The following is a 72,089-nucleotide window of genomic DNA, read 5'->3' as shown; positions in this document are numbered from 1 at the left end:
GGAAATATATATTTTTAGATATATGAATCATAGACTAAGATTAAAATCACTGGCAAGAATTTTGGTGATAAATTAATTAATTATTTTTCACCAAAATATATATATATATATACATATATCAAAAAGTTGAGTTTCCCTTCTTAGTAGAATTCGACTAATCATCGTTAGTTGAGTACATAGTCAGCAAACACACTCAACCAATTTAATCACATGAGAGAAACTTGATACCTGACGAACTCGAACCCAAAACTTTAGAGAGGTCAAGATATTCACATTTTTTCATCCATATTTGAAAACACCAAATTTGGAGTTAAATTGAGTTTTAAAGAAAAAATATTTATAAACATATATAAAAACATTCTTTATGTCAAATATTTTATTTATATATTGATTTAGATGAAATATTTTTTAAAATTATATATATATATATATATATATATATATATATATATATATTCTATCTTTAATAATGTTTTTTTTCTCTATAAACTCTAACTATAAATATTTTTCAAAGATATAGCAAGATAAGATAAGACATGTATAACAAATTTGAGAATAATATTTGTGAAATAAAGATGAGATTCAAGATAACGTTAACTTGTTAGGGTAATTCAAATAACGATAATAGTTCGTACATAACATATTAAAGATTACGAATTCAATTTTCACTAAGAACATGAATGTCATTACTACGAAGATAATGCTAGCTTATTACATTATAAAAGAACAAAATAAAAAATCCCGGGAAATATTATGTAAGTGATGATTAATGAAATGAGAATAATATAGAAGAGAACAAAATGTATGCTGCATCATAAATGTAGGGAAAACTAAGAGACAGTAAAAATAAAATTCTTTTGGCTAGAATTATTTGCACTACAAGACACTTATTGCAGATTGTATTAAGAGACAGTAAAATTAAAATTCTTTTTGCTAGAATTATTTGCACTACAAGACACTTATTGCAGATTTGGTATGTCTAGAATAAACAGCGATGCTTCATTCCCTCTTGTTCTAATTCCAACATTTACTGTGTTTTTTTTTCTTATGGGTTTTGCATAGGAGTCAAAAAAAAAAAAGAGTCAGTCAACATTTTTCTTTTACTCACTCGTACCCCACTCGAAAGTGAAATCACACAAACCTTGTCCCCCCAATCTCTCTTTCTCTTATACCCTGTTTGATCTCTAAAACCTAAGACAGTTGGGTTTGCAAATAAATGATCCCTTTTTTTACATTTGCTTTCAAATAAACCTACTACATCAAACAAGGTCTTAGATTCCTTTCTTTACTGCTGCTACGGCTTGTGGGGTTGGCTCTGTTTTCTTTAACAGGATTCTCTAAGCATGGCCTGGTCTATACAAACAAACAAAAGCATAAATCAAACCATCCCATAATAATCTCCTTATTTCTCTCAACCCAGATGGAGTAAACTTCAATTTTGCATGCCATGGCTAAGATAACATCATCTTCCTCTTCCCAAGAATCATTCTCCAAGAGACACTTCCATTGGACAAACAAAGTCAGCAACGAATCAGAACAAGAACAACAACAACAACAACAAAAAGAAGAACAACATGAAGAAGATGATCAAATTCATCCAAATAACCAAAAAGAAACAAAACCCATCATTTCCCATGATCAAATCCCTAAACATCACAACAATCAGCCATCCCAGTCGCAGAGGAGAAAAATTAAGTCTTTAGCCATTTCAAGGCTGAGATCAGTCTTCCTCAACGCCTTCGCCAAGACACGCCAACTGAATCCAGGTCTGGGGAATCGTGTAGTCGGGACTCTGTTCGGCCACAAACGCGGCCACGTCCATTTCGCGTTTCAGAAGGACGCGAATTCCCCCCCTGCGTTCTTAGTTGAACTGGCAACCCCAATCAGCGGTCTTGTTAAAGAAATGGCATCTGGGTTAGTCAGGATAGCACTTGAATGTAATAAGAAGGAACCTGGGTTAGTTTCTGAGGAAGAATCAGGGGCTGCGGCGGCGATTGGGAAGCGATTGCTAGAAGAACCGCGATGGAGGACTTACTGTAATGGGAAGAGGTGTGGATTTGCGACGAAAAAGGAATGTGGGCCAAGAGAGTGGAAATTGCTGAAAGCTGTTGAACCTATTTCAATGGGAGCTGGGGTTTTGCCGAAGATGAAGGAAGACGGCGATGATGATCGCGGCGGCGACGGCGAGGATAACGGGGAAGGAGAGATTATGTATATGAGGGCGAAATTTGAAAGGGTTGTGGGTTCTAGAGATTCTGAAGCGTTCTATATGATGAATCCTGATAGTAATGTTGCTCCTGAACTCAGTATCTATCTATTAAGAGTTTAGAACAACCATGGATTTCTATCTTCTTTCTTTTTTCTTTCTGTTAAGAATTAGGGCAAACTATGCCGAGGAAGACGGGTTTATTTTGTATGAGGGACACCGGTTTATTCGAAGCCAATTACAATGGGGGCTTTAATGTTTTTTATTTTCTTGTTTATTGTTGTTTATAGAAATGTGGAATTGGGGTTTATTGTGCTTCTAACTATATGGGGATTGTGATATATATTACTTGTTCTGTTTTATTTTTGTCAAAATTTCAATAATTTCAAGATATAAATGATATTCTTATCTACTAAAAATGATTTAAATGATTAATTGATAGTTGCAATTATTATACTCGAGATTAAACGTTTCTTAAAAAATATGGTATTATTAAAGGATGAATGATTGTAAGATTATTTGAGAAGGTGTGATTTAATGTTACAAATGAGTCAAGCTGCGGTTATTGAGCTACTCGCGAGTCGTTCAGTCAAAGTTTGACTTTCATTTTGATCAAGTTTTAGTCGAGTTTGAACCAACTCGTTTTTTATTCGAGTCGAGTTCGAGCTCATATAATACTTTATCGATAACTTGTCGAGCTTTTTTAAGCATAATAATAAATAATATATATTTTTATTTATTTTAATATTAGAACTTAAAAATAAATATTTTTTCTTCACAAATATTTAATTTTTTTTAGTTTAAGGTTTTGAGTCGAGTCGAACTTATAGGTAAATAGTCGAGTCTAGTTCAAATTTATAAACTCGTTCAAACTTGAGTTCGAGTCGAGCTAATAAATACTTAATCGAGTCGAGCTCAAACTCAAACACTAGACTAATTTGCTGTCTCATGATCTATTTTATTTATTAGTTCAAAATTTATTATATAATATAAGTTAAAACAATTCTCAATTTTAATTAAGTTGTTTTTAAGTAAAATTGAATTCACTTGATTTAGACAATAAATTAGATTTTGTTACATAAGAAGGGTAAATCACCTTATCAAGAATTTGTTTTTACCTCAATTGTGATAAAAAAAAAAGAAAAAGAAAAGAAAAGAAGGAACAAATGTATGATAGATTGGAGTTAAAGCAAAAGTCAAAAGAAGTTGCTAACAGCTTGAAAGTGTAAGGAAGTTGTCAAACTGTTCAAACCAAGACCCCTTTTGTTAATTTATTCCACTTCCTTTCTTTTAAGGGTATATTATATGATTAATTTAATGTAATATCTAAGAACTGTAATTCAAAATTTACTACTATAGTGATAAATTGTAATTATGTCCAAAAAATAATAATAAATTTAGTAAATGCAATTAAAGCAAACAAGCTCAAGTTGGTGATAATATGTTATTTAAAGCAAGATATCTATTTAGCATTATACATATAAAAAAAAGTTTCCATAAATTAAGTAGAATATTTATTGAGTTCTCTCTTTATAATGAATTAATTTATTGGAAACATTGTCATTTGATCATATGTGAAATTGGATGATCCAATCATTGAATTTGGGCATAATGGAATGGAAATGGAATGATGAGGATGTGATCAGTTGGGAATCCCCATAAGTAATTAGAGCCCACAACCATAGAAGTCCACAAAAGCATATCAAATGAAGATTTACCCTTTTTTTATATATAGAAAAATAATAAATTTAGTGTCCCAATTCATGTTTTTCACTTTCACCCAATTAAATATAAGATAAATTAATTTGTAAAGTAAATGGTATATTGTCACTGTTTCCAAATCATTTAATTTATATAATTTTGTACATAATTTAAAAACCCACATAGAATCCTTAATATATAATAATTTGTTCCAATATTATACTTAATTTTAAACTAAATTATTGTCACTGAAAATAAAAATATATGATATGATACTTATGAAATATGTTTTTTGTATTAGAAGTGTTAATGTGGAGGAACCACTCCTTGTTTTCTGGCTTTAGATGACATAAATATGGTTTCTTAGATCTTGTTTGGATTCATCTTATTTAATAATTATATTAGTTATTTAAATAATTTTATTTATTTAAAATTATGAAAAGTTGATTTTTTAAAATTATTTAGGCATCAAGACTTAAAAAGTATAATATGTAATAAATTAAATAGATATATATTTTTAGAAGAAATAAAGAATTCTTTAATATTTTATTGATATAAATAAAAAAATAGTTTGTAAGGGATTTTCAAACTCTGAAATAATCTCATTCTTGCAGGTCTCTTAAGCTTTAACACTATGGTCTTGTTGTTTGGATTGATAGTTTATTTAAATAAATTTGTTCTTTAGTGATTATTGATTTTTTGGATAAATAGATTTAGTGAAAATTTATAAAATAAAAAATGATATAGAGGTATTTTAACATTTTGATCATAGATTGTGATATAAATTTTAAAAAATGAATGAAAAATTATATATTTTTAATTATTTAAGAAAACACACTCACTAATGGTGTAGTTTAAGGGTTTGTTTATTTCAAATAATTTAATTTAATCAAATTTTAATCACTTTCTTATCATTATATCACTGGATTAATTAACCAAAATACTAAAATATTTTTATTTTAAATTGTTAATTTTTATTTTATTATTATATATTATTACATTTTAACTATTTTACCAAAAAAATCTGGAACACCTAAAAATCATCACTAATAACAAACAAGTCCTGCCTAAGAGAATATTTGATGTGACATTAGTTATTTGCAAATAATCAAAATAATAAATTTAACGTGAAGGTGAAAACTAAAAAAAAATGTTTTAATATTGGGTTTGGTTTTAATTTTTTTTAATTTAATCATAATTAAACATTATTCCAACCATTATCTCATTAATCACTTTATTTAATTTATTAACAAAAATATTAAAATAATCTTAATTTTTATTTTTATTTTATAAGTATATTAATATTTCTTAAATATTTTTAACCAAAAAACCCCATTTCAAAATTATTACCTATCAATATTATTTAAAAAAAACTAAATCTGCAAACATAACAAGTAGGAATGTCAATTATAATCTGGCATGTAGTTTCCAATTTAAATTGACTTATTGGGGCATGTTTTTTTTTTCCTGATTTGAATGAAAGTTGATCCGGGTTAAGACGACAATAATATTTGTGTCATCCGTTCCGACATACTATGATCGATATCAGCATAATTCTTCCCCAAACACTAATGAAACACGACTAAATGTACAAGATCGTTAATATATTTATTTATTATTTATATTTTATAAGAGTTTTAAGTTTACTTATTTAAATAATATAATTTTCAATATATTATAATATATAGTATTAAAAAATTTATTTATATAATTTTATCACATAAGATTTTTAATTTTTTTAAGAGAAAATGATATAACGGTGTGCCTGCGAGAACTTTCTAAAACCGTATAAGGCACAAATAATATAGTAAAAATTATCCGAAGTTGAATATAGCGAGGATGATAAACATATAAACAAAATTTCTAAAAAATCTCTAGCACCCCATTATCATCTCTAATAATAAGCATTTAACGTGCCTGCGAGAACTTTCTAAAACCGTATAAGGCACAAATGATAGTAAAAATTATCCGAAGTAGAATATAACGAGGATGATAAACCTATAAACAAATTTTCTAAAAAATCTCTAGCACCCCATTATCATCTCTAATAATAAGCATTTTGGTAAGGTTTTTAAAAAATAATTCATACATACTATAACACTAATACACTAACTCTTATCCATTACACAACTAAATTTATTTTTTTTTAAAATATTTCATGTAAAATGATATAAATGAGAGTCGTTTAAGCTCAACGACAAAACCATTACAAAATTGAAAGAAAAACATTTTAAAATAACACAAAATAATTTAGCAATGATTAAACAAAAAGAACAAATTTTAACGAGCACGTATATATTCAAGAAGATCAATGAGTTCTCCAACTGCCTCAACTAGTTTACCCAATAAAACTTCCCCGATTGTCATAATAATAGAATTATGTATTAAATGCATTGGTCGATAATGATCACTAAACGTTCTATAGTTTCTTACAAACCAAATGATCCACCAAAAGATAAGCTGAATAGAGACCCAACGACTTAGACCAACTGAACTCACCGTCTCTATCCACACTTTCCAACAACTAACGATGAATTCCGGCATAACCCACTGAATACCAGTCATGTTCCATAATAAGCTCCAAATCGCAATCACTCCATCATAGTGTAAGAGCAAGTGAGGCGCTGATTCCACTTCTTTATGCACATTCTATAACGATTTGCCATAATACACCATTTTTTCATACATTTATCATCTATCAAAATCCCTCCATGCATGACACTCGATCCAAAGAACGAGATCTTCGATGGGAACTTAGAGTCCCATAAGTTCTCCAATATAAGATCGTAAGGAGCATTCTCCACAATTAAAGAGTAACAATGATTAACCTTAAAATTATCAATATCTTCCCAACGTAAAATATCACACAAAGAAGGAGTCACCTCTTTACGCTCCATAAAGTTCAACACTCTATCATGCGAAGCTAACTCTTCAATATTTAGTCTTCTCCTATATCTGATTCTCATTGAAAAACTATTAGAACTTGCGTCAAACATATCTTTGGCTGTAGCATCTCTATATATATCAATCGAGGCAAAGGCCGAGTACGATGATGAAAGACTTTTGACACTACACCATACGTCATCCTAAAAACTAACCGAAGAGTCATCACCAAAAATATGCATTTTCCACGAAAAGACTTCCACATTAATGAGATGCCACTTAAAATACTGCATCCTGCTGCCCGATTAATAGGTTTGGTGAACGAGCCAGACCAATCATGCCCATACTTGCATCTAATTATAGTAGCCCATAAAGAGGTTGTCTTAGAGGAGTATCTACTACACCATTTCGATAAAAGAACTTTGTTAAACAAAGTCAAATCTTGTATACTCAAGCCCCCTTGGTCCTTAAATTTATTCACTTTATCCCAGCTTACCAAATGACAGAAGGATGATTTAGAGGACCCCCAAAGAAATTTACAAATAATTTTTTCCACCTTCACAGCCACACTTTTAGGTATAAAGAATAGAGACATCATGTAAGTAGGCATATATTCTAAAACACTTTTAATGAGAACCAAATGCCCACCTTTTGAAATCATCTTGCTCTTCAAGATTGGTAACTTTCTTTCTATTTTGGCGATAATCGGATCCCAAAAAGCTTTAAACGGACTTTAGCACCTAAAGGCACCCCAAGATATATAGACGAAAATGATCTCAAAAAAGTTTGAAAAAAAGATCTCAAACTTACCGAGGTTAACCCGCAATTCAGAATAGGCTCCAAACAACTAGAGAATATCCCGAAGATGCTTGAAATTTCTGTGAGTGGCTTGAATCATGCATAAGGTATCGTCCACGAAAAGCAAATGACAAATGACAAATGGAGACCTCCTCATCCCATAATCCACTCCTTTAATTAAGCTAGCATGCTCGGCGAAAACCAATATTCTTGAAAAAGCTTCCATGACAATGACGAACATGAATGGGGAAAGAGGATCACCCTGCCTGATTCCCCTCGAGCTTTCGAAAAAACCTTTAGGGCTTCCATTCATAATTACAGAGAACTTAGCTGTAGACATGCATAATTTTATCCAATCTATCCACTTCTCTCCCGTACTCATTCTACCCATTATATCGAATAAAAATTCTCAATTAGCACAATCATAAACTTTTTTAATATCAAGTTTTACAAAGAAACACTTATCTCCTTTGAAATTTGCTAAATCAATACATTCATTTGCAATAAGGGACGCATAAAAAATTTGGCGACCTTTTAATAAAAGCCATCTGATTTGTCGAGATCACTAAATCAAGAACTCCGTGTAGTCTATTCGTCAAATATTTAGACACATTCTTGTAAAAAAATGAAACAAGACTAATATGTCTAAAATTTTGCACATTAAAAGCTCGGAGCGTTTTGCGAAACAGACAAATATTTTAATTACACAACCAAATATTAACGAAATTATTATCTATTTTTTTATTATATATTAATATCTTTTAATTATTTTTACTTAAACAAACATATTTTCTCAAAATTAACACCAATAAAATCTTCTTATACAATTTTGGTTTATTAAAATAATTCTTAACCCTTAATACTGTCATAAAAATAAAAAGAGAAACACATTTTTATATATTCATTATTAATTTAATGAAAAATAATAATACATATAAAGGTTCAACTAACATTTGCGTAAATATATGTCAAAATATGGTATGAGTTTAAAGCATTAATTATGAAGCCAAATAAATTATTATATCCTTTATCATAATTTTTATTAATCTATCTAGTCATAAACCAAATATCAATTCATCTTTATTTTATTTTAATTTTATAACATGTAAAAGAACTATTTATAATTTTCAGTTTTTTGATTTAAATATTATTTTCTTATATCAGACAAGTGTTTTTATTTTTAAAACATTTTATTTTAAAATCATTTAAATCTTATCTCGAACATTAACTTTTTTCTAATTCTATAGTATTAACTACTGAAAAATATTTTGACTGTTTCAATAAATTAATAGCTTTGTTTTTAAAAATAATTCAAAATTTTATAAAGAATCAGAAATAAAAGATTTCACCATAAATGAAAATATATATATTAAAATAAAAAATCAGAAATAATTTCAGATTAAATTTGGCAAAATCGAGGTCTTATTTTTTTAAATTCCAAACATTTCAAAAATGTTTGGCGGATAATAATAATAATATAAGGTTTATGTCGTATCTTGCTTTATGCTTTAATTATTCTTTAGTACAAAAATGTACATGCCCATGTGAGAGCATTTTGTACTTATTTATTCTGAAAATTACTTATTTATTATACTTATTTCTTAAGAATTTTGATGCAACTCATTATTTGAGCATTGTTCCGTTGCAGCTTTATTTGAAAAATTATTATTGATAATGATTTTGAAAAAGTAAGATTATTATTTTAGTACAAAAATTTAAATGTATTAATATATATATAAATAAAATAAAAAAATAATAATTTAAAATAAAGTATTTTAGTATTTTAGTTAATTAATTAATTTAATAAATGAGAGAGTTATAAAATGATGTTTGATTTTTTTGAATTATTTAAATACCTAAGTCTAAAAACAAAATTAGAATGTAAACATTGACTCTTTCATTAATAAATAATTTAACTTTTAAACAAAAATATTAAAATATTATTTTTATTTAAAAATAAAATAAAATAAATTTTATTTTATATTTATATATTTATCTTTTAAATTTTAAAAAAATTGCATATATGCTCAAAATCATCCTCATTCAACATTATTAAACAAATAAATTTTATTTCAATAAATTCAAACCGAAAAAGCTCATATTTTTTTTTCTTATTTTATCCAATTTTACAAAAATTATCTCTATATCATATCAATGTCATCATCTCTATTAAATCACTAATTAATCAATTAAAATACTTATACATATTTTTTTTATTAATTTTAAAAAAATTCTAGTAATTCAATTTTTTACAAACTTAAATAATTATACATTTCTATAAAACAAAGTTTTCTAAGACAAAACTCTAAAAACTCTCTAATGACTAGATGAAATAAGCTCCTCAGACTTGTTCCTTCTTCTAAAAAACGCCTTTATCAATACATGTTTAATAGTTAATGAATTTACTAGTTACTTTAAATTGGAAGAATCTTATTTGATTAATGTTTTTTTTAAGATTTTAGGTTTAGTTCATACTAATTAAAATATTCAATATTTAAATGAAGTTAGGTTAGAATATCGTGAACAAATTTGAGTTATACATATATAACAAATTAAAACATAGTCTAATCTAAATCAATATCTAGACTTGTTATGTATAGGTTTATTTGAATAAACTTTGTTATATTTAAAATATATAATTTAGTTTTAATTTTGAAAAAATGATTTTTTTTAATATATTAAAATGTTTAAATATATTAATATATAATGATTTAAAAAAATAAATATAAAATATTTTAATAATTTGATTAATAAATTAAATGATGTGATTAATTATATTAAGATTAAAAAAATCAAACCAATAAGGCCTTAAATGAGATACTTAATTAAGAAAATTTATAAATATTTTATCATCTAAATCTATTTAAACTTAACTTTAAAAGTATTTTTAAATGAGCTTTAGTTACTTATTTTATTAACTTGATAATTTTTGTAAATAGTTTATCTGTAAAAAGAAATAATGAGAGTCATTTTAACAAATCACTAAGGGTGTATTTGATGTTTGACTGTGAGGAATTAGAATTAGAATTAGAATTGACATTGGAATTCTAATTCCAATTCCATGAGAATTGGCATTGAATTACAATTCAATTCCTATGTTTGGAAAATTATAGAATTGTAATTCAATTCCAATTCCTATGTTTGAGAAGATGATAGAATTGTAATTTAATTTCAATTCCTATGTTTGTAAAATAAAATATCGATTAAAAATTGTTAACTTCTTAAATATGTTTTCACGTTTTGACACGTTTAATACGTTTTTGACATGTTTAATACGTTATTAACATGTTTAACACATTTAACACATTTAACACGTTCAACACGTTTTTTACACGTTTAACACGTTTTTGGCACGTTTAAACTCGTTTTGACATGGTTAACACGTTTTCACACTTAAAACACATTTTTACACGTTTAACATGTTGTTTCACGTTTTTGATATGTTTAACACGTTTTTGACATTTTTAATACGTTTAACATGTTTTTCACACGTTTTGACAAGTTTAACACATTTTCACGTTTTAGGCATGTTTAACACGTTTAACACGTTTTTGGTACATTAAACATGTTTTTGGCACGTTAAACACGTTTTTGGCATGTTTAACATGTTTTACACATTTTTGACACGTTTAACACGTTTTTCACGTTTTGGCACGCTTTTCACGTTTTGGCACGTTTTTCACGTTTTCACGTTCAACACGTTTTTCACGTTTTGGCATCTTTAACACGTTTTTGACATTTTTAATACGTTTAACATGTTTTTCACACGTTTTGATATGATTAACACGTTTTTCACGTTTAACACGTTTTTGACATGTTGAACACATTTAACATGTTTTTGACACGTTTAACACGTTTTTCGCACGTTTTCGCACGTTTTACACATTTTGGCACGTTTAACACGTTTTGAACATGTTTAACACATTTTTGGTATGTTTAACACATTTTGACAAGTTTAACACATTTTGGCACGTTTAACACATTTTACACGTTTTGACATGTTTAACATATTTTTGGCATATTTAACACGTTTTAAACATGTCACAAGTGTGTTAAACGGGCCAAAACGTATTAAACATGTCAAAATGTGATTAATGTGCCAAAATTTATCAAACATGTTAAACGTGCCAAAAATCTGTTAAACATACTAAAATTGTTAAACGTACCAAAAACGTGTTAAACGTGTTAAAAACATGTTTAACGTGCCAAAAACATGATAAACGTGTTTAATGTGTTAAAATGTGTTACATGTGTCAAAAATGTAAAAACATGTTAAACATATCAAAAATGTGTTAAACGTGTCAAAAACGTAAAAACGTGTTAAACGTATAAAAAATGTGTTAAACGTGCCAAATAAGTGAAAAACTTGTTATATGTGTCATAACATGAAAAACTTGTTAAACGTGTTAAAAACGTGAAAATCATGTTCAACGTGTCAAAAACGTGTCAAAAACGTGAAAAACATGTTAAACGTGTCAAAAATATGTTAAACGTGTCAAAAATGTAAAAACGTGTTAAACGTATCTAAAATGTGTTAAACGTGCCAAATAAGTGAAAAACTTGTTAAACGTGTCATAACGTGAAAAACGTGTTAAACGAGTCAAAAACATGCTAAATGTGTTAAAAATATTCAAACGTGTCAAAAACATGTTTAAAATGTGAAAAAAATCTTAAACGTGTTAAAAACGTGAAAATCGTGTTAATCGTGTCAAAAACGTGTCAAAAACGTGAAAAATGTGTCAAAATGTGTTAAAAACGTGAAAATCGTGTAAAACGTGTCGAAAACATGTTAAAAACGTGAAAATCGTGTTAAACGTGTCAAAAACGTGAAAAACGTGTCAAAACATGTTAAAAACGTGAAATCGTGTTAAACATGTCAAAAACATGTTAAAAACGTGCAAAACGTGTCAAAAACGTGAAAATCATGTTCAACGTGTCAAAACGTGAAAAACGTGTTAAACGTGTCAAAAACATGTTAAAAACGTGAAAACCGTGTTAAACGTGTCAAAAACGTGTTAAACGTGTCAAAAATGTGTTAAAAACGTGAAAATCGTGTTAAACATGTTAAAAACGTGTTAAACATGTCAAAGACGTGAAAACGTGTTAAATGTGTCAAAAACGTGTTAAACGTGCCAAAAATGTATTAAACGTGCAAAAAACATTAAATTTTGTTAAACGTGTTAAAAACGTATTAAACGTGTTTAATGTGTGAAAAACGTGTTTAACATGTCAATAATGTGAAAAACGTGTTAATTTGAAATTACAATTCCGACCTAATAAGATTGGAATTGAGAACTATCAAATTACACTATATTGAATTCTATTGGAATTCGAATTCGAATTCCAATTCTTAATATTAAAGTGTCTAACAAACATAAGAATTGGAATTGGAACTTCAAATTTCAATTCCAATGCCAATTCTAGGGTTATCAAACACACCCTAAATGATTAATCAAGAAGCTTTTTGATTGAAATGTATATATAGAATGATGCTCAAATTTTAAAGTGTTCAAATTATCGGGTTGAGAGCTGTGGTTAATTTGGATATATATGTGAGAGTAAATGGATACTTGGGTCGGATGGTGGGTTGACCCGCCCATAAACTTAAAACGGTTAAAAATAAAATTAAAAATTATATATGTATGTTTCAAACTTGCAACCTAACAAAAACAAGCACAATCCTTTAACCAACTAGGCTAATAACACTTTATATTTTAAATTAAACACCAAATTAGATGAACGCATGACATTTTAACAATATAAGTTCAACTTTTTAACTAACTAATCTATATTTATATATAATGATGCTTAATTTTTAAAGTGTCCAGATTGCCGGGTCGAGATCTGTGGTTAATTTTGATATATATTTGAGAGTAAATGAATATTTGGGTCGGATTGTGGGTTGATCCGCCCATAAACTTAAAGCGGTTAAAAATAAAATTAAAATGCTATATGTATGTTTCGAACTTGCAACATAACAAAACAAGTACAACCCTTTAATCAAGTGTGATTGTGATGTGGTTTCTGAGGGATAATAGACCGATATCAATTGAAAGTGGTTAAATATGAATTAAATATTTGATTAACCAAAGTGTGAGGTCACAATGTTAAATATTAAAAAATATGAATCAAATATTTGATTGACCAAAGTGAAAGTGTTAGGTCACGATATGAGAGGTTAATTCAGAAAAAATATGTGATAAGATATTTGAGAAGATAAGTTGTTTTATCGAAATAATTAAAATGTGGAATGAGAGCGTTCTATTTTTTTTTTTATTTTAATATATTATTCGTGATTTATTAAAAAATTTAAACATTAAAATACATATTAGTATTATTTTTTTATTAAATTTATTTTATTTATATTTTTATCCGTGTAAATCGTGCGAGATTCTTCCTAGTTACTTTAAAACCGCTAGACACATGTATTTTATGATTGTATAAAAGTAATATATAAAATAATATTAGTTGGTATAAATTATTATATTAAATTCATTATGAGTTAAATATTAAAACTCAAATATATATTTTATTTTTGTTTGTTTAGATATAGAATATTTTAATTAGGTAGGTTCCTATTTTAATTATTTGAAATTATTTGTTAATCTTTCAAATTTGTTGAAAGAATATGTTATAGGATAAAAGATAAAACTCTAAAGAAAAATTTGTGAGAGGTCCTGATGGAGAATGACTTCAGTATACAAAGAGAGAAATATTTTAATGAGAATAACTAGACATAGTGTGTGATAAATTTATTTTTATTTGTCATTTTTTTACTTTCTCTAGTACTTATTTGATTTATGCTGAAATTACTTTTATTTTTATTTTATACCTGATATGAAATTGGTTAACTAAAAAATAATATTATATTTTATTTAATGTTATTAATCAAAAAAAAAATTAAAACTAAAAATTTTCATGCTTAATGATGTACATTATCTTTTTAGTGAATTACTTCATTTAAACATAAAATAATATTGCACAACCATGAAAATGATACAAAGAAAATTTATATAGTTCAAAACAAAGATTTTTTTAACATTAATTTGAGTGTCAGATTAAAATACTTTAAATAGTTCGTTGTCTAACCGAAACTTGAATGAAAAATTTCTAACCAAAATACAATACACAACATTTATAAGGATATTTTTTCATATTACATGTTTTTCGTAAAATCAACTCTAACTTGATGTATCTGTTTTAGAAACATCCACAATGGTACATAAGTTTGGGATGCTAGATATTAAGTTAATTTATCATCAAAATTACAATCTTAAGTGAGAGTTCATATTCTTTTAACCATATAGTTTGATAAACAAATTACAAAGATATTACATTATTTTGGGGAAAGACTAAGAAACTAACCTCCAAGAAAGAATCAATTCTGAAATCTTGAATTGTGAATAAAAATCTAATACATGAAAAATCTAATACATGAAAAATCTAAAACAACACATAATCCTAATCATGTTCTATAAAATATACCATGAAATATTCTTTTTTATTATTCATTATACTAAAAGTGTTCAAACTTCGTTCAAATAAAGATCCTATTCACATATTTTTTTAACCACCAATCCTAATCGAGACATATAATCTCGTGAGCTTATGATCCTTTATTATTAGCCTTTTATTCCTCTCAATAAACCAACCACCAATCTCAATCTTACCAACTTCTTATCCCTTGACAAACCAACTACCAATTTCAATTGCCCTCTCATCTTGTAACCTAATTACTTTCACATTCATATTTCTCCTCAAACTAACCACAAAAAAAAAAAACCAATTCTAAAATCTTGAATTGTGAACAACAAATCTAATATATGAAAAAATGATTTTTTTTTCTAGAAGATATTGAACATTATATAACTTTATAGTATTAAGTGCAACATCCTACAATCAAGTAGGTTAATCTATAAGAATTATCATGTTACATTAACATGAATATCAAAATTAGTAAAAAAATCAACACATACTCTTAGTTATGTTCTATAACATATACTATGAAATAATCTTTCTATTATTCATTTTACTACAAGTATTTAGACTTCAGTCAAATCAATGATACACAAGTTTTTGGATTCTAGATTCTAAGTTACTTTGTCATCAAAATTACAATCTTAAGTGAGATTAAGAATTCATATTCTTTTAATTGTACTTTTTGATAAACAAATTACAAATATATTACAAATTGTTGATAAGTACTAAGAAACTAACCTCTAAAAAATAACCAATTCGATCAAATCAATGGTACACAAGTTTTGATATGCCATCAGTGAAGTTAACTTATCATCGAAATCACAATCTTGAGTGAGAAAAGCAACACATACTCCTCATCATGTTCTATAACATATATCATGAAATATTTTTTTTCTATTATTTGTTTTACAAGTGTTCATACTTTGGTAAAATCAAGATCTCATTCAGATATATTTTTAACCACCAATCCTAATCGAGACATCTAATCTCGTGAGCTTACGATCCTTTATTATGGGCCTTTATCCCCCTCAACAAATCAATCATCAATCTCAATTTTACCGGCTTCTTATTCATTTTGGCAACAAACTACCAAGCTGAACTTTAATCTTTTGATCTTATTACTTTCAGATGCTTATATCTTGCCAAACTAACCACCAAGAAAGAATCAATTCTGAAATATTGAATTATAAATTACAAATATAATCAATGAAGAACACTATTTTTAGAAATATATTCAACATTATATATATTTGTAGTATTAAGTGCAACATTCGTACAATCAAGTAGGTTAATTTATATGAATTATCACTAAAGCTCATTGTTATATTAATATTAGTATCAAAATTAACAAAAACAAAACAACACATACTTCTAATAATTTTCTATAACATATATCATGAAATAGTCTTTTTATTATTTATTTCACTACAAGTGTTCACATTTCGATTAAATCAATGGTACGCCAATTTTTGGATGCTACCTCATTAAGTTAATTTATCATCAAAATTACAATCTTAAATCTTAAGTGAGAGAGTTCATATTTTTTTAGTTGTACATTTTAATAAATAAATTATAAAGTTATTACAAAATTGTTGGAAAAAACTAAGAAACTAACTCTAAGAAAGAATAATTCTGCCAAATCAATGGTAAACAATGGTACACAAGTTATGAGATGCTAGCTGTTAAGTTAATTTTTCACCTGAATTAAAATTTTGTATAAGAAAAACAACACATAATCCTAATCACATTCTATAATATATATTAAGAATTAGAATTTTTTATTATTCATTTACTACAAGTGTTCACAATTCGGTCAAATCAACATCTAAGTCACATATATTTTTAACCACCAATCATAATCGTGATATCTAATCTCGTGAGCTTACGATATTTTATTATCGACCTCTTAACAAACCAACTACCATTCTCAACCTTACCGTCCTCTAATTTCTTGGAAACCAACTACCAATTCCAATTGACCTATCATCTTTTGTCCTCATTTCTTTCACATTCCTATCTATCGCCAAACCAACCACAAATAATCAATCACAATGATATTTTCACACGCCTCTTTTATCCCTCAGAAAACCAACCACCAATTTCAATCGACTTCTAATCTTGTGACTTCACGAACTTTTGCTGCCGATTTAAAAATATCATTTCTATAAAAAAAAATATTATTTACCCTTTCGTGATATAAAATGTAGACAAATAATTAAAAAGATTAATTTATTTTTATTTAAATATATCACTAATTAAGTTATAAATATATTTATATATATATAATATAATTTTTAAAAATCTATATCTCTATATATAATATTATAAAATAATTAATACAAATAAAATTATTGTTATATATTTAAAGCTAGAGAATATTTTGTAAACTAATCAAATTTTAAAATTTTGATTTTTTTTATAAAATTAAAAAATAATATATATTTTTTTTAATAAGTTAATACTATTCTTTAAGAAATAAAAATATTATTTACCGTTATGTGATATAAATTGTAGATAAATAATAAAAATAATAATTTTTTTTAAATATATGTCATACTAAGTTTTAAATAAATAAATAAATTATATATATATAATATAATTTTTTAAAAAGGTCATGTATATACAAAATAAATTATAAAATAATTAATACAAATAAAATTAATATATATATATATATTAATTTATAACTGCTAATTTTGTAAACTAATAAAATTTTAATTTATTTTTGATAAAATTTAAATATATCATTTTTTTATTAATAAGTTAAATCTATTTTTTTCAGTATAAAAAAATAATATATATCCTTTCGTGATATAAAAGGTAAACAAGTAATAATTTTTTTTATTTAAATATAACACAAATTAAGTTTTAAATAGATTGTTATATATATAATATATAATTTTAAAAAATGGTCCATGTATATATATAATATATTATAATTACAAATATAATTAATATATATAATTACTACATAATTTCTAAACTAATAAAATTTTAAATTTTGAATTTCTTATTGATAAAATTCAAAAATAAAATTTCTTTTTTTAATAAGATACAATTAATTATTTTTTCATTATAAAAATATTATTTATCATTTATTGAAATAAAAGGTAGATAAATAATTAAAAAAATTATTTTATTTTTATTTAGATATATCAAAAATTAAGTTTTAAATTGATTGTAATATATATAATATATAATATTTAAAAATGGTCCATGTATATATATAATGTATTATAAATTAATTAATGCAAATAGAATTCTTAATAATATATGTAACTATTTATTAAAAAAAATTCTATTTTATAAAAAAATATAAACGTGAAATAGTTTTAAAATAATTAATATGAAAATAAATGAGAATATTAATATAAAAGGTAACCAATAATAAAATAGCTAGAGTTTTTTTAGTTTGTAGTTTGGTGATACTCGGGAACGGACTTTTGCACTTCATCTTTCGTACCCATTTTCAAAACGGTCTCTACTTATAAATCTATTTTTTGAAAAATTGGTTATATAACGTTGTATTTTACCAATTATTCTTCTGGTCCTAAACATGCATAAGGTTTGTACGTTATTTAAAATATTGTAACAACAATATTTAAATGCTGATATCTGTTGCTGATGACGTTGACTTAAGGATGAAATACCTGAAGAATACCAGTCATTTTTAAAGAAATTAGGGTTTAAACATAAATCCCAAACAAGCCTTTGTAAAAATATTTTTTGGTGGAAATATCCCAAAAATATTTTAAAACATTTTCTAATTTTAGGAAATTTAGAAAATAGTTTGAAGTTCTGTAATTACAAAAATAATTTTGAATTTTGAAAAGGGAAACCAAGCAAGCATTTTGGCCGATGTCCTAGGCTTTGGGTTCATTTTCATCGATCGGGGTTCAAGATTCTCAGTCAGGCTCATCGGTCCGGGCTAAGAAGCCTCAATCAAGGTGTTAAGAACTCTCGGTCCTTGACTAAGATTATAGGTTGGGGTGTACAAACTAGGGATGCAAATGAGCCGAGCCGAGCTCAAGCTTGTTCGAGCTCGAGCTCGACTCGATTAAGTATTTATGAGCTCGACTCGAACTTGAGCTCGAACGAGCTTATAAATTTGAGCCCGAGTTCGACTCGACTATATTACCTACAAGATCGAATCGAAAGCTTGAACACAAATTGAATTATATATAATAAATTATTTTTTTCATATTTTTCAATATTATATATATTATATACTTTTATTATATATAATACATCAACGTTTTTTTATCTCTTTCAATATTATATACAATATACTCATTATTATATCCTTAATATTTACATTTATTATATATAATATATAATATATTAATTTTTTTTTATCTTTTTAATATTATATATAACATATTAGTTATTATATCCATAATATTTATTTTTATTATATATAATATATTAATTTTTATTTATCTCTTTCATTATTATTTATAATATATATATATATATATATATGTAATATTAACTTTTTTTTATCATAAATCCATAATATTGTTTGTCGACTTTTTTTCTATTCTCAATCGATCATATTTTCCAATTGAAAATCAGCGTTTTTTATATTTATTCAACTCTATCTATATAAAAATAAATTTCTCCTAATACATGAAGAAATCATAAAGAAAAGAATGAAGAAACTAACTTACCGATGCTAACCAATAAAATAGTTGTTTCCTTCTTTTCTTTGTCGCTAGATTTACTTAAAACAAAAATAAATCAAAATAATCTAAAAACAAAAACAATAACTATAAAAGAAGTTAAAAGAAATTTAATTACCAATAGAATTTTGTGAATTAATGAGATGTGAAGATTGAAGAAAGAAGAAGAAAAAGAAGAGTAAAAGAAATTGTGAAAACTGAATAAGAAGTATATAAAAATTAAAGAAGAAGAATAATAACTAAAGAAGAACAAGAAAAACTAAATAAGAAGAGATAATAGTTATTGAAGACGAAGAATAACTAAACTGATGAAGAAGATGAAGAGTAACTGATGAAGAAGAAGAAGAAATGAAGAGTGGCGGTAGAATATGATGAATGAACGATATATTAGGAATAATGGTTTTACTTTAGGGATGATGAGTCTTAATATTGGGCTTTGAAGAGAGGGAAAGAAAAAATATTGTGAAAAATTTTAATATTAAATAAATAAAAAATATTTATATATTATGAGGCTCGAAAAAGATCGACAAGCCATCGAGAAACTTTATATGAGCTCGAGTTCGATTCGAATAATAAACGAGTTGCCTCGAGCTCGACTCGAACTTGGTCAAAGTCAAGATCAATTCGAACTTTGACCGAGCAGCTTGCGAGCGGCTCACGAGTGGCTTGACTCATTTGCAGCCCTAGTACAAACCACCAGTCCTAGGTTAGCCTTGGGCTAAGTTCATCGTTCCTAGGTGTGGAAGTTCTCAGTCAAGGCTAGAGACTCCTCGGTCCTAGGTTTGGAAGTTATCGGTTAGGGCTCGAGATTCATCGATTCTATGTTCAACCTCTCGGTCGGACTTCCCAATCCTGGGTGGAAGCCATCATTCCTAGGATCGAGGGTTCTCGGTCCGGATGTAAAATCCTCGGTCGGACCTCTCGGTTCTCGGTCAGACATATCGGTCCTCAAGAACATTAAAATTGTAGGTTTTGCAATTTTGATGGAGGCTTGGATTCTTCGATCCAAAGGCCTATGTAACTTCACAAATCTCACATGAACATTTAGAACATCACCCCAATGTATCAATCGACCTAGGTGATGATCAATTTGTTCAAAAAGGTTTGTAGCCAAAAATCGGGTTTTGGTTTTAAAGATATTTTGAAGTGTAAGGAGCTAGCCAATAACTTCCTTATACTACATATACTTGATTGATACTAAAATAAGAACACTAATTGTTCGTTTGGACCAATTCAAGAACTCAAAATTTTCAATTATTTTGAAACTTTTGATTTGGATCAAACATGATGGGGATGGATCAAATATGATCCAAATAGTTTCCCAACATCATTACAATCATGTTGGGAATCTTTATGGGTTGTGATCTTCAAAGATTAGCCCAAGAAAAAAAACCCGATTTTTTGATTTTTAAAATTCTAAATTGAGTTTTTTTTATTAAGACTAATTGATCGGTTCAAGTTTTCACAGAAATCTTATAAATGATCATAAGATCAATTTCCAGCCATCAAATTTAAGAACCAAACAACATACAAGTTTATGAAAACTGAAATATAAAATTACAATATCAAACTGGAAGTATGAATTAAAAGATGATTATAAGCTTACCAAGGATTGAAGAACACTCCTTAGACATTATGAAAGCTTTTGGGATGTCTGAATCCAAGTTTTAAAATTTTAAACAGAAAATTCAAAAAATTTGAAGCTTTGAGCTTCAATGATGTATTTTCGATTTCTTTTGATTCAAAGGCTTGAGATGTTATATATTGTCTTCAGAATGATTGAGGAGGGATATTTATAGCTTCCCTGAGTCGTGGAGGCTTCAAGTGGATTGAATCAGCAAAAAGCCATTAATGATATTTTGCCTGTTCTTGAACTAACTTGACGAAATAAGGATGAATCATTTCTATTGATGAAGGAAAAATGATCACCGAAGTATGGTGATAATTTTAGCTTTTGAATTAGCTGTTTTGGTTGACTGTGGAGGAAGTTCCACTTTTGAAAAATCAAAGGATTTGATGTCATCCTTATCTCTCCGGCGTCGCGACGAAGACAATGGTGGAGGTCGAAACGACATTGTTTCATGCGCGTTAGCGCGTTCCGTCAACAGTCCGTCCAACGTCGTTGGCATTTGGGCGTCCCGTGCTAACTGGCGTTAGCTGATCGACTAGTTCTCGGTCGCACACTCCTTTAGCTACAACGGGCTATGAGGGCGCGTTTGAAGCGTTTGATGAAAATCCAACGTTGATCCAACATGCGCGGTCGCGGCTATAGCTTTATTCATTGACTTTGGTAACACCCGATTGTGATTTTTATTAAAACCTTAAGGGTTTGTTTAAAATTGTTTTTTCTATCACCATTTTGAATTTAATATTGATCTTCTTAAATACACAAAATATTAAAATAAATATGACAAATATTTTATAATTTTTTTTTCTAACATATTTTTATGTTTAAATAAATAATTTTTGGGACCTCATTTCATCCTAAATTATTTATTTTAATTTTTCTTTATTTTTTCTAAAATTATTTTAAGATAAAATAAGAAATACATTTATTTTAAATAATTTTTTTTTGCCTATTTCCTTAATTAATTAGGCTTTTAATTATTACAATAATTAGGCTCTTAATTATAAAATAATTAATTGGTTATTTGAGTTTTAGACTATAGAGTTAATTATTTTATTTTATAAATTGGTGTGTAGATATACGGTGCTTACAATAATATATAATTATATAAATTATAAAATAATTAATACAAATAATTTATATATAAAAAATATTTATTAAAAAATATAAAATATAGATAAAATATAAATAACTTTTTAAATAATATTTTTAACTTTAATTATTAATTATACATTATTCATTTTTATTAAATAAAAAATTATTATTACAGAAAAGAAATTTAATATAACTTATACTAATATTTATTATTTTAATGTCGAATTTTCATAAAAATTCGATTCAAATATTTATTTTGTTAAAAAAAATATTCAAATTAAAATTACTCTAAATTTAAATATTTTATATATATATATATATATATATATATATATATATATATATATATATATATATATATATATATATTTATTTATTGATTTTGTGGGCATCCACTTCTAACCGTTCCAGAATGTGGGTTTTTTACTCTCAAGTTTTTCATGTTTCTTTAATTAATTTTTAACCCTGATTTAATTCAAAATTGATTAGCAAAATAACCCACTGACATGACTCCTTTTTATCGTATGGTTCTTATTTCAAATTCTAACTTAAGAAAATTGATCCTTTAAACAATATATTGATGAAAATTTTAGAACTAAGAGAAATAAATAATTAAAAGGATTTTCTTTATAATAGAAGAAAGAAAATAAGATTTTTGAAAAAAATATATAAATTGTATATATATATATATATATATTGTATTAAATAAATTAAAAGGTATATTGAAAATAAGATATAATTTTTTTTATACTGATTGAAAATTAAGGTATACTATACACCTAATTATACTAAACAAATTCAATCATGATTAATAAAATATATATGTTTTTATCATTTACACCAAATAATAAAAAAACACAACAAGAAAAATAATATTTAAATTTTGAAATGAAAAACAGTTATGAAATGATATGTAATATAGTAGAATTGCAATTATTAATGACATTAATGCAGGCAACTCTATAATATTTTTTTTTTTAGTTTTTCCCTGTAACGGGCTCTTTGAATATTATGGGTGATTTAATATCACAGTTTTTAGATCACGATATAAATATAAATATAAATATAAATATAAATATAAATATAAATATGAATATAAATATAAATATAAATATAAATATAAATATATAAATATAAATATAAATATATATATATATATATATAAATATAAATATATATATATATAAATATATATATTATATATATATATATATAAATATATAAATATATAAATATATAATATATATAAATATATAAATATATATATATATATATATATATATATATAATATCCAAACAAATAAAATTATTTAGAAAAAATAAGTAGTGAAGTAAGTTTTATGAAGAATAATTAGTTAAGAGTTAAAATAAATAGGGTTGTAAAAAAAAAATCGAAAAAAAATCGATAGTTGAAAAAGAATATCATATCAAATGGGAACCACAATGGTGGTGAAAAATTTAGTTAATTATAATCCAGAAAAAATATATATGATAGCACTAGTAGAAAAAAAGTCTTCTGTAACGACATCTAGTAACGGCGCTCGAACGCCCTTACTAATACTTTTTATCAGTAATGGTTATAATAAACCGTTACTATTATTAGTACATCAGTAACGATTATATAAATCGTTACAGATAAGGCTCAAGTTACCGTCTTTGGTTAGGGATATTAGTAACGGTATTATACAAACGCCGTTACTAATAAAGTATTTGTAACGGTTTTCTTAATAACCGTTACAGATATGAGGGCGTCTTTCATCTTCTTTGCTAATATCTGTAACGGTTATATAGGAAACCGTTACAGATAAGGCTTAAATTATAGTTTTTGGGAATGCATATTAGTAACGGCGTTGCACAAAACCGTTACTGATATCTTATCTGTAACGGTTATTAAGAAAACCGTTACAGATATTGAGCTGTCTTTTCATCTTTTCTGCTAGTATCTGTAACGGTTATATAGAAAACCGTTACAGGTAAGGCTTAAGTTATAGTTTTTGGGAATGCATATCAGTAACGGCGTTTGTACAAAACCGTTACAGATAAGATATCAGTAACGATTATTGACAAAAACGTTACAGATATTGAACCGCCTTTTTAACTTCTTTTCTCGTATCTGTAACGGTTTATGACAAAACCGTTACAGATAAGTTCTAAAACCCGCGAACGCGCCGACTTCTTTCTTTTTTCCTTCTTTCTTTCTTTATTTCTTTTCTTTTCTTCTTCCTTCTTCTCCGCGCTCCCGTTTTCTTCAACCGCCTGCATCTCTGAAATCGCCGCTGGTAGAAGACGTCGATCATCCAATCGATCAGGTAAGTTCTCTTCTTCACTCTTCTTATTCCCTCTTCCCTCTTCTCTGTTCCGATCAATCTGCCCGCCCGCCTCTTCTCTATTCTCTCCTTCCGATCATCGCTAACCGCCGATCAATCAATCAAGCTGACTTCCGAACAACCTGGTATATATTTATAGTATTTACGTTTAGGTTTATTTTGCATACGTTTGTATAATTTTGGTAATAACAGACGGGTGGAAACTATTGCATGTTTTCTCATTTCTCATTCAAGTTAAGCGCTCATTTGGTTCTCCCAATTGGTTCTCCCAATTGCAGCTGCGTGCTCATTCTGGTGAGTATACTCTCCATCATTTACTCTTTCAGTGACTAAAAAACTGGATTCCAAGCAAGTTTGAAGAAGAAGAAAGAAAGAGTTTTAATTTGTTAGCTTTATCTTTGTATAATACCATTTCTTCTTGTCCTGTTAGGTGCCAACTGCCGTTTTACTTCTCCTTTCTGCTTCTCCTTTATGCTGTTTTGGTGACTCTGTTTCCATCATTCCAGCTAAGGTATTTTGTCAACTAAAATAGACGCTTTCTGTTTTTTGTTGGTTGTTGAATGTCTAATTAATTAAGCTTCGGTTATAAGCAGATTCTATATGTGGGCTAGGTTATTTTGATATTGTTTAATGCAAATACATGTGCTTAAATCTATATTATGTAAATAGGCTATCTGTTTCATTGCTAAATGTTTAACGTAAAGATATGTGTTTGAATCTATATTCTCTAAATAGATTTGGTATTGTACTTTGTTTAGTTTAGACATTGACTGAGATTTAGGTAATGACTAGATGTAGGGCTGTTGAAGTTTATGTATGAATTAGATTGATTAGTTTGTGAATGGATTGGTAGACTATGCTTAATAGATTTTCATTAGATTGATTCACTTTTTGCGTTTGATTTGTTTAATTAGGTTGCATAAATTTCAATTCTTGCTGTTTCAAATTTCCATTGTCTTTGCTGCCGCGGATTGTAGTCTGCACTTCAAAATCCAGGTTAGTTTTTATTTACAATCAATGTTAGATTGTTAGTAGATTATTGATGTTAGGTTAGTGGATAATTTGTATGTTAGATTATTGATGGATTGTATGTTAGGTTAGTGGATAATTTTTATGTTAGGTTAGTGGATAATTTGTATGTTAGGTTAGTGGATAATTTGTATGTTAGGTTAGTGGATAATTTGTATGTTAGATTATTGATGGATTGTATGTTAGGTTAGTGGATAATTTTTATGTTAGGTTAGTGGATAATTTGTATGTTAGGTTAGTGGATAATTTGTATGTTAGGTTAGTGGATAACTTGTATGTTAGGTTAGTGGATAATTTGTATGTTAGATTATTGATGGATTGTTGGTTTATTTGATTAAGTTAGATTATAGGATTATTAGATTAATAAATGATTTGTATGTTTCATTATTGATGTTAGGTTGTTGGATTATTAATTTGTATGTTAGGTTAGATGGAAATCCCAGACAAAACATGGATGACTATACTTCGTACCGATCCTAAATATAGTGAGGGGGTTGACAAATTCATAGAATTTGCTGAAAGGTCTACGGGTAGATCATCGATTGCATGTCCTTGTGTAAGGTGTGCAAATCGAGTATATGAGAATAAGAGTGTGGTTAGATCCCATATAATTGTATACGGAATAAGACAAAATTATGGTTTTTGGTATTTTCACGGTGAAAAGAGATCAATTGGACGTCAACTTGTAAATGTTGTTACCGAGAATGTGGAGGAAGATGAATCAGATGATGAAATTGAAGACGAACCGATCAATGAACCACCAAATAACGAGACTAATATCATGGAAGACGAGCCTGTTGAAGTTTGTGAGGATCATCTAATGGAATATATTATTACTGAGGATCATCTAATGGAAGATATTATTGCTGATTTGTACCCTAATGTGAACAATGATAATGAACATCCGAGTGAAAATGAGCCTCCCGTTGATGACGCTAATACGTTTTACAAATTGTTGGACGATTCGAAACTACCTTTGTATGAAGGTTCTCGCATTTCCAAAGCCTCGACTCTTCTTAAACTTTTTCACATAAAGAATGTAGGTCAGTGGACAAACATGTCATTTGATTTATTGTTGAGTTTATTGAAGGAGGAAATACTGCCAATTCATAATCAACTACCGAATTCGTATTATGAGTGCAAGAAATTCATTAAAGACATGGATCTATCGTACGAAACAATTGACGCGTGTAAGAATGATTGCATGCTTTTTCGTAAAGAGGATAAGGATTTGCAACAATGTAAAGTTTGTGGGCTTTCTAGGTGGAATGTCAATAATCTTAATGGTGCAATTCGAACGAAGGTGAATGGTAAGTATATACCCAACAAGTCGCTGCGCTATTTTCCATTAAAACCGAGGTTGCAAAGATTATACATGTGTTCCAAAACTGCTCCACGCATGACTTGGCATAAAGATAACAATCCTGAAGATGATGTGCTGAGGCATCCTGCTAATTCAATGACATGGAAGACCTTTGATAACTTGTACCCAAATTTCTCAACAGAACCTCGAAATGTGCGACTTGGTTTGGCTAGTGATGGTTTTCAACCTTTTGCTAGCGGAAAAACATCGTACAACATTTGGCCAGTTATTCTCATCCCTTACAACGTCTCTCCTACCACATGTATGGACAAAAACAATTTTCTTCTTTCAATGCTCATTCCAGGACCAAAAAGTCCCGGTGATTGTATTGACGTATTTCTTGAGCCACTTATTGAAGAGTTGACGGAATTGTGGAATACTGGTGTGAAGACATACGATGCAAGCAGAAAACAGTACTTTAATTTACGGGCAACTCTTATGTGGACTATTAATGATTTCCCGGCATATGCAAATTTGTCTGGATGGAGTACAAAGGGGAAATTGGCATGTCCGTCTTGTAATCAGAACACCGCGTCTTTGAGGTTAACAAACTTCCAGAAAGAGTGTTACATGAATCATCGACGATTCCTCCCGTCTAATCATCGATGGAGCAAGAGACCGATACGTTTGATGGGCATACTGAGCATAGAGGGTCTTCCTGTACTATTATCGGTTCCGAAATTCAATTGCAGGCACGAGATCTAAAGGAAATTTGTTTGACCAAAGTACCTGCCTAAGAAAACGAAAGTTATACATGAATCCCAAGGTGATAATTGGAAACAAATTCAGTATATTCTTTCAATTGCCTTACTGGAATCTTTGATGTTGAGACATAATTTGGATGTAATGCATATTGAGAAGAAATATTGTGCTAGTTTGTTGGGAACTTAATGAATTCAAAGAAAAGACCAAGGATGAAATTAAAGCAAGGAAAGATTTGGTCATAATGAACATAAAACATTCCTTACATCCGGTTGAAGTTGATGGTGTTCTTCGGTGTCCGCCGCCCCCTATGCATTGTCCTCAGAACCAAGAAACGTTTATGGTAGTTTTTTGCAACGATATTAAAATGCCCGACGGTGTTTGTTTCAACATATTGGGCGTGTGGTAAACATGGAGGAGAAAAAAATTTCAGGATTGAAGAGTCACGATTGTCACATTCTATTACAATATCTCCTTCCACTAGCTACACGTGACCTATTCCCGCTGATGTGTCCGATGCCGTGGTGAATTTAACAAGGTTCTTTCGGTTGCTTTGCCAAAAAGTTTACAACGCGAGCAATTGGAAACATACATGACGACATTATCTTGACACTTTGCAAATTGGAGCAGATCTTACACCTTCTTTTTTTGATATAATGGTGCATTGCCAGTCATTTATCTTTTGAAGCTTGTCTTGAAGGGCCGGTTCAGTACGATGGATGTATCCAGTGCACAATATATGAGCACACTCAAGAAATTAACCTTAGGAACAGGAACTTTCCAGAAGGTTCAATCAGCGAGAGTTACCCTTTTGAATGAGAGTATGAGCATGTGTGCCCGATATTGGGACGATCAAGAGTCAGGATGAGGAATCGATAAATACAAGTACAACATTCTCCATATTCATCGCTATGGAAGACTATTTAATGGCACATCATACACATATCAACCGGGTGATCGTGAGTGTGCTCATTGGTACATTTTAAAAAATTGTCGCGAAGCTGAAGAATATTATAAGTAAGTCCATTAATTACATCTTATATAGGTATGATTTAAGTAATAATTTAATCTATCATTTGCGCTAGCGATTTTGTTCAATCATGCCCTCCTAATATTCCAATGAGGCTCGAGATAAACAATATGTTAGATATTTCCAAGAAAGAGTAAGTAATCGTCTCAACAATTTTCTTTTTTAGTATATGACAATTAGTTTAACAATAATTTCTATTAATATATAGGTGGAGCAATTAACCGATCAATCCGATAGGACAACGAATCTTAAGATTTTAGGACGTGGGCCTACATTGTATGCAAAGAAATATAACTCGTGCAAAATAAATGGGTACAAGTTTAACACTGAAAAACATGACGAGAGCTTGGCTACCCAAAATAGCGGGGTTTTGGTTATTGGTAATAATGGGGCCGAGACTTATAACTACTATGGAGTGATCAATGAAATCATAGAAGTGATATTCTTTTGTGGAAGACGAGTTTATTCTTCTTCAAATGCAAATGGTTTGATGTTTATCACAAAGATCGGGGCATTAAAGTTGATAAGTATGGTTATGTTAGTATAAATATCAACAGGATTCTACAGACTCAATTAAATGAACCATTCATAATGGCAAGCCAAGCACAACAAGTATTTTACTCTACAGATATGGCCATCAAGGCTTGAATGGAAAATTGTGACACCAATAAATCCCCGTTACTCTAATTAAGGTGAATTATTTTCTCTGAAGGGTTACCGTTTAAATTGTTCTTATAAACATTACATTCAAAATTTGCAGTTATCATGGCACCTAAAAGAATACAAGGAAAGGGTTTAAGCAGCGCGCTAAACGACCTTGTACAGAGGACCGAGGAGCATTCAGAAGATCCTATGCAATTACTTAACTCTATCGGGGAAATTGATTTAGACCTTGATGATGTGATGAATGTCGATAGTGTACCAAACACTAACTTTGAAGATGATGTCTGATGATGATGAGACACAACCCCCGTCTGAGGAGCAAGATGGAGGTACGGTGTGCTTAAGTATTTAATTTGTTATGATCCTATATAATTTTGTGTTTTTTTTAGGATCTATTTCGAGGAGGAGACGGGGCAAGAACAAAAATACAGCAGTTGGTAGATTGCAAGCGGGGCAAAAGATGACTCTTCATTTTAACCCGGTAGATGGTAAGCCCATGTGCGAGAATAGGACAGTGTGGTCGAGGCATATTGGGAGTGTCATTCGAGACTCCAATGCACTACCTCACAGGACTTTGCGTTGGTCGGACCTGAGCTCTACTCAGCTAGTCACATATGGATGGCTATCACGGTAACTTATTATATAATTAACTTTTATGTATTAATCACAATCTATAATCGTATTTTAATGTTGACTTTTTAGGATCCTTTCGTGGCTGTGGGGGATGACATCAACAACTATCGCAAACAAGGTTTATTTCAAGCTAACAAATTATGGGATAGGTGGAGATGTCAATGGAACACCTTGTACGTTAAAGCTCGTGAAGGTAACGAGGCTGCGATTAGGGCAAATCCCCCTCCCGAGATTGAACTAAGTGATTGACATTATCTTATTGATCGTCGCTTTCTCACTCCGGAGTTCAAGGTAATGTTAATTTTTATAAAGAGATCTGAAATTAATCATTCATTAAACACAAATCTTTTCTTATTTGCAGAAAACAAGTAATGTGAATGCGCAAAATAGGTCGCGTGTTGTGTACAAGAATCATGCGGGCAGCATCTCATTTCGCAAGTGGAGAAGCAAATGGTTCGTTTTATCATTGAATAACAAAGTTTATAATGTTATTACGTTTTTATTAATTATTAAATTTGTACAGGAGAAGACTACCGGTAGGTCGCCTAATTTGTGCGGAATTATTTCTCCACACTCATACAAAGAAACCAACTCTGCAAGATACCAAATCCGGAGGTTCCCCCTATTATTCAAGAAAAAGTGGTAAGTCGTGTTTATTAGTTTTATTTATTTTATTTATTTTATGTATGTAATCAAATATAAATTTGTGTTTGTAGACTGCCTTGCGAACTGCTATAGAAGAAGACCGGACTAGGACATGACCTGCAGTTGGCTGAGTGTGCGTTCGGGTTTTAGGGAACATGGGTGAGTCGTGGTATGGGCTCAGGTGTCACACCTACATGTTTTAGAGCAGATGGCCCGTGGGGGTTTCTAGCACACCGCGCAGTGACACGCAACATTTCCGTGAAGAAACCGAATATTACTTGAGGAGATGCAGATGATGCGAGAGGAGCGTGAAGCGAGAAGATTCAGTCACGGAGAAGAGCGCGAAGAAGCCTTACTCGAGTGTCAGATGAAGCGTGAGGAAGCCAACGGCAGCGTGAAATGGAGCGCGAAGAATTACTAATGCAGCGTGATGAATTACTAAAGCAGCTATGAAATGGAACGTGAAGAGCTCGAAGGGATAGAGAACAATCAGTTGTAGAGCGTGATAGAATGCGGGATGATATGCTTGAGATGAGGGAGACGATGAACTTCTTATATCCATGGTTCCCGGTGGTCGCCCTCCACGTCCACCTGCCCCTCCCACTAGAGATGATGCCCCCTTCCACTTGATCGTCGCTTTCCCGTGTATTCTGGTTAGTTGAATTGTTATTTGAAGTACGTTATTAATGGTTTTTGTGGATTTGTGATATGATTGTAGTTTGTGGATGGATTGTAGTTTGTGGATGATTATTGTTTTGAATTAATGATTGTGGTTTTGGTTTTTGGTTATGATGATTGTGCTTTTTGTTTTGGTTATTGATGATTGTGATATAGGTAAAAATTTGGAGAAAAAAAAAATAAAAAAAAACGATTATGGTTTAGTAACGGTTTAATGAATTAAAAAACCGTTACTCTTAAAAATTCCTGTAACGGTTTAACAAATAAAAAACCGTCACAGAAATTCACGGTATCAGTAACGGTTTTCGAAAACCGTTACTGATATAATGTCTTTAGTAACGGTTTTAAGTTGGCTAAAACCGTTACTATTGTTCCTTTAAATATCAGTAACGGTTTTCAAAACCGTTACAGATACCTGAAGTTTCTGTGACGGTTTTAAGTCGACTAGAACCGCTACTGTTATTCATTGACTATCAGTAACGGCTTTCGAAAGCCGTTACTGATACCTGTGAAGTTTCTGTAACATATTTTTCGGTAACGATTGGTAACGGTTTTATTTGCCGTTACATTATGATTCAGTAACGGCATTAGATATTTTCAGTAACGGTTTTTCGCCCTTACTGATACCTTTTTTCTAATAGTATAGATTTATTATAATTAAAAATAAATGAAATAAGAATTTTTTTAATATAAAATATAATTTCTTATACATAATATATTCTATTAATTAAATTAAAAAATTAAAAAATAAAAAAATATTCAATCAATCAAACGCTATCTTAACCATATCAACTTAGATTATCATCAACTTAGATTATCAGCAACAAATTTTAAGCTTAAATCTAAAAGTAATTTATTTTTTTATCGATTCTCTAAATAGATTTAATTTTAATTTAATTATAAAAATTTAATTTTTGAAAATCAAATAAAAAATAATTAACTTTTGATAAATAAATATAAGTTGTAGTTCAATATAAATGCAATTAATAATTACAAAGAAAGTTTTTTTTAATTATAACACAAAAATATGTGATAAATGATAATGTCAAACCCTAAATCAAAATTAATTTCATTGAGTTTAACATTTGAAAATTTCAAAAGAAGTAATACGGACTTCAACCACGTTTCTTGTAACTGACTACCAAATCACCGCGAATTTCGCGCTACTAACGTGCCGATCGTATCGAACGTTGTTATGCCGATCGAGACGATCATGCCAAACGTACCGATTGTGCCGATCGTGCCAATCACAAATTTCGCCGCTATTTTAGGGTTTCTCTTATTTTGAACTAAAGAAGAGATATGAGATGATATGTAGATAGTAGAATTGCAATAGTTAACGTCTCTAAAATATTTGAATTATAACATAGAAGAACACATATAATGTCAAACCCTAGCTTCAAAATTAAATCCATAAAGTTTAAAAGAAGAAATCTCAAGCGCAGTACTGGTTCCAATTAAATCCATATGATTCTGCGTAGAAGAGGAGGAGGGATGCAATAATTGAGATTCACCACAGGTGTCAGAATAACCACTATTGAAGATCGACGATGAAGATGACGATGCTGATGACTATGACGATAACGACGGAGGTAATATTGATAGTGCATCGTAGATCCCGTCGTATCCATCAGAGATTGATATTGCATTGTATTATTATTGTTCTGCATCATTCCAGAGTAATATCCAATTTGTTGTTCTTAGTAACCATTTTGCAGCATATGAATCATATTATTATTGATGTCGATCGTTCTGAATCTGTCATCTCTGGCGATAATCATCAAATCAGACGGAATCGTTGAGGCATAGTAGTCGTAGTCATAGTCGTAAATCAAATTATCAAATAGATTATCTGGTTGTTGTTGATCCAACAACAGGATATTGATTATCAACAATTGTTGTCATGGAAATTCGATGTGATATTGGAATGAATTCAGACGGATGAGTGATGATGATAATCAGATTGCTGCGATCCAAGCTTGAAAACATTGGTAGATTGCTGAAGTTTATATTTCAAGATCAGATGCGATTTGAACAAGTTTCTCTTCCGACAAGTCATTGTAGTAAGGATGATTCCAACTTGGATAAATGGCGTCGAGTTCATCTTCCTTTGATTAATAATCTCATCTTCGAGTTTCTGCACCTCTCCTCTAAGTAACTATCGACTTCGACTGTCCTTTTTATCTTCTCCTCTACGATTGTTTCTTGAATTCTTCAATTTTGAGAAGGAAATTGTCAGATCCCGCCGATGGCCAGATTCATACTGTAATTTGCTCCTCGTCTTCACCGTCGTGTTCGGGTGGCATGGTAATGGACACGTCCACGTCACTAAGGTATGAAGTTTGGAAGCCTTCTTCATCAGATTTGCCTTCATTCTCTTGAAACTAATTGGCGACTCTTTCGTTCTTTATAAGCTCCATCTTTACTTTCGATCTCCCATTCTTCAAATCTTCTAAAATCCTGTAAACTAATGGATTATGATGCATGTTAGGGCTTTCCTTATATAATATATGCCAAATGAAATCTAAAGTTTGTTAGTAGAATCTTTTCAAATTAAGGCCTTGTTTGTTTTTTTAAAATCATGTTATTATAAAATATTTAATTGACATGTCATTTTGTATTTTTTTTACTATCAAAAGTTATTAGAAAATAAAATTATAAAACACTTATTTTATTTGTTATAAATTTAAATTATAAAAATCTTGCGTATAGTTTGTAACACATTTATTACGTTTTTACTCGATTAATATTTAACACAGCTTTTTTTTCTAGTTAACACACTTGATCCGTTTAACAATTATTGATTCGTTTTACCCAATTTACTAGGTTTTTGACTTCATACAACACCATTTTAAACTCGTCTTAACTAATTATTTGATTCGTTTAACCTATTTGACTCGCTTAATACTTTTTAGTTTTGACAATATGTAACCGTTTTAATTTATTTCACACGTTTTTGACACATTTAACACGTTTTTGCACGATTAACATATTTTGGCACGTTTAATACATTTTAAACATGTTTTAACACATTTTTCACACATTTAATATATTTTTTCACACGTTTAACACGTTTTTGACATGCTACATGTTTAACACGTTTTCACAATGTATTTAACGTTTTTTTACATGTTTAAACACGTTTTTTCACACGTTTATACGTTTGACATGTTTCACACATTATAGCACATTTAACCATGTTTTGACATGTTTAACAGAATTTTGGCACATTCAACAAGTTTTTTGGCACGTTTAACACGTTTTTGACACGTTTAACACATTTTTGACACTTGTGACACGTTTTGGCACGATTAACATGTTTTGACATTTTTAAACACGTTTTTGGCCAGTTTAACACGTTTTTAACACGTTTTTGACACATTTCACAGTTTAACACGTTTTTTGATATGCTAACATATTTTTGGGCACGTTTAATACGTTTTGACATGCTTAACACATTTTCACGGTTCAATACATTATTGGCACGGTAATACGTTTTTGACAACATTTAACAAGTTTTGGCACATTTAACATGTTTTGACAAGTTCAAACACGTTTTTGGCACGTTTAACACGTTTTTGACAATTAAACACGTTTTTGCACATTTAACATATTTTTGACATGTTTAAAACTATGTGATCTTTGGTTAAAAGTCATCTAATTAATTAAGGATTTAGACAAATTGATGACACTAATAATATTTATAATAATTAGTTAGTTTTGTATTTGATTAAAAATAAATTGTTAGTAGTCTAATTAATTGTAATAATTAATTATTGATGTATTTTATAAAGGTAATTATTTAATGATCTATAAAGTAGTTTGATTACGTTTCTAAGCTATTTGATTAAATAAGTGCTTCAAAAGTTTTATTACAACCCCATATTCAATTTTGTCCCCTTACTTTTTTTCTTGTTTTTATTTTGCAAGTATTTTGACAATTTCGTGATTTTATAATATGTTTATGAAAAATCTTATATTCAATGCATTTATTTATTTTAAGTTGTCAACGACATTAATAAAAAAAATAGACTTAAGATTCTGTTACCTAGTTAAATAAGTTTATTTGTTAAATGTTTATAATATATGTTTGTTAATTTGAAGAAGGAAGCCATGAGAGATTTGGAATTAGGAGAGCCCAATCTAGAAATGTCGACGAACAACAACAAGAGTAATTTCATGACCATCTATATTTCTAGAAGAAGATGAAATAACAAATGGGAACAAAAATGGTGACGACAAATAATTTACGTTAATTATAATCAAGAATAATATATATGATAGACTTTATTTATAATTAAAAATAAAAGAAAATAAGATTTTATTTTTTAATAAAAAATATTTTTTTTGATATATAATAATTTATATTAATTAAATTAAATATTTGAAAAGATTCACTCAATCAAACGCAATCTTTAACCAAATCAACTTAGATTATCATCAACAAATTTTAAGCTTAAATCTAAAAGTAATTTTTTTTTATCGATTCTCTAAATAGATTTAATTTTAATTTAATTATAAAAATTTAATTTTGAAAATCAAATAAAATATAATTAACTTTTGATAAATAAATATAAAATTACAAAAAATAATAAATATAAGTTGTAGTCAAATATAAATGCAATATATAATTAGCAAAGAAAGTTTTTTTGAATTATAACACAAAATATGTGATAAATGATAATGTCAAACCCTAAAATCAAAATTAATTTCATTGAGTTTAAAATTCGAAAATTTCAAACGTAGTAGTACGGACTCCAACCACGTTTCTTTTAACCGACTACCAAATAAACGGACCGAATTTCGTGCTACTAACATGCCGATCGTATCGAACGTTGTTATGCCGATCGTGACGATCGTGCCAAACGTGCCGATCGTGCCGATCGTGCCGATCGTGCCAATCACGAATTTCGCCGCTATTTTAGGGTTTTCTCTTAGAGAGGATTTGATTTGAAAATAACTTTTTCATCTTTTATTTTTAATAATATCAATATTTTTTTATGATTTATAACAAATAAATAAAAATCACAACAGAATAATAATATTTAAATTTTGAACTAAAGAAGAGATATGAGATGATATGTAGTATAGTAGAATTGCAATAGTTAACGTCTCAAAAACATTTGAATTATAACATAGAAGAATACATATAATGTCAAACCCTAGCTTCAAAATTAAATCCATAAAGTTTAAACGAAGAAATCTCAAGCGCAGTAGTATTGGTTCCAATTAACATCCATATGATTCTGCGTAAGAAGAGGAGGAGGATGAGGATGCAATAATTGAGATTCACCACAGGTGTCAGAATAACCACTATTGAAGATCGACGAAGAAGATGATGATGATGATGACGATAACGACGAAGGTACATATTGATAGTGCATCGTAGATCCCGTCGTATCCATCAGAGATTGATATTGCATTGTATTATTATTGTTCTGCATCATTCCAGAGTAATATCTAATTCGTTGTTCTTCGTAATCATTCTGCAGCATATGAATCATATTATTATTGATGTCGATCGTTCTGAATCTGTCGTTTCTGTCGATATTCATCAAATCAGACGGAATCGTTGAGGCGTAGTAGTCGTAGTCGTAAATCAAATTATCAAATAGATTATCTGGTTGTTGTTGATCCAACAACAGATATTGATTATCAACAATGTTGTCATGGAAATTCGATGTCATATTAGGAATGAATTCAGACGGATGATGATGATGATAATCAGGTTGCTGCGATCCAAGCTTAAAAACATTGGTAGATTGATGAAGTTTATATTCAAGATCAGATGCGATTTGAACAAGTTTCTCTTCCGGCAAGTCATTGTAGTAAGGATGATTCCAACTTGGATAAACGGCGTCATAGTTCTTCTTCCTTTGCTTAATAATTTCATCTTCGAGTTTCTTGCACCTCTCCTCTAAGTAACTATCGACTTCGATTGTCCTCTTCATCTTCTCCTCATGCGATTGTTTCTTGAATTCTTCAATTTGAGAAAGGAACTTGTCAGATCCCGCCGCTGGCCAGATCTCAGACTGTAATTGCTCCTCGTCTTCACCGTCGGTGTTCGGTGGAATGGTAATAATGGACACGTCCACCTCACATAAGGTATGAAGTTCGGAAGCCTTCTTCATCAGATTTGCCTTCATTCTCTTGAAACTAATTTGGCGACTCTTTTTGTTCTTTATAAGCTCCATCTTTACTTTCGATCTTCCCATTCTTCAAATCTTCTAAAATCCTGTAAACTAATGGATTATGATGCAAGTTAGGGCTTTCCTTATATATATATATATATAGGCCAAATGAAATATAAAGTTTGTTAGTAGAATCTTTTCAAATTAAGGCCTTGTTTGTTTTTTTAAAATCATGTCATTATCAAATATTTAATTGACATGTCATTTTGTATTTTTTTTACTATCAAAAGTTATAGACAATTAAAATTCTAAAACACTTATTTTATTTTTATAAATTTAAATTATAAAAATCTTGCAGTATAAGATTTTGTGTACTTGTTCTTCTACTTAAGGATGTACAAATAGGTAAACCCAACCCAAATTAAATTTGGTCAACCCATTTTTAAAACCATATTAATGAATAATATGGGTTAGGCTGGGAAACCCAAATTAAATTTTAGTTTGTAACACATTTATTACGATTTTACTCTATTAATATTTAACACGTTTTTTTTTCTGGTTAACACATTGATCCGTTTAACAATTATTTGATTCGTTTTACCCAATTTACTAGGTTTTTGACTCATACAACACGTTTTTAACTCGTTTAACTAATATTTGATTGGTTTGACCTGTTTTGACTCGCTTAATACATTTTTAGTTTTGACAATTATGTAAATCGTTTTAATTTATTTCACACGTTTTTGACACGTTTAACACGTTTTTGCACGATTAACACATTTTGGCACGTTTAATACATTTTTAACATGTTTAACACATTTTTCACACGTTTAATATATTTTTCATACGTTTATTACGTTTTTGACATGCTAACATGTTTAACACGTTTTTCAAATGTTTTAAACGTTTTTCACATTTTTAACACGTTTTTCACACGTTTAATACGTTTTGACATGTTTCACACATTATAGCACGTTTAACACGTTTTTGACATGTTTCATAGGTTTTTGGCACGTTCAACAAGTTTTTTGACACGTTTAACACGTTTTTGACACATTTTTGACACATGTGACAAGTTTTGGCACGATTAACATGTTTTGACATTTTAACACGTTTTGACACGTTTAACACGTTTTTAACACGTTTTTGACACATTTCACACGTTTAACACGTTTTTTGATAAGCTAACATATTTTTGGCACGTTTAATACGTTTTGACATGCTTAACACATTTTCACGCGTTCAATACATTATTGGCACGGTTAATACGTTTTTGACACATTTAACAAGTTTTGGCACATTTAACATGTTTTGACAAGTTCAACACGTTTTTGGCACGTTTAACACGTTTTTGACAAATTAAACACGTTTTTGACAAATTAAACACGTTTTTGGCACGTTTAACATATTTTGACATGTTTAACACGTTTTGGCACGTTTGACATATTTTGGCACGTTTAATACGTTTTTAACATGTTTAACACATTTTGACACGTTTAATACGTTTTTGACATTCTAAATGTTTAATACGTTTTTCACATGTTTAACACATTTTTCACACGTTTAACATCTTTTGGCAAATTTAGCACGTTTAACATGTTTTTCACACGTTTGACATGTTATTAGCACGTTTAACATGTTTTTTTTATAAGTTTAATACATTTTTGGCATGCTTAACACGTTTTTGTGAAGTTTAAAATGTTTTGGGATGTTAGAAATATTTAGCACGTTTAACACGTTTTAACATGTTACGTTTAACACGTTTTTTCTCATGCTAACATGTTTAAAGTGTTTTTTTATATGTTTAACACGTTTCTTAGATATTTAATACATTTTCATACGTTAAACACATTTTGACACATTTAACATTTTTTTTGACATATTTAACACGTTTTTGGCTCATTTAACACATTTAACACGTTTTTGACACGTTTAATCGTTTTGACATGTTTAACACGTTTTGAAATGTTGAACACTTTTTCGGCATGTTTAACACGTTTTTGAAGAGTTTAACTCGTTTTAGGTATTTTAACACGTTTTTAGTATTTTAACACGTTTTTGGCATATTTAACATATTTTTGACATGTTTACCATGTTTTGGTACGTTTAACACTTTTTTGGCCCGTTTAATATATTTTTGCAGTTATAACATTTTTTGTACGTTTAAAATGTTTTGACATGTTTAACACGTTTTTGGCACGTTTAACATGTTTTTGGCACGTGTAACACGTTTTGGCACATTTAACACTTTTTTGGCCCGTTTAACACATTTTTGCACGTATAACATGTTTTTGTACATTTAACATGTTTTGACATGTTTAACACGTTTTTGGCACGTTTAACATGTTTTGACATATTTAACACGTTTTTAGCACGTTTTGGCACGTTTAACAAGTTTTTGACAAGTTTAACACGTTTTGGCACGTCTAACACATTTTTGGGATGTTTAACATGTTTTGACACATTTCACATATTTTTGGTACGTTTAACATATTTTTGACATGTTTAAACTATGTGACTTTTGGTTAAAAGTCATCTAATTAATTAAGATTTAGACAAATTGATGACACTAATAATATTTATAATAATTAGTTAGTTTTGTATTTGATTAAAAATAAATTGTTAGTAGTCTAATTAATTGTAATAATTAATTATTGATGTATTTTATAAAGGTAATTATTTAATGATATATAAAGTAGTTTGATTACGTTTCTAAGCTATTTGATTAAATAAGTGCTTCAAAAGTTTTATTACAACCCCATATTCAATTTTGTCCCCTTACTTTTTTCTTTGCTTTTATTTTGCAAGTATTTTGACAATTTCGTGATTTCATAATATGTTTATGAAAAATCTTATATTTCAATGCATTTATTTATTTTAAAGTTTGTCAACGACATTAATAAAAAAAATAGACTTTAAGATTCTGTTACCTAGTTTAAATAAGTTTATTTGTTAAATGTTTATAATATATGTTTGTTAATTTGAAGAAGGAAGCCATGAGAGATTTGGAATTAGGAGAGCCCAATCTAGAAATGTCGACGAACAACAACAAGAGTAATTTCATGACCATCTATATTTCTAGAAGAAGATGAAATAACAAATGGGAACAAAAATGGTGACGGCAAATAATTTACGTTAATTATAATCAAGAATAATATATATGATAGACTTTATTTATAATTAAAAATAAAAGAAAATAAGATTTTATTTTTTTAATAAAATATATTATTTTGATATATAATAATTTATATTAATTAAATTAAAAGATTTGAAAAGATTCACTCAATCAAACGCAATCTTTAACCAAATCAACTTAGATTATCATCAACAAATTTTAAGCTTAAATCTAAAAGTAATTTTTTTTTATCGATTCTCTAAATAGATTTAATTTTAATTTAATTATAAAAATTTAATTTTTGAAAATCAAATAAAAATATAATTAACTTTTGATAAATAAATATAAAATTACAAAAAAATAATAAATATAAGTTGTAGTCAAATATAAATGCAATATATAATTAGCAAAGAAAGTTTTTTTGAATTATAACACAAAATATGTGATAAATGATAATGTCAAACCCTAAAATCAAAATTAATTTCATTGAGTTTAAAATTCGAAAATTTCAAACGTAGTAGTACGGACTCCAACCACGTTTCTTGTAACCGATTACCAAATAAACGGACCGCGCGCTACTAACATGCCGATCGTATCGAACGTTGTTATGCCGATCGTGACGATCGTGCCAAACGTGCCGATTGTGCCGATTGTGCCGATCGTGCCGATCGTGCCGATTGTGCCGATCGTGCAGATCGTGCCGATCGTGCCGATCGTGCAGATCGTGCCGATCGTGCCGATCGTGCCGATCGTGCCGATCGTGCCGATCGTGCCGATCGTGCCGATCGTGCCGATCGTGCCGATCGTGCCGATCGTGCCGATCGTGCCGATCACGAATTTCGCCGCTATTTTAGGGTTTTCTTTTAGAGAGGGTTTGATTTGAAAATAACTTTTTCATCTTTTATTTTTAATAATATCAATATTTTTTTATGATTTATAACAAATAAATAAAAATCACAACAGAATAATAATATTTAAATTTTGAACTAAAGAAGAGATATGAGATGATATGTAGTATAGTAGAATTGCAATAGTTAACGTCTCAAAAACATTTGAATTATAACATAGAAGAATACATATAATGTCAAACCCTAGCTTCAAAATTAAATCCATAAAGTTTAAACGAAGAAATCTCAAGCGCAGTAATACTGGTTCCAATTAACATCCATATGATTCTGCGTAAGAAGAGGAGGAGGATGAGGATGCAATAATTGAGATTCACCACAGGTGTCAGAATAACCACTATTGAAGATCGACGAAGAAGATGACGATGATGATGACGATAACGACGAAGGTACATATTGATAGTGCATCGTAGATCCCGTCGTATCCATCAGAGATTGATATTGCATTGTATTATTATTGTTCTGCATCATTCTAGAGTAATATCTAATTCGTTGTTCTTCGTAATCATTCTGCAGCATATGAATCATATTATTATTGATGTCGATCGTTCTGAATCTGTCGTCTCTGTCGATATTCATCAAATCAGACGGAATCGTTGAGGCGTAGTAGTCGTAGTCGTAAATCAAATTATCAAATAGATTATCTGGTTGTTGTTGATCCAACAACAGATATTTATTATCAACAATGTTGTCATGAAAATTCGATGTCATATTAGGAATGAATTCAGACGGATGATGATGATGATAATCAGGTTGCTGCGATCCAAGCTTAAAAACATTGGTAGATTGATGGAGTTTATATTAAGATCAGATGCGATTTGAACAAGTTTCTCTTCCGGCAAGTCATTGTAGTAAGGATGATTCCAACTTGGATAAACGGCGTCATAGTTCTTCTTCCTTTGCTTAATAATTTCATCTTCGAGTTTCTTGCACCTCCCCTCTAAGTAACTATCGACTTCGATTGTCCTCTTCATCTTCTCCTCATGCGATTGTTTCTTGAATTCTTCAATTTGAGAAAGGAACTTGTCAGATCCTTCCGCTGGCCAGATCTCAGACTGTAATTGCTCCTCGTCTTCACCGTCGGTGTTCGGTGGAATGGTAATAATGGACACGTCCACGTCACATAAGGTATGAAGTTCGGAAGCCTTCTTCATCAGATTTGCCTTCATTCTCTTGAAACTAATTTGGCGACTCTTTTTGTTCTTTATAAGCTCCATCTTTACTTTCGATCTTCCCATTCTTCAAATCTTCTAAAATCCTGTAAACTAATGGATTATGATGCAAGTATATATATATATATATATATATATATATGCCAAATGAAATCTAAAGTTTGTTAGTAGAATCTTTTCAAATTAAGGCATTGTTTATTTTTTTAAAATCATGTCATTATCAAATATTTAATTGACATGTCATTTTGTATTTTTTTTACCATCAAAAGTTATAGACAATTAAAATTCTAAAACACTTATTTTATTTTTATAAATTTAAATTATAAAAATCTTGCAGTATAAGATTTTGTGTACTTGTTCTTCTACTTAAGGATGTACAAATAGGTAAACCCAACCCAAATTAAATTTGGTCAACCCATTTTTAAAACCATTTTAATGAATAATATGGGTTAGGCTGGGAAACCCAAATTAAATTTTAGTTTGTAACACATTTATTACGTTTTTACTCGATTAATATTTAACACGTTTTTTTTTCTAGTTAACACACTTTGATCCGTTTAATAATTATTTGATTCGTTTTACCCAATTTACTAGGTTTTTGACTCATACAACACGTTTTTAACTCGTTTAACTAATATTTGATTCGTTTGACCTGTTTTGACTCGCTTAATACATTTTTAGTTTTGACAATTATGTAAATCGTTTTAATTTATTTCACACGTTTTTGACACGTTTAACACGTTTTTGCACGATTAACACATTTTGGCACGTTTAATACATTTTTAACATGTTTAACACATTTTCACACGTTTAATATATTTTTCACACGTTTAACACGTTTTTGACATGCTAACATGTTTAACATGTTTTTCAAATGTTTTAAACGTTTTTCACATTTTTAACACGTTTTTCACACGTTTAATACGTTTTGACATGTTTCACACATTATAGCACGTTTAACACGTTTTTGACATGTTTAATAGGTTTTTGGCACGTTCAACAAGTTTTTGACACGTTTAACACGTTTTGACACGTTTAACACATTTTTGACACGTGTGACACGTTTTGGCACGATTAACATGTTTTGACATTTTAACACGTTTTGGCACGTTTAACACGTTTTTGACACATTTCACACGTTTAACACGTTTTTTTGATATGCTAACATATTTTTGGTACGTTTAATACGTTTTGACATGCTTAACACATTTTCACGCGTTCAATACATTATTGGCACGGTTAATACGTTTTTGACACATTTAACAAGTTTTGGCACATTTAACATGTTTTGACAAGTTCAACACGTTTTTGGCACGTTTAACACGTTTTTGACAAACTAAACACGTTTTTGGCACGTTTAACATATTTTGACATGTTTAACACGTTTTGGCACATTTTACATATTTTGGCACGTTTAATACGTTTTTAACATGTTTAACACATTTTGACACGTTTAATACGTTTTTGACATTCTAAATGTTTAATACGTTTTTCACATGTTTAACACATTTTTCACACGTTTAACATCTTTTGGCAAATTTAGCACGTTTAACATGTTTTTCACACGTTTGACATGTTATTAGCACGTTTAACATGTTTTTTATAAGTTTAACACATTTTTGGCATGCTTAACACGTTTTTGTGAAGTTTAAAATGTTTTGGCATGTTAGAAATATTTAGCACGTTTAACACGTTTTAACATGTTACGTTTAACACGTTTTTTTTATCATGCTAACATGTTTAAAACGTTTTTTATATGTTTAACACGTTTCTTAGATATTTAATACATTTTCATACGTTAAATACATTTTGACACATTTAACACTTTTTTGACATATTTAACACGTTTTTGGCTCATTTAACACATTTAACACGTTTTTGGCTCATTTCACACATTTAACACGTTTTTGACACGTTTAATCGTTTTGACATGTTTAACAACACGTTTAACACGTTTTGAAATGTTGAACACTTTTTCGGCATGTTTAACACGTTTTTGAAGAGTTTAACTCGTTTTAGGTATTTTAACACGTTTTTGGTATTTTAACACGTTTTTGGCATATTTAACATATTTTTGACATGTTTACCATGTTTTGGTACGTTTAACACTTTTTTGGCCCGTTTAATATATTTTTGCAGTTATAACATTTTTTGTACGTTTAAAATGTTATGACATGTTTAACACGTTTTTGGCACGTTTAACATGTTTTTGGCACGTGTAACACGTTTTGGCACATTTAACACTTTTTTGGCCCGTTTAACACATTTTTGCACGTATAACATGTTTTTGTACATTTAACATATTTTGACATGTTTAACACGTTTTTGGCACGTTTAATATGTTTTGACATATTTAACACGTTTTTAGCACGTTTTGGCACGTTTAACAAGTTTTTGACAAGTTTAACACGTTTTGGCACGTCTAACACATTTTTGGGACGTTTAACATGTTTTGACACATTTCACATATTTTTGGTACGTTTAACATATTTTTGACATGTTTAAACTATGTGACTTTTGGTTAAAAGTCATCTAATTAATTAAGATTTAGACAAATTGATGACACTAATAATATTTATAATAATTAGTTAGTTTTGTATTTAATTAAAAATAAATTGTTAGTAGTCTAATTAATTGTAATAATTAATTATTGATGTATTTTATAAAGGTAATTATTTAATGATATATAAAGTAGTTTGATTACGTTTCTAAGCTATTTGATTAAATAAGTGCTTCAAAAGTTTTATTACAACCCCATATTCAATTTTGTCCCCTTACTTTTTTCTTTGTTTTTATTTTGCAAGTATTTTGACAATTTCGTGATTTCATAATATGTTTATGAAAAATCTTATATTTCAATGCATTTATTTATTATAAAGTTTGTCAACGACATTAATAAAAAAAATAGACTTTAAGATTCTGTTACCTAGTTTAAATAAGTTTATTTGTTAAATGTTTATAATATATGTTTGTTAATTTGAAGAAGGAAGCCATGAGAGATTTGGAATTAGGAAAGCCCAATCTAGAAATGTCGACGAACAACAAGAGTAATTTCATGACCATCTATATTTCTAGAAGAAGATGAAATAACAAATGGGAACAAAAATGGTGACGGCAAAGAATTTACGTTAATTATAATCGAGAATAATATATATGATAGACTTTATTTATAATTAAAAATAAAAGAAAATAAGATTTTATTTTTTTAATAAAAAATATTTTTTTTGATATATAATAATTTATATTAATTAAATTAAAATATTTGAAAAGATTCACTCAATCAAACGCAATCTTTAACCAAATCAACTTAGATTATCATCAACAAATTTTAAGCTTAAATCTAAAAGTAATTTTTTTTATCGATTCTCTAAATAGATTTAATTTTAATTTAATTATAAAAATTTAAATTTTGAAAATCAAATAAAAATATAATTAACTTTTGATTAATATATATAAAATTACAAAAAAAAATAATAAATATAAGTTGTAGTCCAATATAAATGCAATATATAATTAGCAAAGAAAGTTTTTTTGAATTATAACACAAAATATGTGATAAATGATAATGTCAAACCCTAAAATCAAAATTAATTTCATTGAGTTTAAAATTCGAAAATTTCAAACGTAGTAGTACGGACTCCAACCACGTTTCTTGTAACCGACTACCAAATAAACGAACCGAATTTCGCGCTACTAACATGCCGATCGTATCGAACGTTGTTATGCCGATCGTGACGATCGTGCCAAACGTGCCGATTGTGCCGATCGTGCCGATCGTGTCGATTGTGCCGATCGTGCCGATCGTGCCGATCGTGCCGATCGTGCCGATCGTGTCGATCGTGCCGATTGTGCCGATCGTGCCAATCACGAATTTCGCCGCTATTTTAGGGTTTTCTCTTACAGAGGATTTGATTTGAAAATAACTTTTTCATCTTTTATTTTTAATAATATCAATATTTTTTTATGATTTATAACAAGTAAATAAAAATCACAACAGAATAATAATATTTAAATTTTGAACTAAAGAAGAGATATGAGATGATATGTAGTATAGTAGAATTGCAATAGTTAACGTCTCAAAAACATTTGAATTATAACATAAAAGAATACATATAATGTCAAACCCTAGCTTCAAAATTAAATACATAAAGTTTAAACGAAGAAATCTCAAGCGCAGTAGTATTGGTTCCAATTAACATCCATATGATTTTGCGTAAGAAGAGGAGGAGGAGGAGGATGCAATAATTGAGATTCACCACAGGTGTCGGAATAACCACTATTGAAGATCGACGAAGAAGATGACGATGATGATGACGATAACGACGAAGGTACATATTGATAGTGCATCGTAGATCCCGTCGTATCCATCAGAGATTGATATTGCATTGTATTATTATTGTTCTGCATCATTCCAGAGTAATATCTAATTCGTTGTTCTTCGTAATCATTCTGCAGCATATGAATCATATTATTATTGATGTCGATCGTTCTGAATCTGTCGTCTCTGTCGATATTCATCAAATCAGACGGAATCGTTGAGGCGTAGTAGTCGTAGTCGTAAATCAAATTATCAAATAGATTATCTGGTTGTTGTTGATCCAACAACAGATATTGATTATCAACTATGTTGTCATGGAAATTCGATGTCATATTAGGAATGAATTCAGACGGATGATGATGATGATAATCAGGTTGCTGCGATCCAAGCTTAAAAACATTGGTAGATTGATGAAGTTTATATTCAAGATCAGATGCGATTTGAACAAGTTTCTCTTCCGGTAAGTCATTGTAGTAAGGATGATTCCAACTTGGATAAACGGCGTCATAGTTCTTCTTCCTTTGCTTAATAATTTCATCTTCGAGTTTCTTGCACCTCTCCTCTAAGTAACTATCGACTTCGATTGTCCTCTTCATCTTCTCCTCATGCGATTGTTTCTTGAATTCTTCAATTTGAGAAAGGAACTTGTCAGATCCCGCCGCTGGCCAGATCTCAGACTGTAATTGCTCCTCGTCTTCACCGTCGGTGTTCGGTGGAATGGTAATAATGGACACGTCCACGTCACATAAGGTATGAAGTTCGGAAGCCTTCTTCATCAGATTTGCCTTCATTCTCTTGAAACTAATTTGGCGACTCTTTTTGTTCTTTATAAGCTCCATCTTTACTTTCGATCTTCCCATTCTTCAAATCTTCTAAAATCCTGTAAACTAATGGATTATGATGCAAGTTAGGGCTTTCCTTATATATATATATATATATATATATATATATATATATATATATATATATATATATATATATATATATATATATATATATATATGCCAAATGAAATCTAAAGTTTGTTAGTAGAATCTTTTCAAATTAAGGCCTTGTTTATTTTTTAAAATCATGTCATTATTAAATATTTAATTGACATGTCATTTTGTATTTTTTTTACTATCAAAAGTTATAGACAATTAAAATTCTAAAACACTTATTTTATTTTTATAAATTTAAATTATAAAAATCTTGCCGTATAAGATTTTGTGTACTTGTTCTTCTACTTAAGGATGTACAAATAGGTAAACCCAACCCAAATTAAATTTGGTCAACCCATTTTTAAAACCATATTAATGAATAATATGGGTTAGGCTGGGAAACCCAAATTAAATTTTAGTTTGTAACACATTTATTACGTTTTTACTCGATTAATATTTAACACGTTTTTTTTTCTGGTTAACACAATTTGATCCGTGTAACAATTATTTGATTCGTTTTACCCAATTTACTAGGTTTTTGACTCATACAACACGTTTTTAACTCGTTTAACTAATATTTGATTCGTTTGACCTGTTTTGACTCGCTTAATACATTTTTAGTTTTGACAATTATGTAAATCGTTTTAATTTATTTCACACGTTTTTGACACATTTAACACGTTTTTGCACGATTAACACATTTTGGCACGTTTAATACATTTTTAACATGTTTAACACATTTTTCACCCGTTTAATATATTTTTCACACGTTTAACACGTTTTTGACATGCTAACATGTTTAACACGTTTTTCAAATGTTTTAAACGTTTTTCACATTTTTAACACGTTTTTCACACGTTTAATACGTTTTGACATGTTTCACACATTATAGCACGTTTAACACGTTTTTACATGTTTAATAGGTTTTTGGCACGTTCAACAAGTTTTTGACACGTTTAACACGTTTTTGACACGTTTAACACATTTTTGACACGTGTGACACGTTTTGGCACGATTAACATGTTTTGACATTTTAACACGTTTTGGCACGTTTAACACGTTTTTAACACGTTTTTGACACATTTCACACGTTTAACACGTTTTTTTGATATGCTAACATATTTTTGGCACGTTTAATACGTTTTGACATGCTTAACACATTTTTACGCGTTCAATACATTATTGGCACGGTTAATACGTTTTTGACACATTTAACAAGTTTTGGCACATTTAACATGTTTTGACAAGTTCAACACGTTTTTGGCACTTTTAACACGTTTTTGACAAACTAAACACGTTTTTGGCACGTTTAACATATTTTGACATGTTTAACACGTTTTGGCACGTTTGACATATTTTGGCACGTTTAATACGTTTTTAACATGTTTAACACATTTTGACACGTTTAATACGTTTTTGACATTCTAAATGTTTAATACGTTTTTCACATGTTTAACACATTTTTCACACGTTTAACATCTTTTGGCAAATTTAGCACGTTTAACATGTTTTTCACACGTTTGACATGTTATTAGCACGTTTAACACGTTTTTTTATAAGTTTAACACATTTTTGGCATGCTTAACACGTTTTTGTGAAGTTTAAAATGTTTTGGCATGTTAGACATATTTAGCACGTTTAACACGTTTTAACATGCTACGTTTAACACGTTTTTTCTCATGCTAACATGTTTAAAACGTTTTTTATATGTTTAACACGTTTCTTAGATATTTAATACATTTTCATACGTTAAACACATTTTGACACATTTAACAATTTTTTGACATATTTAACACGTTTTTGGCTCATTTAACACATTAAACACGTTTTTGACACGTTTAATCGTTTTGACATGTTTAACAACACGTTTAACACGTTTTGAAATGTTGCACACTTTTTCGGCATGTTTAACACGTTTTTGAAGAGTTTAACTCGTTTTAGGTATTTTAACACGTTTTGGCATGTTTAACATATTTTTGACATGTTTACCATGTTTTGGTACGTTTAACACTTTTTTGGCCCGTTTAATATATTTTTGCAGTTATAACATTTTTTGTACGTTTAAAATGTTTTGACATGTTTAACACGTTTTTGGCACGTTTAACATGTTTTTGGCACGTTTAACATGTTTTTGGCACGTGTAACACGTTTTGGTACATTTAACACTTTTTTGGCCCGTTTAACACATTTTTGCACGTATAAAATGTTTTTGTACATTTAACATGTTTTGACATGTTTAACACGTTTTTGGCACGTTTAACATGTTTTGACATATTTAACACGTTTTTAGCACGTTTTGGCACGTTTAACAAGTTTTTGACACGTTTAACATGTTTTGGCACGTCTAATACATTTTTGGGACGTTTAACATGTTTTGACACATTTCACATATTTTTGGTACGTTTAACATATTTTTGACATGTTTAAACTATGTGACTTTTGGTTAAAAGTCATCTAATTAATTAAGATTTAGACAAATTGATGACACTAATAATATTTATAATAATTAGTTAGTTTTGTATTTGATTAAAAATAAATTGTTAGTAGTCTAATTAATTGTAATAATTAATTATTGATGTATTTTATAAAGTGTTAGGATCTAGGTAGCCGCTGGAGGACCGGGGTTGGACTGGTTAGCGGGTTTCACTCAAAGGGTGGTGGTTAATCCGGTTAGAGATTAACACAGGGGTTTCAATACTACACAAAATATCACAAACCCTTGAACTAGGTTCAAGCGCGGAAGAGATTTGTTTCAGGTTGAAGCAGCACACTTGTATGATAGGCAGAACCGGTTTCGGATGATGAAGGTTAAAGAAAATGATGGGTCGGTTTCGGTAACCTGGTGATTCAGCTTGGATAGAGTTTAGTAGGTTAGAGCGGTACGGATCGATTAGATAATGGAACCGACAGAAAGTAAATGACAAGACAGATTTTATAGATGTTCGGAGATAAAGCTCCTACGTCACTCCTTCCTCTCGAAACCGCGAGAAGGATATTCACTAAGGAATACAAGTACAATCCGATCAAGACTTATTTCCTGCTTGATAACACTATTACAATTTACACCGAAATTGTAAAACACACACTTCAACTTGTAAATTAAATGCTCTTAGAATCTCTCTTGATGTTTCTTTTGTCCCACCTTTACTCTTCTTCAACTGCCCCTTTTATAGATGAAATATGCCAACGGTCATATTTCATCTCCTTGAATCTGATTGGCTGAGCAGAGGTGCAGAGGTTCAGTGATTCAGTGATTCAGACCCTACGGTCATCTTTTCAGACCTGACGGTCAACCTCAGACCTGGCGGTGAATCTCACAGACTTGGCAGTCTGTTCTTCTGGTGTGTAAGACAAACCTACTAGGTTTGTCTTTTACTCAATGTGGACATTGTCTGTTAGACAGTTGTCTGTACTTGGAAGATCTCCTTTCTGACTTATCTCGAAGTGGAAAGATCCTGTAGGACTGTCTTCTGCAACCTGCAGGCTTTCCTCAGACTTGTATGGATATGGAAGTGTTCAGTCTGTTCCTTTGGTATCATCTTCAACAGATACCCAAATTGTCTTCTTGTACTGGTCATTCGACTTAACCGGATGGCTTCCGGTGTGAGTAGTTTAACCGGACATCTTCCGGTTATTCCTCTGCCTTGTGGCTGATCGGCTGTCTAATGTTTCCGGTTTTAAGCTTTGGTCGATCCTTCCTTTGTGCGGTCATGTTTCAAGTGTTCCTGGTCGGTTTAGTGACTTGACCGGCTAGTTTTCTTAACTGGTTTATTTGTCCGGTCCGGTTCCTTGTTCCTGCATGGAATGTTTATTTAAGTTAGGTTATGTGAACCGGTCTAATTTTATCTAACAATTTCTCCCTTTTTGATTATTTTATTTAAAATTATCAAAATCATGTAAGTTTGCAAACATAGGCCGGTTCTTTATTTGATCGGATTTTTGAAACTGACTTGGGAGAATTTTTCGAAAAATTTGGAAAAATTTTGGAAAAGTCTTGTCTTATCAATTTTTTCCTTTTTGATTATTTTATTTAAAATTATCAAAACCATGTAGAATTGCAAATGTAGGCCGGTTTCAAAAATAACTTTATATATATATAAGATAGATAACCGAAAATATAAGATGTTATATAGAAAAGTTAAGGTAAACATAGTTAAAAGAAAGGGAGCCCCTATTCTTAGTCCGAGAAGTCGTAGATGGCCATCAGATCCTTTTTCCTCTTTTTCTTATCCGGTCTTGAGACTCGATGTCTTGTAGACCGGGGCTGTAGGTGCTCTTCATCCTCTTCTTCGACGTGAGTGGCCTGATCTGGTAGACTCTCAATAACCGTGTCAGTGACCTCATTCAGCAGCTCGACCACTTGAGCCCTCTTTGAGAATTCCCTTTTTCACTTTGCCGGTATCGAAGAGGCAGAGGCCGCCTTTTGCTTCTTCTTGTGGGCGGTCGCAAATTCTTCGAACCCTTGTTTTTGTGCTTTTAGCCGCTCTGCATCTTCCCGTTGCTGAGCGGCTACAGACTCTTCAAGTCCCGGAAACTTAACCTTTGTTCTACGTTCGCGCTCGGCTCTTTCCTCTTTGGTGAGTTGCGGTGGCTCCTTTGCTTTTCTTGCTTCGTTGTCCAGCGTATCCTGGACTTCCTGAGCCGCTCGGGCATTTGCCTCCACAACCGCGGCATCCGCATTCATCTTAGCCTTGAGTAGTTCATCGACTTGTGCGGAAAGCGCCTTGAGGTCGGCCTCGAGTTTGTCGTTGCGGTCTTCAAGACCCGCATTCTTCTTTTCCAGCTCCGAAGCCTTGCCGGCCAGATTCTCAGTGACGTCTCTTAGCTTTTGTTCGGTCTCTCTTTTAAACCGATCGAACTCATTCTTTATTTCTGAGTTATCTTCTTCCAAGGCCTTAGTTCGCTGAAGATAGTTGTCGCGCAGAATGGCCTCGTCCCGGTAGTCAGCGTCTATTTGAGAGAACCGGTTATCTGTCATTACGAGCTTATTCCTCGTATTGTTGGCGAACCGGAGTGCCATCTTCACGGTTTTATCCATCCTCTCCTCTAACGGGTGAACCGTTGAGTCTGCAAATTCTTGGAGAAGGCTCTTGACCCATTCCTTTGTAATGCCCGGTTCGGAGACTCCCGGTTGTTCATGTGGAGGTTGCTCGGTGATAGGAGACTCCGCCCTTTCATCGGTTTTGTTTATCACCGGATCCGCCTGAATCGGTGCTGCACCATGAGTCTGACCTTTGTCGATCTGAGGAACAGAAGGGTGCGGTATTTGGCATTGTCTGCACATCACCTCCAGCCGATCAATTTCTTCAACGAGTTCCCCTCTCGCTTTCTCAAGCCTTTGTAACACCAAAGGCGTTAAGGTATCCTCCGATGTTTCCTCGTACCGTTCCTTAATCTTCCGTATTCGTACGGTTAGTTTCTGTAGTTGAACTCGCGGTCTTAGGAGGTTAGTTCAGCCCAGAGCATCGTGAATGGTTTCGGAGTTTGTGAGGTTCATAACTATGTCATCGATCTCCTTCAGCCATTGGAAACATTCTTCGTCGGTTAAGCCTGGTAAGATATGTCTATAACGTTTGCTGAACCGGTGCTCGTGCCATTCCCGGAATATATCACCAACCCTGTCAGCTCACCGTGTAATGGTCTCCAAGATTTGGCGCGTTATAGTATCGGCCTTTGTCCGTTCGTCCTCCTCCTCTTCTTCTTCACCACTTTCTTCACCGCCCTCGGCGCTCTCAGAATTTGCGCCTGTACCGGCATTATCGGGACTTTGGCCCGAATGCTCTTCGTCATCATTCGGTCTTTCGTCATCGGTCTTCTCTGATTCGGTCCGTTCAGATGTGGAAGTCGACTCTTCCTCCTCTGTTTGTTGTGGCGGTTCCGAGAAGACTATTTTCTCCTTGCCTTTACTTTCGGCCTTTTCTTTCGCCGGGGCCGATTTCTTGCCGGTTTTCTTCTTTCGGCCACCTGTGTAACCGGGGGCCGGCTACTTCCTTTCCAGGAATTGTTTGGATCTGATTAACCTTCCGGATGAGATAATGACACCGGGACCGGTGTTGATGTTGTGGTGAAGAAAGATTTTTCCAAGAGGGATGGCGTATCCCCATGACCGGGTTGAGTCCGGTTTCACCATTTCCTTCAAGTTGTGGAACACTTCCTTCGCCCAGTTCACTTTTGTGCCTTCTATCAGGCCGACTAGCATCCTGATTTTGTCCCTGGTGAGGGAGCTGTAGTTTCCTCCTCTTGCCTGAACCGCCTTTGTGAAGATATCACAAATCGGTATGTACTCCAGTCGCAATGTTGCTTTGTTACCGGATACTTTTATTGGCTCCTTAGTCGCTGAGAGTATCTGGCAAGTTGCTTCGAACGTCTTTAGCTCTATATCCGCTGTTGCATCTTGGCCGGCTGTTGGAAGGCGCAGGCTCTCCGCAACCGATTCCTCGGTTAGCTCGAATTCAGTACCGCCTACAGTCGCGGTGTTGAAAAATTCTTCAACCGCATCTCTATATAAAATATGGGGACCGCCGAGAAAGTACTCTAGTCCGGCCTCGGCTACCCGGTTAATAACTTCTATTGCTGCAGGCGTTCCCTTCTGTCGGATTTCCTCGAAATCCACCTGAGTCATATGTTGGAACAGAACCGAGTTGCGCCCCATCTTAGAGAGTTGAGAAAGTCTGAAGAATACAAGAGTAGATAACCGCTTGAGAGAGTTTGAGAGCTTAGAGAGAGAAAGTAGTTTCGCGTGAGAGTGAAAGGAAATGGCCGAGAGCCCCTTTTATAGGTGCGGTTTAGAAACCCAACCGTCCCATCAACAATGGGCGGGAGATTTCCCTCCAAGCCGAAAGGGCGGCAAACCGTGGGCGGGAAACCATGGGCGGTAATCGAAAAGGCACCAAAACTATGGGCGGTAAACCAGGAGCGGGAGATTTGGGCGGGAGATTTCCCTCCAAAATTTTACTTTCGTCTTGGATGACGCAATCTCCTATTGAAACTGATTAATGCTGCGGTTTTCGAAAGTTAGCCGGTTATGTTGAGTAAGCAGAATTGTGCAATCTTTTGAGTTTAAGCGATTTTCTTTTGAGACCGGATAGGAGCGCGATTATTTTGACAATGTTAACCGGTTACTTAGATAGATATTCAAAATATTCAGATGACTCGGTCATTTAAACGTTAATAGAATTGCATTGAGGAAACGTTACACAATAAAAACCGAAAGATAGATCGGTGCGAAAATAGACATACATAAGATGGAAAAATACAACTTATGTGATAACCATTTTAGAAAACTTTTCTTCCACTGCATCCACATCAAGGATGTTCGAAGGGGATGCCGGTGTGCCCGGTCCGAACTCAGGCCGGTACTTGAGAATCAGCTTACTTATGTGAGGGGCATAACCGAGCCCTTTCTTGGTTAGCACCATGTTTTTCAGATTTTGGAAGATGACCGCGGACCAGTTGATGGTTGTTTTGTTAACGATGTGGGTCATGATGTTGTATGTGTTCTTAGAGTACCGTTGATTTGGAGATTGACATAGGATAGACCGGGTCACAATCTCAAGAAGGAGTTGAGTGTGACGAGCGAGGCTGGCTTTTTGCCCGTAGTTTTCTACCGGAATGATGGTTCCAGAAAAGAGTAGTGCGTGATAATACGCCTCACTTCCCTCCAGAGTTGGAAAATCAGAAAACCCTTCTGTGGGCAAATTAAATATGGAGGCAAATTCGGCTTCATCAAGCCAGAACGTGTGGTCTCTGACCGTAGATACGATGTAGTTCCCCCTGATGCAAGCGCTCCTGAAGAACGTCTTGACATCTTCAATTAGTATAGGACCGGATTCTTCGAGAAAGGTTCGAAGGCCGGTGACGATGAGAGATTCAAACATGATCCTCTTTCCATGATTTCCGTCCCATTCTTCCATACATGAGTCGAAATCGACGCTCAAAAAGTTTCCTAAAGTTCTGCTTGGCATGTTCCTAAACTTTGATAGTAGATATAGAGGGAGTTTAGGATTTGAGGTGTGTTGATTTCATTAGGAAAGCTCCCTTTATATAGAACCGGTTTTGGAGGGAAAATGTTTGCATTGAATGACAGATTTGTCTCATTGGGGAAGAGAATCTTTATGTTTCCAAGGTGCATTGGGAATAGGCTGATTGCGGAGCCCGAGGTAGGTGTTAGTTGAAAAGTAACCAAGTTAGTTGGATATTGATTACTTGAGTTAGTTGGGAGTTACCTCATTAATTAAAGATTCTTTTTTCATTAAATAAAACCGATGGAAACATTAGATGAGATCAAAGATCATAGAGAAAACCGAAGGGAATGTAAATAAAGCCGAAGAAAACATTGATAAAGCCGGAACGATCATGGGTAGGTTGAATAGAGATACACCCGGTACGTGAAGCAAAATGACCGGGTGTAGGAAGGAGTGACTCAGTATTCGTGGGAGTTGACGACACCGTTGGGGTTGTTGCGACGGTTCCTTCTCCTCCAAGCCCTTTCAAACCACTCATAGAAGGAGTCGGTTATCTCTTTGGTCAGCACTTGAGCTTGGTTTAGACCTTCGCCCGGACAGGTCAGAACACCAAGTTCAACTAGTAGGTAGCTTAGCTGAGGGACGAGGCCGATTGTTCGCACCCCAATCATCTAGATTAGGACGTCGAACAAGACCCTTGACCAGTTCACCGGTGTACCGGTGGTGATGGCTGCCATCATATTGAAGGTCGCTGTGCAGTAAGTGTTTGTCACATCTCTTCCCAGGATGCTTCTACCTATCACATCGTTGAGGAGCTGATATTCAGCTTTCAATAGTGATTTAGTTCCATGATCATCAACCGGTAGGTTGGACCGTGCAAAGGTTAGAGACATCTCGGCCTTGAGGTCGGCCGGAACATTCAGATCAGTTAACCCTTGCTTCGGTAGGCTGAAGCACCTAGCGAAGTCGTTCTCTGTGAAGTCAAAGACTATACCTCCCACTTTTGATTGGATATGAGTGTCGAAATGAGGAGTTCCTCTGAATACCCTGGCATTATACAGGAATTCCAGGACTGATTCAGAGTATATAGTCTGCTTGTCATCCAGGAAGTACCGAAGCCCAGTATCTTCCAAGGATTTGATCACTTTGTACACCTCATAGTGTTCGGTGCTCAAGGTAGATTGGAAATCAACTTGAAAGATGTTGGGAAACTGAGACATTTTTGCCTTAGTGAGAGAATGATCTTTTGTCTTGTGAGTGTTTTGGTTAATGTTTGCTTCTCTTAAATACTAGTTGGGGGGTATCCTAATGTCCAGGTATTACATGTGATGATATCTATTAACTGCAGGATAAAAGGTATTGTATGAAATAGGTATGTTTGCAGTCTAGGGTGTTGGTCATAGACCTGGACCATGAAAGATATTATCAGATCTTCACGTCTTTTTAGGTGCGACCATTTATTTTGAAAAGGCAATGTTTCAGAACAGATATCTTTAAACACTGATAGTTATTCCACTTTTGTTTGAAATTCAAATAATCTAAGATAGCCTATTTCCGAACCGGTCAGCTATCAGTTGTTCATCCCGATGCGGTTATTTGGTGCATGCACCAAGTAGCCGGTCGGTTTACTCTATCTGATAGTCTGGGCGGTTCTTCCATAGATACCAAGAAAATTTGAAGTCCAACAGGTTAGGAAGAGCTACCTGTTTTATCTGTCCGAACCGGTTTCCCTTTAAGCGTCTTTACGAAGGATCTGACTAATGTCAGTTAAACCGAGAGTAAGTCTGAATTGAGAGAACTTAGCTTCCTATAGAGGCTTCGTGAAGATATCGGCTACTTGTTGATCAGTCGGTACGTATTCCAGCCGGATATGCTTCAGCGTGACATGTTCCCGGATGAAGTGGTGCCTTATGTCAATATGCTTGGTTCTAGAGTGGAGAACCGGGTTGTAAGTGATTGATATGGCACTTGTATTGTCACAGAAGATCGGGGACTCTTCGGCTATGACACCGAAGTCCTTCAGCTGTTGTTGTATCCAAAGGAGTTGTGAGCAACAGCTTCCGGCCGCCAGGTATTCAGCCTCTGCAGTGGATGTGGCCACCGATGTCTGTTTCTTGCTATGCCAGGAAACAAGTCGGTCACCTAGGAACTGACATGTTCCGCTGGTGCTTTTTCTGTCAATCTTACATCCTGCATAGTCTGCATCTGAATAACTCATTAGATTAAAGGACGAGTCCTTTGGATACCACAGACCGACATCAGGTGTCCCTTTTAGGTACTTCAATATTCTCTTTGCGGCTGTGTAATGGGATTGTTTAGGATTTGCTTGGAATCTCCCACACACACCGACTGCAAATAAAATATCCGGTCTACTCGCTGTCAGGTATAGGAGAGAACCGATGATGCCCCGGTAAGCGATCTGGTCTACCGATTGGCCCTCATCATCCTTGTCCAATTTGACCGATGAGCTCATTGGAGTAGCCGCTGAGGAGCATGTGTCCATTCCAAATTTCTTTAGAAGCTCCTTGGTGTACTTGGGTTGACTTATGAACGTTCCTTCTTTGAGTTGTTTAACCTGAAGACCTAGGAAGAAACTTAATTCTCCCATCATACTCATTTCAAACTTGTTAGTCATCATTTTTGAAAATTTATCACATAGCTTAGGATCGGTTGATCCGAAAATGATATCATCTACATAGATTTGAACAAGTAGGATATGTTCATTCTTTTCAAATTTAAATTTTATCCACCGAACCGATGGTGAAATCATGTTGTAACAGAAATGCGGTTAGTGTATCATACCAGGCTCTAGGTGCTTGCTTTAGACCGTATAAAGCTTTATTTAACCGGTATACATGGTTTGGAAATTCAGCACTTTTGAAACCGGGTGGTTGTTCAACATACACTTCTTCTCGCAGGTCACCATTCAAAAATGCACTTTTGACATCCATTTGAAAAACCTTAAATTTTTTGAAAGCAGCGAAGGCTAGAAAAATCCTAATGGCTTCAATCCTAGCTACAGGAACAAATGATTCTTCAAAATCAATGCCTTCTTCCTGTTTGTAACCTTGTGCCACTAATCTGGCTTTGTTCCTCGTGACCAAACCGTCTTCATTGAGTTTGTTCCTAAATACCCATCTTGTTCCTATGACCGGTTGATCTTTCGGTCTAGGGACTAGGTACCAGACTTTATTACTCTCGAACTGGTTTAGCTCTTCTTGCATTCCCAAGATCCAATCCGGATCTGACAATGCTTCATCTATTCTTTTCGGCTCAATCTGGGATATAAAGGCGGAATTAAGGTATTCCTCCATTAGTTGACCCCTAGTTCGAACAGGTTCTGAAGGGTCACCTATAATTTTCTCAGGAGGATGTTTAGTGTTTCTTTTGAAATTCGGTTCAGGGATGTCTACCAAATTGCCGTTTATTTGATCAAGGCTAGACATGTCGGTAGGTTGAACAGGATTGTGAGACCGACCGACTTCCTCGGATTGGACCGAAGTGTCAGCTTCCTGTCGTGGGACAGCTTGATCCGGCTGGGTTTCAATATTACCCATTTGGTCATGGACAAACCGCCTGAAAACTGGAGTTTCGTCTTCACTATCAGAATGGATATTATTGTTTTCCAATCTGTTGTGTAGATCAAGGCATGATGCAGTATTACTTTCAATCGATTCATCGAAAACAACGTGAAGTGTTTCCTCCATGGTTAAAGTTCTATTGTTGTACACTCTATATGCCTTACTTACTGCTGAGTAACCTAACATGATCCCAGTATCGATTTTTGCATCAAAAGCAGAAAGGTATGTTTTACCATTTATATGAATATAACATTTACAACCAAAAATCTTGAGGTACTTAAGTTTGGGAACCCTGTTAAAATAAACCTCATAAGGTGTTTTGTTATGAAACTTGTTAATCAGAGACCGATTTTGTGTATAACATGTTGTGTTGATAGCCTCATCCCAAAATTTCTGAGCAATGCCCGAATCGGCTATCATGGACCGTGCGGCTTCCTTGAGAGTCCGGTTTCTTCTCTCGGCCAGGCCGTTTTGTTGAGGAGTCCTAGCACTAGACAACTCGTGTCTAATACCGGATTCATCAAGATATGCGGTTAAGGTACTATTGGTAAATTCGGTACCTCTATCACTTCTAATGCTATTAATGCGAGTTGATTTTTCATTTTGCAAACGTTTAAGCAGTGTAATCAAGTTTGATGCGGTTTCACGTTTAGATGGTAAAAATATTACCCATGTAAATCTAGAATAATCATCAATAACTACCATGGTGTAAAGCATACCTCCTAGGCTAACGACCTGAATCGGTCCAAATAAATCCATGTGAAGGAGATCTAAGCATCGGCTAGATTGTATAATTCCTTTACTCTTAAAGGTTGACCTAGTTTGTTTACCCATTTGACATGCTGAGCAAACCTTATCCTGGTTAAATACTATGTCAGGAATACCTTCAACTAGCTTTTTACCGCGAATGTAGTTTAAGGTTTTCATGTTTAGATGGTTTAGTCTCTTATGCCATAACCAGGTTTGATCAGTCTTAGCTATCATGCATATAGGGTATTCTACCTTAGTTTTCCAGTCTACCTTGTAAATATTACCTAACCTATTTCCGGTTAGCAGTATAATACCCTGAGAGTTCTTAACTAAGCATGCATGTTTAAGAAATTCTACCGTGTATCCAGCATCACACATTTGACTTATGCTTAGCAAGTTAAAACGTAGGTTTTCAACCAGAAGTACGTTATCAATAGTAAAATTATCATGGACAATCTTACCCTTGCCCACAGTTCTACCTTTTGAATTGTCACCGAAAGTGATTAGGGCACCGGTTTCTATTCTGATGTCGGTTAGCAGGTTGTTGTTTCCGGTTATATGCCTGGAGCAACCACTATCCAAGTACCATTCAGAGTTTCCTAGCCGTTTCTTTAGATCCTGCAAAATGTACATATTTATAACTATTTGGTACCCACATTTACTTGGGTCCACATGCGATTAGTCCCTTGGGTACCCAAACCTTTACAAACCGGACGGCCTTCTTTGTTAGGGTTTTAACCGTCCTTTTGGCACTCGGTCTTGTGTATCTCGGTTTTTCTACAAAGGTCTTAAATAATGGTGATCTTTGGTTTGACATATGCGGTTCAGGATTGGCTTTCATATATTTGAGGATTTCGGCTTTTCTTTTCACAGGATCAAGCCACTTCTCAGAGTCGGTTGGACCAACATAGTCGTATTTTAGCTTTTCTTCCCTATAGTATGTGGTCAACTCTTCTTCAGCGGTTCAGGAGCTTTTAAGGAATCTTATAAGAGGGAAGTTACTTCTTGTAAACCTTACTTTCTCTACGGGTTTTTGGTCTTTGGAGCTATCCTCTGTGTATCCTAGGCCGAACTTGCAACGGGGATGTCTGTAATGACTACACATTTTCTTTACTATATCACTAGATCTCTTATATGCAGCCATCTTATATTGGAGTCGGGCATTTTCTTCTTCGGTTAGTTCTCTAGCTGGTTCACTAGACTGTTCGGTCCTAATTGGTGGTTCAGGTTCTAACTCGGTTTCTAAGGTAGATGTTTCCTCAGGTTTTATGATTTCCGGTTTGGTTATAACGGGTACTTCTGGTTCTGTCGGAATGGGTACTATGGGATCGGTTCTAATGTTGAGGTGCTTAGATAGCATGGCTAGTAGGTTCTTATACTCTTCTACCATGTCATTCAATGCATTATATAACTCATCTTTAGTAAATTCTTCACAGGGATAGTCAAATACCTGTTCCTCATTTGCCATGAGACATGTGAGTTCATCATCACTGTCACTGTGAGCCCATAAGCTTCCTCCATCATGGGCTATCAGTGCTTTCGGTACCTCACTTCCTTCACCGGTTTGTTGATAATTGTTTCGGTTATTTTGGTAATCCGGTTTCCGGTCATCCCTCCTTGGTTTCCTACATTCCCACTTAAAATGTCTCAAACAGTTACAGTTATAACACCTTACATTGGATTTGTCGCCATAGTTGTAGTTGGTCGGTTGGCTTCTTTTCATGAACCTCCCAAACTTTTGTGCAAGCATGGCCATGGCATCCTCGGTGAACTGTTCGGCGGTTCTGATCAGTGTAGGTGCAGGTGCCGGTGCAAGTGCAGTCGGTTCTGTAGAGGTGATTAGTGCTCTGGTTGATGTTGAGGCCAAGACTTCTTCTTCAGTTCTAGACCTCATTTCAAACCCATATGCCTTAAGATCTTCGAATACATCGTGTAGTTTCATCTTACGTAGGCTTTTTGATTCCCTCATTACCATTGTCTTTATGTCCCATACACTTGGAAGAGATCTCAAAGCTTTCATGATGACCTCTTTGTTGTCATACCTCTTACCAAGTGTTGCTAGCTCATCTAACACACCAGTGAACCGGTCACTGTACTCTTTCATAGTTTCTCCCAGTTTCATCTTGATGCTTTCAAACTTCTAAGTAGCTACCATTATCTTGTTTTCCTTTGTTCTTTCATTTCCCTTAAAGATCTGAATAACCGTATTCCATGTCTCCTTTGCGGTCTTACAGTCTCTAATCTTGCAGTACGTATTTCTATCCACACTGTTGGAGATCCGGTTTCTAGCATGGTTATCCAGGATGTTTCTCCTTCTATCTTCAGCTGTCCATTCTTTTATGTCCTTATCAATGATTATCGGTCCTTCAGCCAGAATGGACTCCATCTCATCATCCAAAGTGATTAAGTGTAGGTGCATGCGTGCCTTCCAGTTGGCAAAGTCATCACCTTCTAGCATTGGAGGACTATCCTGAAACATGCTTGCTTGAGTATTGAAACTCACTGCTCTGATACCAATTGTTAGGATCTAGGTAGCCGCTGGAGGACCGGGGTTGGACCGGTTAACGGGTTTCACTCAAAGGGTGGTGGTTAATCCGGTTAGAGATTAACACCGGGGTTTCAATACTACACAAACTGTTACAAACCCTTGAACTAGGTTCAAGCGCGGAAGAGGTTTGTTTCAGGTTGAAGCAGCACACTTGTATGATAGGCAGAACCGGTTTCGGATGATGAAGGTTAAAGAAAATGATGGGTCGGTTTCGGTAACCTGGTGATTCGGCTTGGATAGAGTTTAGTAGGTTAAAGCGGTACGGATCGGTTAGATAATGGAACCGACAGAAAGTAAATGACAAGACAGATTTTATGGATGTTTGGAGATAAAGCTCCTACGTCATCCCTTCCTCTCGAAACCATGAGAAGGATATTCACTAAGGAATACAAGTACAATCCGATCAAGACTTATTTCCTGCTTGATAACACTATTACAATTTACACCGAAATTGTAAAACACACACTTTAACTCGTAAATTAAATGCTCTTAGAATCTCTCTTGATGTTTCTCTTGTCCCACATTTACTCTTCTTCAACTGCCCCTTTTATAGATGAAATATGCCAACGGTCATATTTCATCTCCTTGAATCTGATTGGCTGAGCAGAGGTGCAGAGGTTCAGTGATTCAGTGATTCAGACCCTGCGGTCATCTTTTCAGACCTGACGGTCAACCTCAGACCTGGCGAACAATCTCACAGACTTGGCAGTCTGTTCTTCTGGTGTGTAAGACAAACCTGCTAGGTTTGTCTTTTACTCAAAGTGGATACTGTCTGTTAGACAGTTGTCTGTACTTAGAAGATCTCCTTTCTGACTTATCCCGAAGTGAAAAGATCCTGTAGGACTGTCTTCTGCAACCTGCAGGCTTTCCTCAGACTTGTATGGATATGGAAGTGTTCAGTCTGTTCCTTTGGTATCATCTTCAACAGATACCCGAATTGTCTTCTTGTACTGGTCGGTCATTCGACTTAACCGGATGGCTTCCGGTGTGAGTAGTTTAACCGGACATCTTCCGGTTATTCCTCTGCCTTGTGGCTGATCGGCTGTCTAATGTTTCCGGTTTTAAGCTTTGGCCGATCCTTCCTTTGTGCGGTCATGTTTCAAGTGTTCCTGGTTGGTTTAGTGACTTGACCGGCTAGTTTTCTTAACCGGTTTATTTGTCCGGTCCGGTTCCTTGTTCCTGCATGGAATGTTTATTTAAGTTAGGTTATGTAAACCGGTCTAATTTTATCTAACATAAAGGTAATTATTTAATGATATATAAAGTAGTTTGATTACGTTTCTAAGCTATTTGATTAAATAAGTGCTTCAAAAGTTTTATTACAATCTCATATTCAATTTTGTCCCCTTACTTTTTTCTTTGTTTTTATTTTGCAAGTATTTTGACAATTTCGTGATTTCATAATATGTTTATGAAAAATCTTATATTTCAATGCATTTATTTATTTTAAAGTTTGTCAACGACATTAATAAAAAAAATAGACTTTAAGATTTTGTTACCTAGTTTAAATAAGTTTATTTGTTAAATGTTTATAATATATGTTTGTTAATTTGAAGAAGGAAGCCATGAGAGATTTGGAATTAGGAGAGCCCAATCTAGAAATGTCGACGAACAACAACAAGAGTAATTTCATGACCATCTATATTTCTAGAAGAAGATGAAATAACAAATGGGAACAAAAATGGTGACGACAAAGAATTTACGTTAATTATAATCAAGAATAATATATAAGATAAACTTTATTTATAATTAAAAATAAAAGAAAATAAGATTTTATTTTTTTTAATAAAAAATATTTTTTTAATAAAAAATATTTTTTTTGATATATAATAATTTATATTAATTAAATTAAAAGATTTGAAAAGATTCACTCAATCAAACGCAATCTTTAACCAAATCAACTTAGATTATCATCAACAAATTTTAAGCTTAAATCTAAAAGTAATTTTTTTTATCGATTCTCTAAATAGATTTAATTTTAATTTAATTATAAAAATTTAATTTTTGAAAATCAAATAAAAATATAATTAACTTTTGATAAATAAATATAAAATTACAAAAAAATAATAAATATAAGTTGTAGTCCAATATAAATGCAATATATAATTAGCAAAGAAAGTTTTTTTGAATTATAACACAAAATATGTGATAAATGATAATGTCAAACCCTAAAATCAAAATTAATTTCATTGAGTTTAAAATTCGAAAATTTCAAACGTAATAGTACGGACTCCAACCACGTTTCTTGTAACCGACTACCAAACAAACAGACCGAATTTCGCGCTACTAACATGCTGATCGTATCGAACGTTGTTATGCCGATCGTGACGATCGTGCCAAACGTGCCGATTATGCCGATTGTGCCGATTGTGCCGATCGTGCCGATTGTGTCGATCGTGCCGATTGTGCCGATCGTGCCGATCGTGCCGATTGTGCCGATCGTGCCGATTGTGTCGATCGTGTCGATTGTTCCGATTGTGCCGATCGTGCCAATCACGAATTTCGTCGCTATTTTAGGGTTTTCTCTTAGAGAGGATTTGATTTGAAAATAACTTTTACATCTTTTATTTTTAATAATATCAATATTTTTTTATGATTTATAACAAATAAATAAAAATCACAACAGAATAATAATATTTAAATTTTGAACTAAAGAAGAGATATGAGATGATATGTAGTATAGTAGAATTGCAATAGTTAACGTCTCAAAAACATTTGAATTATAACATAGAAGAATACATATAATGTCAATCCCTAGCTTCAAAATTAAATTCATAAAGTTTAAACGAAGAAATCTCAAGCGCAGTAGTACTGGTTCCAATTAACATCCATATGATTCTGCGTAAGAAGAGGAGGAGGAGGAGGATACAATAATTGAGAATCACCACAGGTGTCAGAATAACCACTATTGAAGATCGACGAAGAAGATGACGATGATGATGACGATAACGACGAAGGTACATATTGATAGTGCATCGTAGATCCCGTCGTATCCATCAGAGATTGATATTGCATTGTATTATTATTGTTCTGCATCATTCCAGAGTAATATCTAATTCGTTGTTCTTCGTAATCATTCTGCAGCATATGAATCATATTATTATTGATGTCGATCGTTCTGAATCTGTCGTCTCTGTCGATATTCATCAAATCAGATGGAATCGTTGAGGAGTAGTAGTCGTAGTCGTAAATCAAATTATCAAATAGATTATCTGGTTGTTGTTGATCCAACAACAGATATTGATTATCAACAATGTTGTCATGGAAATTCGATGTCATATTAGGAATGAATTCAGACGGATGATGATGATGATAATCAGGTTGTTGCGATCCAAGCTTAAAAACATTGGTAGATTGATGAAGTTTATATTCAAGATCAGATGCGATTTGAACAAGTTTCTCTTCCGGCAAGTCATTGTAGTAAGGATGATTCCAACTTGGATAAACGGCGTCATAGTTCTTCTTCCTTTGCTTAATAATTTCATCTTCGAGTTTCTTGCACCTCTCCTCTAAGTAACTATCGACTTCGATTGTCCTCTTCATCTTCTCCTCATGCGATTGTTTCTTGAATTCTTCAATTTGAGAAAGGAACTTGTCAGATCCCGCCGCTGGCCAGATCTCAGACTGTAATTGCTCCTCGTCTTCACCGTCGGTGTTCGGTGGAATGGTAATAATGGACACGTCCACGTCACATAAGGTATGAAGTTCGGAAGCTTTCTTCATCAGATTTGCCTTCATTCTCTTGAAACTAATTTGGCGACTCTTTTTGTTCTTTATAAGCTCCATCTTTACTTTCGATCTTCCCATTCTTCAAATCTTCTAAAATCCTGTAAACTAATGGATTATTATGCAAGTTAGGGCTTTCCTTATATATATAGGCCAAATGAAATCTAAAGTTTGTTAGTAGAATCTTTTCAAATTAAGGCCTTGTTTGTTTTTTTAAAATCATGTCATTATCAAATATTTAATTGACATGTCATTTTGTATTTTTTTTACTATCAAAAGTTATTAGACAATTAAAATTCTAAAACTCTTATTTTATTTTTATAAATTTAAATTATAAAAATCTTGCAGTATAAGATTTTGTGTACTTGTTCTTCTACTTAAGGATGTACAAATGAGTAAACTCAACCCAAATTAAATTTGGTGAACCCGTTTTTAAGCCCATATTAATGAATAATATGGGTTAGGCTGGGAAACCCAAATTAAATTTTAGTTTGTAACACATTTATTACGTCTTTACTCGATTAATATTTAACACGTTTTTTTTCTGGTTAACACACTTTGATCCGTTTAACAATTATTTGATTCGTTTTACCCAATTTACTAGGTTTTTGATTCATACAACACGTTTTTAACTCGTTTAACTAATATTTGATTCGTTTGACCTGTTTTGACTCGCTTAATACATTTTTAGTTTTGACAATTATGTAAATCGTTTTAGTTTATTTCACACATTTTTGACACGTTTAACACGTTTTTGCACGATTAACACATTTTGGCACGTTTAATACATTTTTAACATGTTTAACACATTTTTCACACGTTTAATATATTTTTCACACGTTTAACACATTTTTGACATGCTAACATGTTTAACACGTTTTTCAAATGTTTTAAACGTTTTTCACATTTTTAACACGTTTTTCACACGTTTACATGTTTTACACATTATAGCACGTTTAACACGTTTTTGACATGTTTAATAGGTTTTTGACACGTTCAACAAGTTTTTGACACGTTTAACACGTTTTTGACACGTTTAACACATTTTTGACACGTGTGACACGTTTTGGCACGATTAACATGTTTTGACATTTTAACACGTTTTGGCACGTTTAACACGTTTTTGACACATTTCACACGTTTAACACGTTTTTTTGATATGCTAACATATTTTTGGCACGTTTAATACGTTTTGACATTCTTAACACATTTTCACGCGTTCAATACATTATTGGCACGGTTAATAAGTTTTTGACACATTTAACAAGTTTTGGCACATTTAACATGTTTTGACAAGTTCAACACGTTTTTGGCACGTTTAACACGTTTTTGACAAATTAAACACGTTTTTGGCACGTTTAACATATTTTGACATGTTTAACACGTTTTGGCACGTTTGACATATTTTGGCACGTTTATTACGTTTTTAACATGTTTAACACATTTTGACACGTTTAATACGTTTTTGACATTCTAAATGTTTAATATGTTTTTCACATGTTTAACACATTTTTCACACGTTTAACACGTTTTTGCACGATTAACACATTTTGGCACGTTTAATACATTTTTAACATGTTTAACACATTTTTCACACGTTTAATATATTTTTCACACGTTTAACACATTTTTGACATGCTAACATGTTTAACACGTTTTTCAAATGTTTTAAACGTTTTTCACATTTTTAACACGTTTTTCACACGTTTACATGTTTTACACATTATAGCACGTTTAACACGTTTTTGACATGTTTAATAGGTTTTTGACACGTTCAACAAGTTTTTGACACGTTTAACACGTTTTTGACACGTTTAACACATTTTTGACACGTGTGACACGTTTTGGCACGATTAACATGTTTTGACATTTTAACACGTTTTGGCACGTTTAACACGTTTTTGACACATTTCACACGTTTAACACGTTTTTTTGATATGCTAACATATTTTTGGCACGTTTAATACGTTTTGACATTCTTAACACATTTTCACGCGTTCAATACATTATTGGCACGGTTAATAAGTTTTTGACACATTTAACAAGTTTTGGCACATTTAACATGTTTTGACAAGTTCAACACGTTTTTGGCACGTTTAACACGTTTTTGACAAATTAAACACGTTTTTGGCACGTTTAACATATTTTGACATGTTTAACACGTTTTGGCACGTTTGACATATTTTGGCACGTTTATTACGTTTTTAACATGTTTAACACATTTTGACACGTTTAATACGTTTTTGACATTCTAAATGTTTAATATGTTTTTCACATGTTTAACACATTTTTCACACGTTTAACACGTTTTTGCACGATTAACACATTTTGGCACGTTTAATACATTTTTAACATGTTTAACACATTTTTCACACGTTTAATATATTTTTCACACGTTTAACACATTTTTGACATGCTAACATGTTTAACACGTTTTTCAAATGTTTTAAACGTTTTTCACATTTTTAACACGTTTTTCACACGTTTAATATGTTTTAACATGTTTTACACATTATAGCACGTTTTTGACATGTTTAATAGGTTTTTGGCACGTTCAACAAGTTTTTGACACGTTTAACACGTTTTTGACACGTTTAACACATTTTTGACACGTGTGACACGTTTTGGCACGATTAACATGTTTTGACATTTTAACACGTTTTGGCACGTTTAACACGTTTTTGACACATTTCACACGTTTAACACGTTTTTTTGATATGCTAACATATTTTTGGCACGTTTAATACGTTTTGACATTCTTAACACATTTTCACGCGTTCAATACATTATTGGCACGGTTAATAAGTTTTTGACACATTTAACAAGTTTTGGCACATTTAACATGTTTTGACAAATTCAACACGTTTTTGGCACGTTTAACACGTTTTTGACAAATTAAATACGTTTTTGGCACGTTTAACATATTTTTACATGTTTAACACGTTTTGGCACGTTTGACATATTTTGGCACGTTTATTACGTTTTTAACATGTTTAACACATTTTGACACGTTTAATACGTTTTTGACATTCTAAATGTTTAATATGTTTTTCACATGTTTAACACATTTTTCACACGTTTAACATCTTTTGGCAAATTTAGCACGTTTAACATATTTTTTACACGTTTGACATGTTATTAGCACGTTTAACACATTTTTTTATAAGTTTAACACATTTTTGGCATGCTTAACACGTTTTTGTGAAGTTTAAAATGTTTTGGCATGTTAGACATATTTAGCACGTTTAACACGTTTTAACATGTTACGTTTAACACGTTTTTTCTCATGCTAACATGTTTAAAATGTTTTTTATATGTTTAACACGTTTCTTAGATATTTAATACATTTTCATACGTTAAACACATTTAACAATTTTTTGACATATTTAACACGTTTTTGGCTCATTTAACACATTTAACACGTTTTTGACACGTTTAATCGTTTTGACATGTTTAACAACACGTTTTGAAATGTTGAACAATTTTTCGGCATGTTTAACACGTTTTTGAAGAGTTTAACTCGTTTTAGGTATTTTAACACGTTTTTGGTATTTTAACACGTTTTGGCATGTTTCACATATTTTTGACATGTTTACCATGTTTTGGTACGTTTAACACTTTTTTTGGCCCGTTTAATATATTTTTGCAGTTTTAACATTTTTTGTACGTTTAAAATGTTTAGACATGTTTTACACGTTTTTGGCACGTTTAACATGTTTTTGGCACGTGTAACACGTTTTGGCACATTTAACACTTTTTTGGCCCGTTTAACACATTTTTGCACGTATAACATGTTTTTGTACATTTAACATGTTTTGACATGTTTAACACGTTTTTGACACGTTTAACATGTTTTGACATATTTAACACGTTTTTAGCACGTTTTGGCACGTTTAACAAGTTTTTGACAATTTTAACACGTTTTGGCACGTCTAACACATTTTTGGGACGTTTAACATGTTTTGACACATTTCACATATTTTTGGTACGTTTAACATATTTTTGACATGTTTAAACTATGTGACTTTTGGTTAAAAGTCATCTAATTAATTAAGATTTAGACAAATTGATGACACTAATAATATTTATAATAATTAGTTAGTTTTGTATTTGATTAAAAATAAATTGTTAGTAGTCTAATTAATTGTAATAATTAATTATTGATGTATTTTCTAAAGGTAATTATTTAATGATATATAAAGTAGTTTGATTACGTTTCTAAGCTATTTGATTAAATAAGTGCTTCAAAAGTTTTATTACAACCCCATATTCAATTTTGTCCCCTTACTTTTTTCTTTGTTTTTATTTTGCAAGTATTTTGACAATTTCGTGATTTCATAATATATTTAAGAAAAATCTTATATTTCAATGCATTTATTTATTTTAAAGTTTGTCAACGACATTAATAAAAAAAAATAGACTTTAAGATTTTGTTACCTAGTTTAAATAAGTTTATTTGTTAAATGTTTATAATATATGTTTGTTAATTTGAAGAAGGAAGCCATGAGAGATTTGGAATTAGGAGAGCCCAATCTAGAAATATCGACGAACAACAACAAGAGTAATTTCATGACCATCTATATTTCTAGAAGAAGATGAAATAACAAATGGGAACAAAAATGGTGACGGCAAAGAATTTACGTTAATTATAATCAAGAATAATATATATGATAAACTTTATTTATAAATAAAAATAAAAGAAAATAAGATTTTATTTTTTTAATAAAAAATTTTTTTTTTGATATATAATAATTTATATTAATTAAATTAAAAGATTTGAAAAGATTCACTCAATCAAACGCAATCTTTAACCAAATCAACTTAGATTATCATCAACAAATTTTAAGCTTAAATCTAAAAGTAATTTTTTTTATCGATTCTCTATATAGATTTAATTTTAATTTAATTATAAAAATTTAATTTTTGAAAATCAAATAAAAATATAATTAACTTTTGATAAATAAATATAAAATTACCAAAAAATAATAAATATAAGTTGTAGTCCAATATAAATGCAATATATAATTAGCAAAGAAAGTTTTTTTGAATTATAACACAAAATATGTGATAAATGATAATGTCAAACCCTAAAATCAAAATTAATTTCATTGAGTTTAAAATTCGAAAATTTCAAACGTAGTAGTACGGACTCCAACCACGTTTCTTGTAACCGACTACCAAACAAACGGACCGAATTTCGCGCTACTAACATGCTGATCGTATCGAACGTTGTTATGCCGATCGTGACGATCGTGCCAAACGTGCCGATTATGCCGATTGTGTCGATTGTGCCGATCGTGCCGATTGTGCCGATCGTGCCGATCGTGCCGATCGTGCCGATCGTGCCGATTGTGCCGATTGTGCCGATCGTGCCGATTGTGCCGATCGTGTCGATTGTTCCGATTGTGCCGATCGTGC

At 31.7% G+C, this 72,089-nt stretch overlaps 4 protein-coding genes across 4 annotated transcripts; 1 reads left to right on the top strand and 3 right to left on the bottom strand.

Moving 5' to 3' along the window:
* The first annotated feature begins 1,286 nt into the window (after positions 1–1,286).
* On the top strand, positions 1,287–2,566 carry LOC124931229 (protein MIZU-KUSSEI 1). The gene has a single exon (XM_047471654.1). The coding sequence runs from the start codon at positions 1,448–1,450 to the stop codon at positions 2,327–2,329; it is 882 nt and encodes a 293-aa protein (XP_047327610.1). The 5' UTR covers positions 1,287–1,447; the 3' UTR covers positions 2,330–2,566.
* Positions 2,567–41,920: 39,354 nt separating this feature from the next.
* On the bottom strand, positions 41,921–42,909 carry LOC124930065 (serum factor response D-like). Its single transcript, XM_047470433.1, has 2 exons — positions 42,517–42,909; positions 41,921–42,460 (listed from the first exon to the last, which is right to left on the bottom strand). Exons 1-2 carry the CDS (start codon positions 42,907–42,909, stop codon positions 41,921–41,923), a joined length of 933 nt encoding a protein of 310 aa, XP_047326389.1.
* A 4,122-nt stretch (positions 42,910–47,031) lies between these two features.
* Positions 47,032–48,021, bottom strand: LOC124930064. The gene has a single exon (XM_047470432.1). The coding sequence runs from the start codon at positions 48,019–48,021 to the stop codon at positions 47,032–47,034; it is 990 nt and encodes a 329-aa protein (XP_047326388.1).
* A 17,720-nt stretch (positions 48,022–65,741) lies between these two features.
* LOC124930063 lies at positions 65,742–66,731 on the bottom strand. The gene has a single exon (XM_047470431.1). The coding sequence runs from the start codon at positions 66,729–66,731 to the stop codon at positions 65,742–65,744; it is 990 nt and encodes a 329-aa protein (XP_047326387.1).
* Between the last annotated feature and the right edge of the window lie 5,358 nt (positions 66,732–72,089).

Source organism: Impatiens glandulifera, chromosome 3, assembly GCF_907164915.1.
Source record: "Impatiens glandulifera chromosome 3, dImpGla2.1, whole genome shotgun sequence".
Classification (NCBI taxonomy): domain Eukaryota; kingdom Viridiplantae; phylum Streptophyta; class Magnoliopsida; order Ericales; family Balsaminaceae; genus Impatiens; species Impatiens glandulifera.
Note: the sequence above shows the minus strand (reverse complement) of the source record. Positions and strands in the feature narration are given on the sequence as shown.

Excerpts from the sequence above, each read along its gene's own strand:
- LOC124931229 (XM_047471654.1), top strand. The coding sequence starts at position 1,448 with ATGGCTAAGATAACATCATCTTCCTCTTCCCAAGAATCATTCTCCAAG.
- LOC124930063 (XM_047470431.1), bottom strand. The coding sequence starts at position 66,731 with ATGGAGCTTATAAAGAACAAAAAGAGTCGCCAAATTAGTTTCAAGAGA.
- LOC124930064 (XM_047470432.1), bottom strand. The coding sequence starts at position 48,021 with ATGGAGCTTATAAAGAACAAAAAGAGTCGCCAAATTAGTTTCAAGAGA.
- LOC124930065 (XM_047470433.1), bottom strand. The coding sequence starts at position 42,909 with ATGGAGCTTATAAAGAACAAAAAGAGTCGCCAAATTAGTTTCAAGAGA. Across the intron at positions 42,461-42,516 it reads ACTTGCCGGAAGAGAAACTT|CTTGGATCGCAGCAACCTGA; the intron begins GTTCAAATCGCA and ends AATGTTTTTAAG.